This window comes from Eleutherodactylus coqui, chromosome 7 (assembly GCF_035609145.1).
Source record: "Eleutherodactylus coqui strain aEleCoq1 chromosome 7, aEleCoq1.hap1, whole genome shotgun sequence".
NCBI lineage: Eukaryota > Metazoa > Chordata > Amphibia > Anura > Eleutherodactylidae > Eleutherodactylus > Eleutherodactylus coqui.
Window position 1 is genome coordinate 2,492,977 of NC_089843.1, and position 72,089 is coordinate 2,565,065.

The window sequence follows — 72,089 nt, forward strand, 5'->3', positions numbered from 1 at the left end:
TGGACAGTGGACCTGTTTTTATATGTTAAGCATTCTGTATACCCAATGACAGTACTTTTCCATTGTTGTCTGTTTTCCTATGAATATAGATATATATTCTTTCATGTATACAATGTATCTACTTCCTCATATCATGAAACTTTCCACTTACTAAACTCTGTAAACAAAGCTAGCAGTTAGTAACTCTAGAAGAAGTAAAATCAGACATAAATAACCGCCGTCTGAAGCAGCTACCGCAATAATAACCCAAGCAGTTTTACTGGAAACTTATGCAAATAACACGGGAAATTTATGCAATTAATAGTTCAAGCTGTAATATCCAATCATATCGGAGGAACCACACGTGGGTCCAAGACACCCCACTCATCTCATCCTGCTACCACATGATGGCCAATGGCAGATGACCGGAGGATGGAAGAATTTCAAGATGCTTATCCAATAATTGAACAATACGTTGTATCTATGTAATCTTTGACCTGCCCAGATGGGCGGATATGTTAAACTCTTTAAAAGAGGCTGCGCGCCCAACAATAAAGCAGCTGAGTCAGTGTGGAAACGTCTTATGCGCATATAATCAATTCAGAATTAATCTGGAAGGGTTTAAACATTCCCAATTGAGTAGGCCGTGGACGCAAAAAGGAAATCCACAACAGTTTGATGGGTCAATTCAAAATCCAATACGATTCAACGCAATGGTGTCTTTTCATAGATTCTTCAAAAACCAGTCTCAAGGCAGTTTTTTACGCTTTCATCCCTGTAGGTCATTCCATACACTTGAAGGAAACCAACAATACCTTGGAATTGGTTCTTCATAAATTTAAATATGAAGACCACGGTAATATGAAGACCATGGTTGGCAAGTGTGTGGGAATTTAAAGGTCTTGTGCATGCTGCTCAGGCAACAAGCTGGATATACCAAATACCTTTGTTTTCTGTGTCTATGGGACAGTCGAGACCAATAAAATCACTGTACCAAAAAGAGTTGGCAGCAGAGTGTGCTCACAGTTGGTCAAGAAAATGTCCTCCGAGAAACTTTGGTACCTCCACATAAAGTTCTTCTACCACCTCTCCATATAAAATTGGGATTGATGAAGCAATTTATGAAATCACTTCCAAGAGATGGCGAATGCTTCAAATATTTGGTCACCAAGTTTCTAGGCCTCTTGGAGCCAAAATTGAAGGAAGGTGTGTTCGTCGGACCAGACATTAAAAGGCTTATAGCTGATCAAGAGTTTGTCAATACCATGACAGATTCTCAAAAAGAAGGGTGGATTGCATTTAGAGAGGTCATAGAGAAATGTTTAGGCACTAGGAAAGATCCTGACTACAAAAAGATCATCGGATGAATGCTGAAAGCATCTCCAGCTTTAGGTTGCCTGATGAGTTTGAAAGTGCATTTCCTCTAATCCCACCTTGACTACTTTCCTGAAATTGTGGGAGCTGTGAGTAAAGAACAAGGTGAACGATTCCACCAGGACATTAGAGATGGACAGGAGATACCAGGGAAGGTGGAGCATTACAGTGATGGCAGACTGCTGTTGGATGCTTCAGAGAGACAGGTGCCACTCACACGTGTAAACGTACCACGAGGAGCCTCACAGGGAGGAAGGAACACTTTTAGGGTGTTTTAGCTCATTTCAGTTCAAAAATGATTTTCATATAAAATTAATTACAAATTTTACAAGTATTTTCATTTATTTATAGGTATTGCCTTATTTAATACTAGCTGATATACCCGGCTTCGCCCGAGTTAATTTGGTACTGGTGTTTATCTGGTGTTCACACGGAAAATCTTATGAAGTCGTGGTTACTTTAGAGATACTGAGGAAAAACATATGTTCCCCATTTTGCATAGTTCTCTGCGTTACCCAGGAAACACCACGTGGAGGTAACCATGCGACGTTTCCTTCATATAAAATGACATCAGGAAGTGAGAGAATTAGATTACGTGCATAAAATTTGGACGCCAATTCTTTTGCGCATAGAATTGAATAATCGAGTTGGGACTCATTAGCTTTTCCTATTTATGACAATCAATGCCCGTGCCAAATTTCACGTTTCTATGACATTGGGAAGTGAGTGATTTAGATTATGTACGTAAAATTTCGACGCCAATTCTTTTGCGCTAGAATTGAATAATTGAGTTGGGACCCATTAGCTTTTCATATTTTGGAGATAATCTATACTTGTGCCAAAATTCATGTTTCTACGACATCGGGAAGCTGGAGAACTTTTGGCGAGTCAGTCAGTGAGTCAGTGAGTCAGTCAGTCCGTCAGTGAGTCAGTCAGTCAGTCAGTCAGTCAGTCAGTGAGTCAGTCAGTCAGTCAGTGAGTCAGTGAGTCAGTCAGTCAGTCAGTCAGTCAGTGAGTCAGTCAGTCAGTGAGTCAGTCAGTGAGTCAGTCAGTCAGTGAGTCAGTCAGTCAGTGAGGGCTTTCGTCTTTATATATATATAGATAGCTGAATTGTCAGGAAGCGTGATGTCTTATGACAAAACGGAAGTCATTTTAGGATTCAGTGTAATAAAAAAATATAAAGATTATGTGGAATAACCAAAACGGCTCTTAACATTTTTTTTCAGCCCTGTGGCATTGCGCATGCACCTAGTCCCATATGTGCGCTGCTGGGATGTACAATGCCATCAGCTAAAAAGCACTGGAGCCATCCTTCAGTAAGGAGTGGGATTTGTGAAGCAGACTGATCCCAGCGAGTGGACTGCCCATTGGATGATTTGTGTACCGCACCTCTGGGGGCTTCGCAGCAGCTTGCACAGAGAGAAGTATCGATAACGTTTAGAATGAGAGCAGTGTGCGTGAGCGGACGGCCCGGCGCACGGATCACAGCTGATTTTTTAGATCATGCCAGGAAAATAGGAAAAAAGTTGGACAGCGCCTGTAGTAACCGAATGCCTCTAGATATAATATGCGCATAGGTGTCGATGGTAGGGACGTTACCCGGGGCTAGGCAGAGGTCCATATAAGGGATTACCTGAAGGCACCCCAAAGTCCACGCTTGGTACTTGGTGATCTTCCGCTTCTGTCCATATCCAGCGGATCTGGAGGTCAGCCAAGGAGGATCTGCTCACTGGTCCTCAGTAAGTATATACATATATGAAGGATACGATCCAAAAGTCAAAACTCCTCCGCGCTCAAAGGAATCAGGGTGGAGTTACCACTGTGCTAATTAGCATAACGGGTTTATTCCATCTAGTAGTACAAAGATCTCTTATGAACACGTTTCGGCACCGGCATTATTATCGGTATCTTGCATGTGCCGAAACGCGTTGTATAAGAGATCTTTGTACTACTAGATGGAATAAACCCGTTATGCTAATTAGCACAGTAGTAACTCCACCCTGATTGCTTTGGGCATGAAGAAAGTTGTACTTTTGGAATGTTTCAAGGAAAAAAAGGCCAATTTCAAGATTCAAATATATACTTCTCTACATATCGCACATCTATATGGTTGGGGGGTTCATGGTGTGAAACCTTAACAGAAGATGGAGAATGGGGACAGCAGGGAAGATGGAGAATGGGGACAGCAGGGAAGATGGAGAATGGGGACAGCAGGGAAGATGGAGAATGGGGACAGCAGGGAAGATGGAGAATGGGGACAGCAGGGAAGATGGGGAATGGGGACAGAGGGGAAGAAGGAGAATGGGGACAGCAGGGAAGAAGGAGAATGGGGACAGCAGGGAAGATGGGGAATGGGGACAGCAGGGAAGATGGGGAATGGGGACAGCAGGGAAGATGGAGAATGGGGACAGCAGGGAAGAAGGAGAATGGGGACAGCAGGGAAGAAGGAGAATGGGGACAGCAGGGAAGAAGGAGAATGGGGACAGCAGGGAAGAAGGAGAATGGGGACAGCAGGGAAGAAGGAGAATGGGGACAGCAGGGAAGATGGGGAATGGGGACAGCAGGGAAGATGGAGAATGGGGACAGCAGGGAAGATGGGGAATGGGGACAGCAGGGAAGATGGGGAATGGGGACAGCAGGGAAGATGGGGAATGGGGACAGCAGGGAAGATGGGGAATGGGGACAGCAGGGAAGATGGAGAATGGGGACAGCAGGGAAGATGGGGAATGGGGACAGCAGGGAAGATGGGGAATGGGGACAGCAGGGAAGATGGAGAATGGGGACAGCAGGGAAGATGGGGAATGGGGACAGCAGGGAAGATGGAGAATGGGGACAGCAGGGAAGATGGAGAATGGGGACAGCAGGGAAGATGGGGAATGGGGACAGAGGGGAAGAAGGAGAATGGGGACAGCAGGGAAGAAGGAGAATGGGGACAGCAGGGAAGATGGGGAATGGGGACAGCAGGGAAGATGGGGAATGGGGACAGCAGGGAAGATGGAGAATGGGGACAGCAGGGAAGGAGAATGGGGACAGCAGGGAAGAAGGAGAATGGGGACAGCAGGGAAGAAGGAGAATGGGGACAGCAGGGAAGAAGGAGAATGGGGACAGCAGGGAAGAAGGAGAATGGGGACAGCAGGGAAGATGGGGAATGGGGACAGCAGGGAAGATGGAGAATGGGGACAGCAGGGAAGATGGGGAATGGGGACAGCAGGGAAGATGGGGAATGGGGACAGCAGGGAAGATGGGGAATGGGGACAGCAGGGAAGATGGGGAATGGGGACAGCAGGGAAGATGGAGAATGGGGACAGCAGGGAAGATGGGGAATGGGGACAGCAGGGAAGATGGGGAATGGGGACAGCAGGGAAGATGGAGAATGGGGACAGCAGGGAAGATGGGGAATGGGGACAGCAGGGAAGATGGAGAATGGGGACAGCAGGGAAGATGGAGAATGGGGACAGCAGGGAAGATGGAGAATGGGGACAGCAGGGAAGATGGAGAATGGGGACAGCAGGGAAGATGGAGAATGGGGACAGCAGGGAAGATGGAGAATGGGGACAGCAGGGAAGATGGAGAATGGGGACAGCAGGGAAGATGGGGAATGGGGACAGCAGGGAAGATGGGGAATGGGGACAGCAGGGAAGATGGGGAATGGGGACAGCAGGGAAGATGGAGAATGGGGACAGCAGGGAAGATGGAGAATGGGGACAGCAGGGAAGATGGGGAATGGGGACAGCAGGGAAGATGGAGAATGGGGACAGCAGAGAAGATGGGGAATGGGGACAGCAGGGAAGATGGGGAATGGGGACAGCAGGGAAGATGGAGAATGGGGACAGCAGGGAAGATGGGGAATGGGGACAGCAGGGAAGATGGAGAATGGGGACAGCAGGGAAGATGGGGAATGGGGACAGCAGGGAAGATGGAGAATGGGGACAGCAGGGAAGATGGAGAATGGGGACAGCAGGGAAGATGGGGAATGGGGACAGCAGGGAAGATGGAGAATGGGGACAGCAGGGAAGATGGAGAATGGGGACAGCAGGGAAGATGGAGAATGGGGACAGCAGGGAAGATGGGGAATGGGGACAGCAGGGAAGATGGGGAATGGGGACAGCAGGGAAGATGGAGAATGGGGACAGCAGGGAAGATGGAGAATGGGGACAGCAGGGAAGATGGGGAATGGGGACAGCAGGGAAGATGGGGAATGGGGACAGCAGGGAAGATGGGGAATGGGGACAGCAGGGAAGATGGGGAATGGGGACAGCAGGGAAGATGGAGAATGGGGACAGCAGGGAAGATGGGGAATGGGGACAGCAGGGAAGATGGGGAATGGGGACAGCAGGGAAGATGGGGAATGGGGACAGCAGGGAAGATGGGGACAGCAGGGAAGATGGAGAATGGGGACAGCAGGGAAGATGGAGAATGGGGACAGCAGGGAAGTGTGAGGACCTTACGGCGGGTCTTAGATGTATTTATTGTTTTACAATATTCCGACCCTTTTAAAAAAAATAAATTAGTAGCAGACAAGTTTTAGGGACAACTATATTCCTAAAAGGGGTTGTCCAGGGACACCAAATATTTACATGGAGCTGTCACTTCTGGCACTAGGTCACGTGGTATGGCTCCTCTTTCGGTGCCCATCACATCATCATAGGGATGTTCTTTTGGCTCCTTTTAATAACTAAGCAGCCCCCAGTCTCTACATCAGTTGTGAGAGGGGAGGCGAGCTTAGTTTTTAGGATGAGTCAAGCAGCCAGGGTCCTTGATGACAAGACAGGCACAGAGAAAGAAGCCATACCACATGGCCTGCTGTCAGAACCAGGGCAGAAGTGCAGCTTCCGACACTGTGTATCCGTGTAAGCATTTGGCATTCCATAAATATGAAAAAAGACTTCGGCAGCATGCAAGGGTGCAAATCCATAGGAAAAATGTATTCTTGCATTACATACAAAAAGGCGACGTTTCGGCCATATTGGCCTTCCTCAAGCGCCATTTTGTATGTGATGGAGGAATATATTTTTCCTATGCATGCTGCCGAAGTCTTCTTCATATTTATGGTCCCTTTCAGGAGTTGGATTCGGTCTCCTGAGTACTCTGGCTGTTGCATCTATTAGCCCGACCCATGAGAAGTCACATTGTAAATAACATCACAGTAAATGCTCTGATATACAAATGGCAACAGTTTATTGGAAACAAATCTTCTCTTTCTCCGACAATAAACCGTCTATATTCCTCATACTAGCGTTATTTACAATGGCGAGAGTGATTGATGATGACTCCGGCCATTACCACACAATAGCTAGTATGGAGATCATACAAACAATATCAGTGATAGGCAGTGATGGTTTTCTGTATTCTAGTCGGGCATCAGAATGCATCTTGAGGCAGCAGGTCCCACAATGGAGCTCCACACCTGCCACCTTTTCCCCATTCTGAACATGAATATGGCTTCTCCTGTGTGACTTCTCTGATAACAAGACTTGTTTCTGGCAAACAAACATTCCCCACATCCTGAATAGCTACTCCCCTGTGTGACTTCTGAGATGCTCCACAAGATCTGATTTTTGGGTAAAACAGCTTCCACATTCTATGCATGAAAATAACTTCTCCCCTGTGTGAATTCTCTGATGTCTCTCAAGATGACCTTTAAGCATAAAACGTTCCCCACATTCTGAACATATAAAGGACTTCTCTCCTGTGTGAGATCTTAGATGTTCCACAAGAGAATCTTTGTGCGTAAAGCATTTCCCACAGTCCAAACAAGAATATGGCTTCTCTTCTTTGTGACTTCTCTGGTGCATAATAAGAGCAGATTTCTGGCTGAAACATTTCTCACATTCTGAACATGAATACGACTTCTCTCCTCTGTGACTTCTCTCGTGTGCAACAAGAGCAGATTTCTGGCCGAAACATTTCCCACATTCAGGACATGAAAATGGTTTCTCTCCTGCATGAAAAGATTTATTTCCAGCATGAAGTGGTTTATTCCTTGTGTGAAGTCTCTGATGTTTGCCGAGATCTGATTTTTGGGTAAAACATTTCCCACATTCTGAACATGAATACGGCTTCTCCCCAGTGTGAATTCCTTGATGTCTTTCAAGATGATGTTTAAGATTAAACCACTTTCCACATTTCAGGCATGAAAATGGCTTCTCTCCTGTGTGAGTTCTCTCATGTGCAACAAGATGTGATTTTCTAGTGAAAGATTTGCTGCATTCTGAACATGGAAATGGCCTCTCATCGATGTGAATTCTCATGTGCATTGAAAGGTTATATTTCTTTTTAAAACGTTTCCCACATTCTGAACATGAATATGGCGTCTCCCTGATGTTAACTCTTAGAAGTTTCGCAAGACTTGCCTTCTGACTAATATCGTTACCAAGATTGGGACTTGAATATGGATTCTCTTCTGCGTGACTTTTTAGATGTTCCACCAGTGTATGTCTACGTATAAAACATTTACCACATTCTGAACATGAAAATGGCTTCTCTCCTGTGTGAGTCCTCAAATGTTCAACAAGATTTGATTTATGGGTAAAACACTTTCCACATTCTGAACATGAAAATGGCTTCTCTCCCCTGTGTATTTTCTGATGTCTCTCAAGAGAATCTTTACGCATAAAGCATTTTCCACATTCTAAACATGAATACGGCTTCTCTCCTGTGTGAATTCTCTGATGTCCAACAAGATACCATTTCCTAGTAAAAGATTTCCCACATTCCGAACAAGAATATGGCTTCTCCCCGGTATGAATGGTTTGATGTTCAGCGAGCACGGCCTTCCTAGTAAAACATTTGCCGCACTCTGAACATGAAAACGGCCTCTCATCGATGTGAATTCTTTTGTGAATGGAAAGATTTGATTTTTTTTTAAAAGGTTTCCCACACTCAGAACACGCAAACATTTTGCCCAGTTTATGTCCACTTCTTTTTTTTCCAGTTCGTGATTGATCATATACCTCTTCATAATTGGGAGATAAAAGGTGATGTCCATGAGAGGCTCTGATACAGTCTTTACCTGGAAGAGGGAACAAATATTTTACCAAACCAAATAAGTGATGCTTTACTATACAATGAGCAATACAGTCAGCAAATCAAGACATAGCAATGCATGGAGGATTACAGGAAAGCTGCCATCAGATTCTAATCAATACATTAAACTGCAAGTATCAAATACTAATTTGAGGGCCCCCAAATCCATAGAAACTGGACTCTTCTAAGAATTAAAGGGATCTCATTCAATCATCAGGTTTGAGCCGCATCCAACACCAATGGCAAACAGTTGAGTTTGGTGATGAAAGACACAGTCATATCCTGCCCTGTAGTCACTGCAGAGTAAATATAATATATGGGAAAAGTCACATGGCTATCTATGTAATCCTAGTGGGAGCACCACTAAAAGAGCAGCGTTCCATTCTGGCTCATGGAATGGGTTCCGAGCAGAGGACTCTAATTTATAATGTCCATATTCCTTAATAGGGCACGTAGATAGGAGTTGTTTTAATGAGATAATCTCTATAAGGGTACCAAGAAAGTCAGTCAGACCCCTCCTCTAGATATGCCTTTGTTTAGTCCCACAAGAGACTTTACCATGAGATTGTGTCAATAATCCCCTGTACTATTCTGTATCATGTTCATAGAAAGCTGAGAAACCCAAAGATCCAAGCCTTTCCCTGCCCAGACTAGAGGCACAACATCCCCAGCCCTACCTCAGTCTGATGCAGATGCACAACATCCTCACCATTACCTCTGTGTAATGTAGATGCACAACATCCTCAGTCTAGTCACGGGCCATTATAGATGCACACCATCCTAAGCCTTGCCTCGGTCTGATGTAGATGCACAACATCCTCAGTCTAGTCACGCGCCAGGCTAGATGTACCGCATCCTCAGCCTTATCCCAGTCAGGTCTAGATGTGCAACCCCAACTCACAAAAACTTGGGATACGGTAACATGTAATAAATGTAAAGAAAAAGAGAATGCAAAGATTTGGACATTTCAACTAACAATATTTTATTCACAATAGAAAATAGAAGAAAAGGAAAGGGAGACTTTTTCCATTTCATTTAACAAAAAAATGCAGCAACACATCTCAAAAAAGTTCGAACAGAAGTATCCAAAAAAGAGCATGATAGAGAGGCCGAGTCTCTCAGAAGTAGAGCGAATCTGGGAAAAACTGCATCTAAAAATTGTGGAACAATTTCAGAAACAAATGTTCCTCAACATAAAATTGTGAAGAGTTTGAATATCCCGCCATGTAAAGTACAAAACATCAGCAAGAGATTCAGAGAGTCTGGAGAACTTCATGTGTACAAGGGACAAGGCTGATGGTCAGTACTGGATGCTGGAGATCTACCGGCCCTCAGGGGGCGCTGCATTAAAAACAGGCATGATTCTGTCACGCCAGTCGCTGCAGGGCTCAGGAATACTCCCAGAAATCATTGTCTCTGAACACAGTTCACCCTGCAGTCCACAAATGTAAGTAAACTGTATCACAAAAAGAAGAAGCCAAATATCAACCCAATCCAGAAACGCCGGTGTCTTCTGTGGGCCAAAGCTCATTTACAATGGGCCGAGGCAAAATGGAGAACTGTTCTGTGGGCAGAGGAATTAGAATGTGCAATACTTATTGGAAAGCACAGATGCCGTGTCCTGTGGAAGAGGGGGCACGACCCAACGGTAGACTCAGCTCCGCGCACCTTTTGTGAGATGTGTTGTTGTCATCAATTTCTACAGGAGGTCCTTTTGTTTTGTATGAATTGTTACAATGTCTCCTCCCCCTCTGATATGTTCTACTGTGGATACAATCTGGTCAGAGGAGGTCTTCAGATCACTGCAATCTCCTTTTCTTTACAATCATTTCCATTATTTTACACAGCGGCCCGACTTCTTTGGCATTGGGGCTGTACAACATCGGCAGCCTTATACTAGGAGCACAATATCCTCAGCTTTAGGAAGACATTTTTACGCTTCCTCTCAGTTATTCTATCAATCAATGGCTGACAAGAGAGAGCCCTTAACCCCTTAAGGACCAGAGGGTTTCAGTCCCAATGGAGCAGACCCTTCTCAGGGATTTTACTCATGTGGTGGTTCTCTGGACCCATTTTATTCTCCTGATCTGGTAAAATACTTTTTTCCGTTTTTTTTCTGTCCCATATACGGCTATTAAATATTTTTGTTTCACAAAATGTTTTTTCCGTTTTTTTAAATTTTATTTTATTAAGGGCAATCTGTAGAAACAAAAAAGGAAAAAGTATATAGTTTTTTAAATTTATAATTCTTTATTTTAAAATTATTATATTGATGTTAAAATAAAGTATGGGAGGGAATTTATTATAGAAAACCGATAAAATTACAAATGCTACCATGTCCCACCATGCCAAGGCTCAGGCACTGTGATCAAGATAGAAGTGTTGGCGGGTGGAGCTGCTGTCACACGGACCCCGGCATCTGTAGTTTGATGGATAACAGAAGTGTTTTAAGGCGTTTTCCTCCTTTTTGTTGGTATTTGAGCTGCTGGACGGGTCAGTCGGAGCACCTGAAGCCTTCATGCTAAAGCGCGGTAAATACGGCTTACTAACCAGATGAAGAGAATGTTGTGCCATGTGTTGGGCATTGTGACGCTTTAGGTTGGTATCAGCAGAGGGCGGTTTTCTTTTCTTAAATATATTTATCTTAATCTGTAATTTTTGACATCTGTCCCCGTGACCTCATATAAGACCTCAGAGGGGGATTCACACAGGTTTTGTATTTCACATTTTTCCGCTGTAACTGGATCTTCCATAGGACCCCGAGTACAGGGGAAACCATCCCCGTAGTGTGACAATTGTCACTGTCAGAGCTGGTCAGGGGTCTGCTCACACCCAACAGCTTTGACACGCTGGGGGTCCATGTGGGAAGTGGTAATGCCGCTCACTGAGCGCTATGTAGCTGGTAACAGAAAAGGTAGAAGCAGTTAAAATACGCTTTTGTCTTCTCCTTTGGGTACTCAACTGTATCTTACAGCCAAGAATCTGTCCTGATTCTTCTAGATTGCAGGAGCTTTAATCCCCCACCATTTATTTACACCACTTAATCCTTAATGGGTTAAATCCTATTCCCAGGCTTCCAGTAAACCTGGTAATACCCACTGATCCACCTGACTGGAGGAGCAGGACACCAGCAGGTGTCTACATGATATCCGTCGCCTCCATTGGGCGGCAGGTAGAACATTTTACATCTCAGTCTACAATTTAGGACAGAATAACCAGCAGATTCACGGACGGCTCTTACCGTTCACCGCCACCATTATGGGCTCTTCCAGTCCATCTGCTCTTCCACCATAACTTTCCTACAAGGATCCCACAGGAGACGAGGAGAAAGACAAAGGAAGACAAGATTATCCAGATGGAGGTCAAAAAGCCATAAACGACATGAAGCAATCTAAAGGAGAAGGATCCCCCTAAGTGGCCACCAGATGGGGCCAACATCCAGCCACGGATTCTACATCTGGCCAGGTTTCTGTCTTCCTACATGAAATGATCTCCGTCTATCTAGAAGTGATGACGGCTCAGTAACCCCAGATCTCAGGTCAGCGACCTCACGGCTTTTACAGTAAAGACCTATTAGCGCTGCAGACTGAACCTTCTTTCCTCCAGAGCGGTCGCTCTTCTCCTTTGTGGTCAGCTCACTGCACACAGGATTTTTAGTATCACAATATCACCCCAAGTCACTTACCCCTCAGTCTACATCCTGCTTGCATGGTATCATTGTTGTGTTTTTGTAAATACTTCTATTGCGTTTCTAGTGTTATTGTAACTTTATCAAGTTGAAGTTAAAGGTTAGAGATGAGTATTTGATAACAAGGAGGCAAGGTAAATATCATTAGTATTGATAGCACGTGGTCATCGTGGATTTGCAGTTGGTGAATCGTAGGAGATGGCTCCCCGGCCGAGAGACCACAACTACAACAAAGAGGTTCCTTCTATTTGTGAGATTGCTTCAAAACTGGGGATCCCCAGGTCTACCGTTACGTACAACATCAAGCTATTTTCTGAAACTAGGACCAACACAAATCAACCACAAAGTAGGAAGCCTAAAAGGACTCCAAAAACAGAAGGTAAGTCCATCATGCTGCTCTCCAAAAAGATGAGAACTGAGAACTGCTCCTGAAATTCAAGCAGATCCCAACTTCTAGGCCACGACAAGCAGGTATCTGTGGAAAGTCCCGAGAGAAGGCTTGGATCAACGGCCTCTTCAGTAGATTTACTGTATGAAAACCACTTCTAAAGAAAAAACTGCAGTGGGAGCAAAAACACAAAAATTGAACTGTAGAAGATTTCAAAAAATGACAAGTCCAAATCCAGCCGGGTCCCGGTGTTCATGTAGAGTTATAGTGAACTAAACCCAGCACCACCGAGGTTTCCCTAACAATCAGTTCTTTAATTAAAAGATAACATAAAAACACCAATGTGCATGACTGGAAACATTCCCAACGCGTCTCGGCTAGTACTGAGCCTACATGATCGCGGCAATACTTGTCACATGTCCAAACAGATGGAAGAGTAATGGATTGTAATAAACGAAGTAAAATGCCTACTGCAAATATGTGCCTCCCCTCTACACCACTAACACAGCTTCCTGTCTGAAAGTGCTGACTAACCCCTCTCCTCTCCTCTCCTCTCCCCCTCCCACCGTGTTTTTAACATTTTACTCAAAATGGCGCATTCTTCATCCAGGAATTCCGAGATAAGACCTCAGCTTCTTGAGGAAGAGATCCATATAAGGGCAATAACCAATCAGCTACAGATTCGTACTTCATGGTGTATTACCCATACATACCGTCTATAAACCCCATGCAGCTTGATTAAAATAAAGAAGTTTCATTTAGATGAACAGTAGGTTTCAGTGTGAGTCTTCGGTGCATGCACAGGCCTCAGGCCTTACACCTACTAATCAGGAAGGGGGCAGATATTCATCATTAGGTATATTAGTACCAATCAATAACAGAAGATGTTCTGCTGAGTGAGTTTTAAGTTTTCTGGCAGCCTCCTCAGTAAGACACATGAAAGCCCCTTGGAGTTACTTAAAAGATCCTCAAGGACCCTCAGATTGCGAGAAACAAGATTCTCTGCTCTGATGACACCAAGATGGAACATCTTGGCCTCTAAGCGTTCTGTCTGGAGGAAACCAGGTGCCACCCACCTGCCCAATACCATCCCTACAGTAAAGCCTGGTGGTGGAGTATCATGCTGGGGGAGGGAAGACCGGTCAGGGTGGAGGAAACCAGGCGCCACTCATCGCTGGCCCAATACCATCCCTACAGTGAAGCCTGGTGGTGGAGCATCATGCTGGGGGAGACTGGTCAGAGGCGATGGAAACCCGGCACCGCTCATCACCTGCCCAATACCATTCCTACAGTGAAGCATGGTGGTGGAGCATCATGCTGGGGGAGGGGAGACCAGTCAGGGTGGATGGAAACCAGGCGCCGCTCATCACCGGCCCAATACCACCCCTACAGTGAAGCCTGGTGGTGGGGCATCGTGCTGGGGGAGGGGAGACCGATCAGGGTGGAGGAAACCAGGCGCCGCTCATCACCGGCCCAATACCACCCCTACAGTGAAGCCTGGTGATAGAACATCATGCTGGGGGAGGGGAGGCAGATCAGGGTGGAGGAAACCAGGCGCCGCTCATCACCAGCCCAATACCATCCCTACAGTGAAGCCTGGTGATAGAACATCATGCTGGAGGAGGGGAGACCAGTCAGGGTGGAGGAAACCAGGCGCCGCTCATCACCTGCCCAATACCATCTCTACAGTGAAGCCTGGTGATAGAACATCATGCTGGAGAAGGGGAGACCGGTCAGGGTGGAGGTAACCAGGCGCCGCTCATCACCAGCCCAATACCATCTCTACAGTGAAGCCAGTGGTGGAGCATCATGCTGGGGGAGGGGAGGCAGATCAGGGTGGAGGAAACCAGGCGCCGCTCATCACCAGCCCAATACCATCCCTACAGTGAAGCCTGGTGATAGAACATCATGCTGGAGGAGGGGAGACCAGTCAGGGTGGATGGAAACCAGGCGCCGCTCATCACTGGCCCAATACCATCCCTACAGTGAAGCCTGGTGATAGAACAAACATCATGCTGGAGAAGGGGAGACCGGTCAGGGTGGAGGTAACCAGGCGCCGCTCATCACCAGCCCAATACCATCTCTACAGTGAAGCCAGTGGTGGAGCATCATGCTGGGGGGGGGGGGGGGGGGGGGGGGGGGAAGACCGGTCAGGTTGGAGGAAACCAGGTGCCGCTTATTACCTGCCCAATACCATCCCTACAATGAAGCCTGGTGGTGGAGCATCATGCTGGGGGAGGGGAGACCGGTCAGGGTGGAGGAAACCAGGTGCCGCTCATCACCTGCCCAATACCATCTCTGGTGGAGCATCATGCTGGGGGAGGGGTGACTGGTCAGGTTGGAGGAAACCAGGCGCCGCTCATCACCTGCCCAATACAATCCCTACAGCGAAGTCTGGTGGTGGAGCATCATGCTGGGGGAGGGGAAACCGGTCAGGGGGGATGGAAACCAGGCGCCGCTCATCACCTGCCCAATAGCATCCCTACAGTGAAGCCTGGTGGTGGAGCATCATGCTGGAGGAGCGGAGACCAGTCAGGGTGAAGGGAAACCAGGCGCCGCTCATCACCTGCCCAATACCATCCCTACAGTGAAGCCTGGTGGTAGAGCATCATGCTGGAGGAGGGGAGACCAGTCAGGGGGAAGGAAACCAGGAGCCGCTCATCACCGGCCCAATACCATCCCTACAGTGAAGCCTGGTGGTGGAGCATCATGCTGGAGGAGGGGAGACCAGTCAGGGGGAAGGAAACCAGGAGCCGCTCATCACCTGCCCAATACCATCCCTAAAGTGAAGCCTAGTGGTGGAGCATCATGTGGGGGAGGGGAGACCGGTCAGGGGGAATGGAAACCAGGCGCCGCTCATCACCAGCCCAATACCATCCCTAAAGTGAAGCCTGGTGATGGAGCATCATGGCGTGGGAGGGGAGACCGGTCAGGGTGGATGGAAAGCTGAATGGAGTGAAGTACAGAGATAATGACAACCTGATCCAGAGCACAAGGTACCTCAGACAGGGCAGAAGGGTCTCCTTCCAACAAGACAATGACCCCGAGTGGGCCGGCCAGAGCCCTGAACCCAATGGGACATCTCTGGAGAGACATGACAATGGCTGTCCACAGACGGCCCCCATCCAACTTGACAGAGGGCAGAAAACCCCTAAATCCAGGGGTGCAAACCTTGTGGCATCATCCCCAAGAAGACTGGAGGCTGGAATCACTGACGAAGGGGCTTCAGCTAATACAGAGTACAGGGTGGGAATACTGATGTCACTGAGGAATAGGAGGGGGGAGGGTGTCTGTTTTTTTAATTTACAGAGATTATGAATTAATTGAATGTTTGGTTTTGATTGAAGGTTTTCACCCTTAGACTCTAAAGCCTCATTCACACCGGCGTTTGCAATTTTGGTCCATGAGAAATGCACCGTTTTCACTGCGTGTGCATTTTTGGGGTGTCTGTGTAGTGTCCCCGACTTCAGGGCCACTCAGCACTTTGTCTCCCGTAGTGTGGAAATGTAGTTGTGATTGTCTGTCTGTCTTGTGCCATGTAGGGGACCGGGGTGTTTTGTGTGTTGTCTGGGGTCACTGTAAGGTCACTGTCTGGGGTCACTGTAAGGTCACTGTCTGGGGTCACTGTAAGGTCACTGGTGTTGTCTCTGTCTAACTTGTATATGTGTGAGACTACCTACCCTCATGTGTCTTGTGAGTAACCTCCAAGAGCAGTCCTGGGATTGGGTAGAAGGGTTCACCCAGAATCCCCAGGGGTTAGCTGAGAGGGAGGTTATAAATACTAGCACAGGGGTGTAGTTAGTTAGAAGAAGAGGATGAGGAGAGAGGGTGAGGAAAAAGAAAGAAGGAATGAATAAGAGTAAACAAGACTGTGCCTACTCTAAAGTCTAGACTAAGAAAAGTGGACAGAGAAGGAGAGAGGAGGAGAGCTGAGGGGAGCAGAGGGGAGGGGAGAGGAGAAGAGCGGGAGGAGAGCGGAAGGAGAGAGGAGGGGAGAGCGGAAGGAGAGAGGAGGGGAGAGCGGAAGGAGAGAGGAGGGGAGAGCGGAAGGAGAGCGGAAGGAGAGCGGGAGGAGAGCGGGAGGAGAGCGGAAGGAGAGAGGAGGGGAGCGGAGGAGAGAGGAGGAGAGAGGAGGGGAGCGGAAGGAGTGAGGAAGGAGAGAGGAGGGGAGCGGGAGGAGAGAGGAAGGAGAGCGGAAGGAGAGAGGAGGGAGAGAGGAAGGAGAGAGGAGGGGAGCGGTGAGGAGGGGAGGAGAGCGGAAGGAGAGCGGAAGGAGAGAGGAAGGAGAGAGAAAGGAGAGAGGAAGGAGAGCGGGAGGAAAGAGGAAGGAGAGAGGAAGGAGAGCGGGAGGAGAGCGGGAGGAGAGAGGAAGGAGAGAGGAAGGAGAGAGGGAGGAGAGAGGGAGGAGAGAGGAAGGAGAGCGGGAGGAGAGCGGGAGGAGAGAGGAAGGAGAGAGGAAGGAGAGAGGGAGGAGAGAGGAGGGGAGCGGTGAGGAGGGGAGGAGAGCGGAAGGAGAGAGGAAGGAGAGAGGAAGGAGAGCGGGAGGAGAGAGGAAGGAGAGAGGAAGGAGAGCGGGAGGAGAGCGGGAGGAGAGAGGAAGGAGAGAGGAAGGAGAGAGGAAGGAGAGAGGGAGGAAAGCGGGAGGAGAGAGGAAGGAGAGCGGGAGGAGAGCGGGAGGGGAGAGGAGGAGAGCGGAAGGAGAGAGGAGGAGAGAGGAAGGAGAGAGGAAGGAGAGAGGAAGGAGAGAGGAAGAAGAGAGGAAGGAGAGAGGAAGGAGAGAGGAAGGAGAGAGGAAGGAGAGAGGAGGAGAGCGGGAGGGGAGAGGAGGAGAGCAGGAGGAGAGAGGAAGGAGAGAGGAGGAGAGCGGGAGGAGAGCAGGAGGAGAGAGGAAGGAGAGAGGAAGGAGAGAGGAAGGAGAGAGGAAGGAGAGAGGAAGGAGAGAGGAAGGAGAGAGGAAGGAGAGAGGGAGGAGAGAGGGAGGAGAGAGGGAGGAGAGAGGAAGAGAGAGGAAGGAGAGAGGAGGAGAGAGGAGGAGAGGAGGGGAGCGGAGGGGAGGGGAGAGGAGGAGAGTGGAAGGAGAGAGGAGGAGAGAGGAACGAGAGAGAGGAGAGCGGGAGGGGAGAGGAGGAGAGCGGGAGGGGAGCGGGAGGAGAGCAGGAGGAGAGAGGAGGAGAGCGGGAGGGGAGAGGAGGAGAGCGGGAGGGGAGAGGAAGGAGAGAGGAGGAGAGCGGGAGGGGAGAGGAAGGAGAGAGGAGGAGAGCGGGAGGGGAGAGGAGGACAGCGGGAGGGGAAAGGGGGAGAGCGGGAGGAGAGCAGGAGGAGAGAGGAAGGAGAGAGGAAGGAGAGAGGAAGGAGAGAGGAAGGTGAGAGGAGGAGAGCCCGGGGAAGGTAGTATCTATTTCATCCCCACTGGAAGAAGCATTGCCAGTCAGGGCAAGACCTCACGGATCCCAGTTGTAATAGAGAGCGGCCACTGTCAACAGTGAGTAGGCTACCTCCGAGCAAGCAGAAGGATAGTGGCCACAGGGGTGTCAGATAGTTTCCCTTCATTCCGCCACAAATAACGTCCTCACGATAGCAAGAGAGAAAACGGTGAATTATCTTCTGCCTAAGAAGGAATCAGTAACAGTCATTTCTGAGAGAACCATAGTTTGCCGGTTACCACTGAAATGTTATGGACTTGTTAAAGAGTTGAGTAAACTTTATATCCTGGGTTCACCAGGTCATCCCTGGATTGGACGATTTTATAATCGCCATCAGTACGTTTGCTGTAAAGGATATTGGCGTCACGATCTATTGTGTATGTCTACTGCAACCGTTGGGAGCTGGGTCAGGCCGCAGCCAACCTACGCAGCGGCAGAGCCACCTCTGACAGCCATCTTATTTCCCCGCTGTCTCCCCCACCCGGTGAGGTCTGTGCCCGCTTACGGCATATGTGCGGTTCCTTAATCTGTATTGCATCCATATTCACTGCATTTTTCATGTGCAAAAACAAATACAAGAAGGCCCAGATGATGGCGCTTTATTGTCCACTGTCTCCTAGCAACAAGTGTAAACAAAAAGCAGCGAACGTGCATGTAACAGACGCTTTCACTGGACTTTTCTTTTTACACCCCTATATACTTTTGTGGGTGATTTTGGTCCGTAATACAGATGAAAATGGGTCATTGGGATGCAGGATGACTATCTGCCATATACGACACACAACCCATCTTACACCAATGCCAGTCAGCTGCTGCAAAAGCTAATAAAGTCTTGGGGTGCAGTAAAAGAGGTATAGGGGCGAAGGACGAGAACATTATCCTCCCACTATATAAGGCACTAGTCAGGCCTCACATGGAATACTGCGCACAGTTCTGGTCACCGGTGCTCAGGAAAGATGTTACAGGGCTGGAGGGGGTTCAAAGAAGGGCGACTAAACTAATACATGGAATGAGAGGACTGGAATACCCAGAGAGGCACCAAAACTGGGATTATTCACCCCAGAAAAAAGACGGCTAAGGGGCGACCAAATAACCATGTATAAGTACATGAGGGGACGATACAAGGATCTCTGCCAGGATCTGTTTATACCCAGGACTGCGACGGTAACAAGAGGACATCCGCTACGTCTAGAGGAAAGCAGGTTTCATCACCAACACAGAAGGGGGTTCTTTACTGTAAGAGCAGTTAGACTGTGGAACTCTCTGCCTGAGGATGTGGTGATGGCAGGATCCATAGAGGAGGTTAAGAGGGACTGGATGTCTTTCTGGAGAAGAAGGATATTACAGGATATAAATATTAGGTTAATTGTCAATCCTGGTATACAGGCAGGTAGGAACTATTAGGGGTTGGTCCAGGGAACAGTCTGATTGCCATTAGGGAGTCGGGAAGGAATTTTCCTTCAAAAGGGCTAATTGGCTTCTGGCCTTGGGGTTTTTTGCCTTCCTCTGGATCAACACAGGAGGATAAACAGGCTGGACTAGATGGACATTGTCTTCATTCGGCCTTACATACTATGTTACTGTGTTACAATCAACGCAACGGGGAAGGCTCTGACTTACCTACCATAAAAGAAATAGTATCTACAGTCTCGTCCAACTGCACCGATGAAAAAATGCTGGCAGTGTGTAAGGGTGAACATTGGTCCCATTACTATTCGGCAGCGCGCTGCAGGTTCAGCATCTCTCTGTCACGGTAGCTGTACTCTAACACAACTTATAGCTCAACCTTCTGTTACTTTTTTTTTGTTTATTATAAAACCCAATAAAAATTATTGAAAAGTAAATAGTTTATTCTGCACATCTGAACACTTCAATTCCAGCAGACCCATCACTATCTGGAGGCAAATGCCTGCACTCATCTATGGGATCTGGTGGGAAGTGGCCGCAGAGGGCACTGCAGTCACTGAGGCCGAAGGGGCAACACCGGATGGAAGAATGGGAGTATTATCCAGTTTCAACCCCTTCTATGTCCCAATACTGCTGTCAGCGGAGCGTGCAAGGTTTACAGCAGAAATAAACACTTCTCTCGCACTGAATCTCAACTACCAACTGGATATCCAACCAGATGGAAGTTCAACACTGCATTTTATGAAACCAGAAACCATGTGTAACCCCAACCGATCGCAGCCAAGAAGATGGACTAGAGCGTCTACTGCAGGCGGCCGGAGGAGTCTAGTAGAAAGCTGCATCTCATCAACCTATAGAGGATTTGTAGAACCTCAGCATCATCTACCTGCTGGTTATCCGGAACATCTTCCTCTGGACTGTCCTGGGAATACAGACGGCAGGGACATCTCTCTGGTGGGGATCTCCTACTGGATCCATCTATAGGTAATAACCAGAGACTGAATACATTGTATATATGATGATGGGCGAGTCTAGGTGACACTCATTACCGCTCTCTATAATCAGGAAGGTCTCCTCTTACCCAGAGATGTACGAGGCCGGTGGTCCTCCATCATGATGTCCTTGTACAGATCCCGGTGTCCCTCTAAATACTCCCACTCCTCCATGGAGAAATAGACAGCCACATCCTGACACCTTATAGGAACCTGACAACACAATATCCAGTCATCAGCCAGAGCCCCCCTGTGTAATCTCCCCCCACGTTCCCCGCAGTCACCTCTCCTGTCAGCAGCTTCATCATCTTGTTGGTGAGGTCTAGGACCTTCTGGATCAGGGAGTGAGGGGGAGGAGCTGTGATGGGGCTCCACCCTCCTGACTCCTGGAGATGGATGATGGGAGTCACAGCCGCTGTCTTCACTACTGTGTACTCCTGTGGATGATGAGACACTGATCACTACATGGAGGCCAACAATACTTCACCTTCCAGTCATTACCTGCTTTACTAGCAGAGAGGAGTGATATCATGTGGAGCTCTCACCTCTCCGGTTATCAGGTCGATCATGTCTAGGGTGAGGTCTAATATCCCAACAGCCATGTTGTGTCTATCCTTGTTCATCCTTGGTGGATCAATTTCCATAATTACGTCCTTGTACAGATCCCCGTGTCCCTCTAAATACTCCCACTCCTCCATGGAGAAATAGACAGCCACATCCTGACACCTTATAGGAACCTGACAACACAATATCCAGTCATCAGCCAGAGCCCCCCGCTAGAATGTCCCCCCACATTCCCCACAGTTACCTCTTCTGTCATCAGCCAGAGCCCCCCGGTATAATGTCCCCCCACATTCCCCGCAGTCACCTCTCCTGTCAGCAGCTCCGTCATCTTGTTGGCGAGTTCTAAGAACTTCTTCTCTTCTATCTGTGCATGAGGTGGAGGCTTGGTGATGGGTTTCTGGGTCCGGCTCCATCCTCCTGACACACAGGGAGTCACAAGCTCACCAAACAACTTCTTCACTACTGGATAATCCTATGTATGGTGAGAAACTGATCACTACATGGAGTCTAAGGGTGGCTTTAACTGAACAAATCAAAACGATAGTCATTCAGGGAATGGAAGCAGAGCATCTTCTATCCACCCGCATCCGTTCATGGTGATCAGGCAGTCATTTAAAGATGAATGACGGCCTCTTTACATTGAGCAAGAACACCTTCAATTGTCACTCCGATTCTATGTTGGGCCGCCTTTGACCTCAATGACTACAGTCCCCCTCCGCGGCTACTTTCCACCAGATTCCCATAGATGTGTGGAGGCATTTACTTTCATTCCTCCAGGAGAGCTTCAGATAGTGATGCGGGAAATGATCGGTGTGTTAGGGGTGCACGGATCGAGATCTGGACTTCGGGCTAGCCAATGAAGCTCGCAGACATTCTGCTCCTCAAACCAGGCCTCAAGATTGCATGCTCTATGACATGGTGCTTGGTCATGTTGGTAGAGATATGGAGCTGTACCAAAATAGCAGCACATAGAAGGTGATGCCACTTTGTCCGAAATCTCTCTGTACCTATCGGCATTGAGGGCGGACTCACTATAAGCAATGGTCCTAGTCCTTCCCAGCAGAAACACCCCCAACTATTGCTAAAAATTGCTCATTTTGGCAATTTGTCTGCCAATATTTTGCTCATGTAAAGCCACCCTAAGAATCCTTCACCTTTCCATTCACTTATTTTATTAATGAAGATAAAACCTCTCACCTCTCCGGTTATCAGGTCGATCATGTTTAGGGTGAGGTCTAATATCCCCGCAGCCATGTTCCTTCTGTCCTTCTCCATCCCTGGTGGGTCATCTAGTAAGACCATCCTTCCTCACAGGAGACCTCAGCTGTGAGAGTCCAGCCCCTCCGGCACCTGGGAGAGAATGAGGAAGACAGGATGTAAAATCACATTTGGAAGGACATCTTCCCTGAAGTCTAGTCACTAACTGGGGATTATAGAGGACTACTGATAGCGTGTAACGGAGAGGATATATGTATATATGGGCCAATAGACAAAGCTGGCTTTATCCCTGAAGCTCTGAGAAAATCTTCTGCTCCCAAGAAGGTACTACAGAAGTCAGCAGCGGTTCCGGGTCCCATGTAGTCATATATTTGGGTAAGAGTGTCTAGAAATCCCCTTGTAGTCATCTCAGACACACTCTGGTTCCTGTCAGGTCAGGAATTAACAGACTCAGAGCTGGACCTACGGACTTCATGGTGTTTGAAGCCAACCAGCTTGGAATGCCTGACCTAGGAGTTGTAGGGTGGGCTCTAAATGAGGAGGTCACATAAAACAGATGGTCTGATAAAGTACCAGTCTTGGAAGTCGGAGATTAGAACTTGACTACTATTGGTAAGAGGAAACCTCTTGCAGGAATGAACATTCTGGAGAGCGCAATTCTGGCCTGCCCTCGATAGTTTGGTCTGCCATTGGGACCTGAGAGGGCGACCCGAAGAGCAAAAGGGCTTTTAAAAATTTTTCAGCTCAGCAAAAGACGAGTTCTGTACCTTCCCTGGACTTCCCTGATAAACTCAGGTCAAATGTATTGTTTGTCTCAAGGAGGAAACTCCTGATACTTCAGGTCAAGTACTGACAAGTCAGCAGAAATGAGCCAGCGAGCCCTTCTTCTTGTAAATCAGGAATGCCAATATCTTTCTTAGAATCAGCTCGTCCTCTTAAACAAGAGTCGAGCAGAAGGTGACTTATTTTATGTCAGATGAACATGAAATTACCCAAGAAAACAATACCAATCACACCGACCAATGACACGAGTCACAGAGAGCCCTGACCAATAACAAAACACAAGTCACCCCGACTAACGACACACGTCACAGAGACCCCTGACCAATAACATAACACAAGTCACACCGACCAATGACACGAGTCACAGAGACCCCTGACCAATAACATAACACAAGTCACACCGACCAATGACACGAGTCACAGAGACCCCTGACCAATAACATAACACAAGTCACACCGACTAATGACACGAGTCACAGAGACCCCTGACCAATAACATAACACAAGTCACCCCGACTAACGACACGAGTCACAGAGACCCCTGACCAATAACATAACACAAGTCACCCCGACCAATGACACGAGTCACAGGGAGCCCTGACCAATAACATAACACAAGTCACACCGACCAATGACACGAGTCACAGAGAGCCCTGACCAATGACATAACACAAGTCACACCGACCAATGACACGAGTCACAGAGACCCCTGACCAATAACATAACACAAGTCACACCGACCAATGACACGAGTCACAGAGACCCCTGACCAATAACATAACACAAGTCACACCGACCAATGACACGAGTCACAGAGACCCCTGACCAATAACATAACACAAGTCACACCGACTAATGACACGAGTCACAGAGACCCCTGACCAATAACATAACACAAGTCACCCCGACTAACGACACGAGTCACAGAGACCCCTGACCAATAACATAACACAAGTCACCCCGACCAATGACACGAGTCACAGAGAGCCCTGACCAATAACATAACACAAGTCACACCGACCAATGACACGAGTCACAGAGAGCCCTGACCAATGACATAACACAAGTCACACCGACCAATGACACGAGTCACAGAGACCCCTGACCAATAACATAACACACAAGTCACACCTACCAATGACACGAGTCACAGAGACCCCTGACCAATAACATAACACAAGTCACACCGACCAATGACACGAGTCACAGAGACCCCTGACCAATAACATAACACAAGTCACACCGACCAATGACACGAGTCACAGAGACCCCTGACCAATAACATAACACAAGTCACACCGACCAATGACACGAGTCACAGAGACCTCTGACCAATAACATAACACAAGTCACACCGACCAATGACACGAGTCACAGAGACCCCTGACCAATAACATAACACAAGTCACACCGACCAATGACACGAGTCACAGAGAGCCCTGACCAATAACATAACACAAGTCACCCCGACCAATGACACGAGTCACAGAGAGCCCTGACCAATAACATAACACAAGTCACACCGACTAACGACACACGTCACAGAGAGCCCTGACCAATAACATAACACAAGTCACCCCGACCAATGACACAAGTCACAGAGACCCCTGACCAATAACATAACACAAGTCACACCGACCAATGACACGAGTCACAGAGAGCCCTGACCAATAACATAACACAAGTCACACCGACCAATGACACGAGTCACAGAGACCCCTGACCAATAGCATAACACAAGTCACACCGACCAATGACACGAGTCACAGAGAGCCCTGACCAATAACATAACACAAGTCACACCGACCAATGACACGAGTCACAGAGACCCCTGACCAATAACATAACACAAGTCACACCGACCAATGACACGAGTCACAGAGACCCCTGACCAATAACATAACACAAGTCACACCGACCAATGACACGAGTCACAGAGACCCCTGACCAATAACATAACACAAGTCACACCGACCAATGACACGAGTCACAGAGACCCCTGACCAATAACATAACACAAGTCACACCGACCAATGACACGAGTCACAGAGAGCCCTGACCAATAACATAACACAAGTCACACCTACCAATGACACGAGTCACAGAGACCCCTGACCAATAACATAACACAAGTCACACCGACCAATGACACACGTCACAGAGACCCCTGACCAATAACATAACACAAGTCACACCGACCAATGACACGAGTCACAGAGACCCCTGACCAATAACATAACACAAGTCACACCGACCAATGACACGAGTCACAGAGAGCCCTGACCAATAACATAACACAAGTCACACCGACCAATGACACATGTCACAGAGACCACTGACCAATAACATAACACAAGTCATACCGACCAATGACACGAGTCACAGAGACCCCTGACCAATAACATAACACAAGTCACACCGACCAATGACACAAGTCACAGAGACACCTGACCAATAACATAACACAAGTCACACCGACCAATGACAGGAGTCACAGAGACCCCTGACCAATAACATAACACAAGTCACCCCGACTAATGACACGAGTCACAGAGAGCCCTGACCAATAACATAACACAAGTCACACCGACCAATGACACGAGTCACAGAGAGCCCTGACCAATGACATAACACAAGTCACACCGACCAATGACACGAGTCACAGAGACCCCTGACCAATAACATAACACAAGTCACACCGACCAATGACACGAGTCACAGAGACCCCTGACCAATAACATAACACAAGTCACACCGACCAATGACACGAGTCACAGAGACCCCTGACCAATAACATAACACAAGTCACCCCGACCAATGACACGAGTCACAGAGACCCCTGACCAATAACATAACACAAGTCACACCAACCAATGACACGAGTCACAGAGACCCCTGACCAATAACATAACACAAGTCACCCCGACCAATGACACGAGTCACAGAGAGCCCTGACCAATAACATAACACAAGTCACACCGACCAATGACACGAGTCACAGAGACCCCTGACCAATAACATAACACAAGTCACACCGACCAATGACACGAGTCACAGAGACCCCTGACCAATAACATAACACAAGTCACACCGACCAATGACACGAGTCACAGAGACCCCTGACCAATAACATAACACAAGTCACACCGACCAATGACACGAGTCACAGAGACCCCTGACCAATAACATAACACAAGTCACATGGACCAATGACACGAGTCACAGAGAGCCCTGACCAATAACATAACACAAGTCTCACCGACCAATGACACGAGTCACAGAGACCCCTGACCAATAACATAACACAAGTCACCCCGACCAATGACACGAGTCACAGAGAGCCCTGACCAATAACATAACACAAGTCACACCGACCAATGACACACGTCACAGAGACCCCTGACCAATAACATAACACAAGTCACACCGACCAATGACACGAGTCACAGAGACACCTGACCAATAACATAACACACGTCACACCGACCAATGACACGAGTCACAGAGAGCCCTGACCAATAACATAACACAAGTCACACCGACCAATGACACGAGTCACAGAGACCCCTGACCAATAACATAACACAAGTCACCCCGACCAATGACACGAATCACAGAGACCCCTGACCAATAACATAACACAAGTCACACCGACCAATGACACAAGTCACAGAGACCCCTGACCAATAACATAACACAAGTCACACCGACCAATGACACGAGTCACAGAGAGCCCTGACCAATAACATAACACAAGTCACCCCGAACAATGACACGAGTCACAGAGAGCCCTGACCAATAACATAACACAAGTCACCCCGAACAATGACACGAGTCACAGAGACCCCTGACCAATAACATAACACAAGTCACACCGACCAATGACACGAGTCACAGAGACCCCTGACCAATAACATAACACAAGTCACCCCGAACAATGACACGAGTCACAGAGACCCCTGACCAATAACATAACACAAGTCACACCGACCAATGACACGAGTCACAGAGACCCCTGACCAATAACATAACACAAGTCACACCGACCAATGACACGAGTCACAGAGACCCCTGACCAATAACATAACACAAGTCACCCCGACCAATGACACACGTCACAGAGAGCCCTGACCAATAACATAACACAAGTCACACCGACTAATGACACGAGTCACAGAGACCCCTGACCAATAACATAACACAAGTCACACCGACCAATGACACGAGTCACAGAGACCCCTGACCAATAACATAACACAAGTCACCCCGACTAACGACACGAGTCACAGAGACCCCTGACCAATAACATAACACAAGTCACCCCGACTAATGACACGAGTCACAGAGAGCCCTGACCAATAACATAACACAAGTCACACCGACCAATGACACGAGTCACAGAGAGCCCTGACCAATAACATAACACAAGTCACCCCGACTAATGACACACGTCACAGAGACCCCTGACCAATAACATAACACAAGTCACCCGACCAATGACACGAGTCACAGAGACCCCTGACCAATAACATAACACAAGTCACCCCGACTAACGACACGAGTCACAGAGACCCCTGACCAATAACATAACACAAGTCACACCGACCAATGACACGAGTCACAGAGACCCCTGACCAATAACATAACACAAGTCACACCGACCAATGACACGAGTCACAGAGACCCCTGACCAATAACATAACACAAGTCACCCCGACCAATGACACGAGTCACAGAGACCCCTGACCAATAACATAACACAAGTCACACCGACCAATGACACGAGTCACAGAGAGCCCTGACCAATAACATAACACAAGTCACACCGACCAATGACACGAGTCACAGAGAGCCCTGACCAATAACATAACATAAGTCACACCGACCAATGACATGAGTCACAGAGACCCCTGACCAATAACATAACACAAGTCACACCGACCAATGACACGAGTCACAGAGACCCCTGACCAATAACATAACACAAGTCACACCGACCAATGACACGAGTCACAGAGACCCCTGACCAATAACATAACACAAGTCACACCGACCAATGACACGAGTCACAGAGACCCCTGACCAATAACATAACACAAGTCACACCGACCAATGACACGAGTCACAGAGACCCCTGACCAATAACATAACACAAGTCACCCTGACTAATGACACGAGTCACAGAGACCCCTGACCAATAACATAACACACGTCACACCGACCAATGACACGAGTCACAGAGACCCCTGACCAATAACATAACACAAGTCACATCGACCAATGACACGAGTCACAGAGACCCCTGACCAATAACATAACACAAGTCACACCGACCAATGACACGAGTCACAGAGAGCCCTGACCAATAACATAACACAAGTCACACCGACCAATGACAGGAGTCACAGAGACACCTGACCAATAAGATAACACAAGTCACACCGACCAATGACACGAGTCACAGAGACCCCTGACCAATAACATAACACAAGTCACCCTGACTAACGACACACGTCACAGAGAGCCCTGACCAATAACATAACACAAGTCACACCGACCAATGACACGAGTCACAGAGACCCCTGACCAATGACATAACACAAGTCACCCCGACTAACGACAGGAGTCACAGAGACCCCTGACCAATAACATAACACAAGTCACACCGACCAATGACACGAGTCACAGAGACCCCTGACCAATAACATAACACAAGTCACACCGACCAATGACACGAGTCACAGAGAGCCCTGACCAATAACATAACACAAGTCACACCGACCAATGACACGAGTCACAGAGACACCTGACCAATAACATAACACAAGTCACATCGACCAATGACACGAGTCACAGAGACCCCTGACCAATAACATAACACAAGTCACACCGACCAATGACACGAGTCACAGAGACCCCTGACCAATAACATAACACAAGTCACACCGACCAATGACACGAATCACAGAGACCCCTGACCAATAACATAACACAAGTCACACCGACCAATGACAGGAGTCACAGAGACCCCTGACCAATAACATAACACAAGTCACACCGACCAATGACACGAGTCACAGAGAGCCCTGACCAATAACATAACACAAGTCACCCCGACTAACGACACACGTCACAGAGACCCCTGACCAATAACATAACACAAGTCACACCGACCAATGACACGAGTCACAGAGACCCCTGACCAATAACATAACACAAGTCACACCGACCAATGACACGAGTCACAGAGACCCCTGACCAATAACATAACACAAGTCACATCGACCAATGACACGAGTCACAGAGACCCCTGACCAATAACATAACACAAGTCACACCGACCAATGACACGAGTCACAGAGAGCCCTGACCAATAACATAACACAAGTCACACCGACCAATGACAGGAGTCACAGAGACACCTGACCAATAACATAACACAAGTCACACCGACCAATGACACGAGTCACAGAGACCCCTGACCAATAACATAACACAAGTCACCCTGACTAACGACACACGTCACAGAGAGCCCTGACCAATAACATAACACAAGTCACACCGACCAATGACACGAGTCACAGAGACCCCTGACCAATAACATAACACAAGTCACACCGACTAATGACACGAGTCACAGAGACCCCTGACCAATAACATAACACAAGTCACCCCGACTAACGAAACACGTCACAGAGACCCCTGACCAATAACATAACACAAGTCACACCGACCAATGACACGAGTCACAGAGACCCCTGACCAATAACATAACACAAGTCACACCGACCAATGACATGAGTCACAGAGACCCCTGACCAATAACATAACACAAGTCACCCCGACTAACGACAGGAGTCACAGAGACCCCTGACCAATAACATAACACAAGTCACACCGACCAATGACACGAGTCACAGAGACCCCTGACCAATAACATAACACACGTCACACCGACCAATGACACGAGTCACAGAGACCCCTGACCAATAACATAACACAAGTCACACCGACCAATGACACGAGTCACAGAGACCCCTGACCAATAACATAACACAAGTCACACCGACCAATGACAGGAGTCACAGAGACACCTGACCAATAACATAACACAAGTCACATCGACCAATGACACGAGTCACAGAGACCCCTGACCAATAACATAACACAAGTCACACCGACCAATGACACGAGTCACAGAGACCCCTGACCAATAACATAACACAAGTCACACCGACCAATGACACGAATCACAGAGACCCCTGACCAATAACATAACACAAGTCACACCGACCAATGACAGGAGTCACAGAGACCCCTGACCAATAACATAACACAAGTCACACCGACCAATGACACGAGTCACAGAGAGCCCTGACCAATAACATAACACAAGTCACCCCGACTAACGACACACGTCACAGAGACCCCTGACCAATAACATAACACAAGTCACACCGACCAATGACACGAGTCACAGAGACCCCTGACCAATAACATAACACAAGTCACACCGACCAATGACACACGTCACAGAGAGCCCTGACCAATAACATAACACAAGTCACCCCGACCAATGACACGAGTCACAGAGAGCCCTGACCAATAACATAACACAAGTCACCCCGACTAACGACACACGTCACAGAGACCCCTGACCAATAACATAACACAAGTCACACCGACCAATGACACGAGTCACAGAGACCCCTGACCAATAACATAACACAAGTCACACCGACCAATGACACACGTCACAGAGACCCCTGACCAATAACATAACACAAGTCACATCGACCAATGACACGAGTCACAGAGACCCCTGACCAATAACATAACACAAGTCACACCGACCAATGACATGAGTCACAGAAACCCCTGACCAATAACATAACACAAGTCACACCGACCAATGACACGAGTCACAGAGACCCCTGACCAATAACATAACACAAGTCACATCGACCAATGACACGAGTCACAGAGACCCCTGACCAATAACATAACACAAGTCACACCGACCAATGACACGAGTCACAGAGACCCCTGACCAATAACATAACACAAGTCACCCTGACTAATGACACGAGTCACAGAGACCCCTGACCAATAACATAACACACGTCACACCGACCAATGACACGAGTCACAGAGACCCCTGACCAATAACATAACACAAGTCACATCGACCAGTGACACGAGTCACAGAGACCCCTGACCAATAACATAACACAAGTCACACCGACCAATGACACGAGTCACAGAGAGCCCTGACCAATAACATAACACAAGTCACACCGACCAATGACAGGAGTCACAGAGACACCTGACCAATAACATAACACAAGTCACACCGACCAATGACACGAGTCACAGAGACCCCTGACCAATAACATAACACAAGTCACCCTGACTAACGACACACGTCACAGAGAGCCCTGACCAATAACATAACACAAGTCACACCGACCAATGACACGAGTCACAGAGACCCCTGACCAATAACATAACACAAGTCACACCGACCAATGACACGAGTCACAGAGACCCCTGACCAATAACATAACACACGTCACACCGACCAATGACACGAGTCACAGAGACCCCTGACCAATAACATAACACAAGTCACCCCGACTAACGACAGGAGTCACAGAGACCCCTGACCAATAACATAACACAAGTCACACCGACCAATGACACGAGTCACAGAGACCCCTGACCAATAACATAACACACGTCACACCGACCAATGACACGAGTCACAGAGACCCCTGACCAATAACATAACACAAGTCACACCGACCAATGACATGAGTCACAGAGACCCCTGACCAATAACATAACACAAGTCACACCGACCAATGACACGAGTCACAGAGAGCCCTGACCAATAACATAACACAAGTCACACCGACCAATGACAGGAGTCACAGAGACACCTGACTAATAACATAACACAAGTCACACCGACCAATGACACGAGTCACAGAGACCCCTGACCAATAACATAACACAAGTCACACCGACCAATGACACGAGTCACAGAGACCCCTGACCAATAACATAACACAAGTCACCCTGACTAACGACACACGTCACAGAGAGCCCTGACCAATAACATAACACAAGTCACACCGACCAATGACACGAGTCACAGAGACCCCTGACCAATAACATAACACAAGTCACACCGACCAATGACACGAGTCACAGAGACCCCTGACCAATAACATAACACACGTCACACCGACCAATGACACGAGTCACAGAGACCCCTGACCAATAACATAACACAAGTCACACCGACCAATGACACGAGTCACAGAGACACCTGACCAATAACATAACACAAGTCACACCGACCAATGACACGAGTCACAGAGAGCCCTGACCAATAACATAACACAAGTCACACCGACCAATGACAGGAGTCACAGAGACCCCTGACCAATAACATAACACAAGTCACCCCGACTAACGACAGGAGTCACAGAGACCCCTGACCAATAACATAACACAAGTCACACCGACCAATGACACGAGTCACAGAGAGCCCTGACCAATAACATAACACAAGTCACACCGACCAATGACACGAGTCACAGAGACCCCTGACCAATAACATAACACAAGTCACCCCGACTAATGACACACGTCACAGAGACCCCTGACCAATAACATAATACAAGTCACACCGACCAATGACTTTTGAGTCACAGAGAGCCCTGACCAATAACATAACACAAGTCACACCGACCAATGACACGAGTCACAGAGACCCCTGACCAATAACATAACACAAGTCACACCGACCAATGACACGAGTCACAGAGACACCTGACCAATAACATAACACAAGTCACACCGACCAATGACACGAGTCACAGAGAGCCCTGACCAATAACATAACACAAGTCACACCGACCAATGACACGAGTCACAGAGAGCCCTGACCAATAACATAACACAAGTCACACCGACCAATGACACGAGTCACAGAGAGCCCGGACCAATAACATAACACAAGTCACACCGACCAATGACACGAGTCACAGAGACTCCTGACCAATAACATAACACAAGTCACACCGACCAATGACACGAGTCACAGAGACCCCTGACCAATAACATAACACAAGTCACACCGACCAATGACACGAGTCACAGAGACCCCTGACCAATAACATAACACAAGTCACACCGACCAATGACACGAATCACAGAGACCCCTGACCAATAACATAACACAAGTCACACCGACCAATGACACGAGTCACAGAGAGCCCTGACCAATAACATAACACAAGTCACACCGACCAATGACAGGAGTCACAGAGAGCCCTGACCAATAACATAACACAAGTCACACCGATCAATGACACGAGTCACAGAGACCCCTGACCAATAACATAACACAAGTCACACCGACCAATGACACGAGTCACAGAGACCCCTGACCAATAACATAACACAAGTCACCCCGACCAATGACACGAGTCACAGAGAGCCCTGACCAATAACATAACACAAGTCACCCCGACTAACGACACACGTCACAGAGAGCCCTGACCAATAACATAACACAAGTCACACAGACCAATGACACGAGTCACAGAGAGCCCTGACCAATAACATAACACAAGTCACACCGACCAATGACACGAGTCACAGAGAGCCCTGACCAATAACATAACACAAGTCACACCGACCAATGACAGGAGTCACAGAGACACCTGACCAATAACATAACACAAGTCACACCGACCAATGACACGAGTCACAGAGAGCCCTGACCAATAACATAACACAAGTCACACCGACCAATGACACGAGTCACAGAGAGCCCTGACCAATAACATAACACAAGTCACACCGACCAATGACAGGAGTCACAGAGACACCTGACCAATAACATAACACAAGTCACATCGACCAATGACATGAGTCACAGAGACCCCTGACCAATAACATAACACAAGTCACACCGACCAATGACATGAGTCACAGAGACCCCTGACCAATAACATAACACAAGTCACCCCGACTAACGACAGGAGTCACAGAGACCCCTGACCAATAACATAACACAAGTCACACCGACCAATGACACGAGTCACAGAGACCCCTGACCAATAACATAACACACGTCACACCGACCAATGACACGAGTCACAGAGACCCCTGACCAATAACATAACACAAGTTACACCGACCAATGACATGAGTCACAGAGACCCCTGACCAATAACATAACACAAGTCACCCCGACTAACGACAGGAGTCACAGAGACCCCTGACCAATAACATAACACAAGTCACACCGACCAATGACACGAGTCACAGAGAGCCCTGACCAATAACATAACACAAGTCACACCGACCAATGACACGAGTCACAGAGACCCCTGACCAATAACATAACACACGTCACACCGACCAATGACACGAGTCACAGAGACCCCTGACCAATAACATAACACAAGTCACCCCGACCAATGACACGAGTCACAGAGACCCCTGACCAATAACATAACACAAGTCACACCGACCAATGACACGAGTCACAGAGAGCCCTGACCAATAACATAACACAAGTCTCCCCGACCAATGACACGAGTCACAGAGACCTCTGACCAATAACATAACACAAGTCACACCGACCAATGACACGAGTCACAGAGAGCCCTGACCAATAACATAACACAAGTCACACCGACCAATGACACGAGTCACAGAGAGCCCTGACCAATAACATAACACAAGTCACACCGACCAATGACACGAGTCACAGAGAGCCCTGACCAATAACATAACACAAGTCACCCCGACTAATGACACACGTCACAGAGACCCCTGACCAATAACATAACACAAGTCACCCCGACCAATGACACGAGTCACAGAGACCCCTGACCAATAACATAACACAAGTCACACCGACCAATGACACGAGTCACAGAGACCCCTGACCAATAACATAACACACGTCACACCGACCAATGACACGAGTCACAGAGAGCCCTGACCAATAACATAACACAAGTCACACCGACCAATGACACGAGTCACAGAGAGCCCTGACCAATAACATAACACAAGTCACACCGACCAATGACAGGAGTCACAGAGACACCTGACCAATAACATAACACAAGTCACATCGACCAATGACACGAGTCACAGAGACCCCTGACCAATAACATAACACAAGTCACACCGACCAATGACATGAGTCACAGAGACCCCTGACCAATAACATAACACAAGTCACCCCGACTAACGACAGGAGTCACAGAGACCCCTGACCAATAACATAACACAAGTCACACCGACCAATGACACGAGTCACAGAGACCCCTGACCAATAACATAACACAAGTCACACCGACCAATGACACGAGTCACAGAGACCCCTGACCAATAACATAACACACGTCACACCGACCAATGACACGAGTCACAGAGACCCCTGACCAATAACATAACACAAGTCACCCCGACCAATGACACGAGTCACAGAGACCCCTGACCAATAACATAACACAAGTCACACCGACCAATGACACGAGTCACAGAGACCCCTGACCAATAACATAACACAAGTCACCCCGACTAACGACACACGTCACAGAGACCCCTGACCAATAACATAACACAAGTCACCCCGACCAATGACACGAGTCACAGAGACCCCTGACCAATAACATAACACAAGTCACACCGACCAATGACACGAGTCACAGAGAGCCCTGACCAATAACATAACACAAGTCACATCGACCAATGACACGAGTCACAGAGACCCCTGACCAATAACATAACACAAGTCACCCCGACCAATGACACGAGTCACAGAGACCCCTGACCAATAACATAACACAAGTCACACCGACCAATGACACGAGTCACAGAGACCCCTGACCAATAACATAACACAAGTCACCCCGACTAACGACACGAGTCACAGAGAGCCCTGACCAATAACATAACACAAGTCACACCGACCAATGACACGAGTCACAGAGACCCCTGACCAATAACATAACACACGTCACACCGACCAATGACACGAGTCACAGAGACCCCTGACCAATAACATAACACAAGTCACCCCGACCAATGACACGAGTCACAGAGACCCCTGACCAATAACATAACACAAGTCACACCGACCAATGACACGAGTCACAGAGAGCCCTGACCAATAACATAACACAAGTCACACCGACCAATGACACGAGTCACAGAGACCCCTGACCAATAACATAACACAAGTCACACCGACCAATGACACGAGTCACAGAGACCCCTGACCAATAACATAACACAAGTCACACCGACCAATGACACGAGTCACAGAGAGCCCTGACCAATAACATAACACAAGTCACCCCGACTAATGACACGAGTCACAGAGACCCCTGACCAATAACATAACACAAGTCACACCGACCAATGACACGAGTCACAGAGACCCCTGACCAATAACATAACACAAGTCACACCGACCAATGACACGAGTCACAGAGACCCCTGACCAATAACATAACACAAGTCACACCGACCAATGACACGAGTCACAGAGAGCCCTGACCAATAACATAACACAAGTCACACCGACCAATGACACGAGTCACAGAGAGCCCTGACCAATAACATAACACAAGTCACACCGACCAATGACACAAGTCACAGAGACCCCTGACCAATAACATAACACAAGTCACCCCGACCAATGACACACGTCACAGAGAGCCCTGACCAATAACATAACACAAGTCACACCGACCAATGACACGAGTCACAGAGAGCCCTGACCAATAACATAACACAAGTCACACCGACCAATGACACAAGTCACAGAGACCCCTGACCAATAACATAACACAAGTCACCCCGACTAACGACACACGTCACAGAGACCCCTGACCAATAACATAACACAAGTCACACCGACCAATGACACGAGTCACAGAGACCCCTGACCAATAACATAACACAAGTCACCCCGACCAATGACACACGTCACAGAGACCCCTGACCAATAACATAACACAAGTCTCCCCGACCAATGACACGAGTCACAGAGACCCCTGACCAATAACATAACACAAGTCACACCGACCAATGACACAAGTCACAGAGACCCCTGACCAATAACATAACACAAGTCACACCGACCAATGACACACGTCACAGAGACCCCTGACCAATAACATAACACAAGTCACACCGACCAATGACAGGAGTCACAGAGACCCCTGACCAATAACATAACACAAGTCACACCGACCAATGACACGAGTCACAGAGACCCCTGACCAATAACATAACACACGTCACACCGACCAATGACACGAGTCACAGAGAGCCCTGACCAATAACATAACACAAGTCACACCGACCAATGACACGAGTCACAGAGACCCCTGACCAATAACATAACACAAGTCACACCGACCAATGACACGAGTCACAGAGAGCCCTGACCAATAACATAACACAAGTCACACCGACCAATGACACGAGTCACAGAGAGCCCTGACCAATAACATAACACAAGTCACACCGACCAATGACACAAGTCACAGAGACCCCTGACCAATAACATAACACAAGTCACCCCGACTAACGACACACGTCACAGAGACCCCTGACCAATAACATAACACAAGTCACCCCGACCAATGACACACGTCACAGAGAGCCCTGACCAATAACATAACACAAGTCACACCGACCAATGACACGAGTCACAGAGAGCCCTGACCAATAACATAACACAAGTCACACCGACCAATGACACAAGTCACAGAGACCCCTGACCAATAACATAACACAAGTCACCCCGACTAACGACACACGTCACAGAGACCCCTGACCAATAACATAACACAAGTCACACCGACCAATGACACGAGTCACAGAGACCCCTGACCAATAACATAACACAAGTCACCCCGACCAATGACACACGTCACAGAGACCCCTGACCAATAACATAACACAAGTCTCCCCGACACACGTCACACTGTGGTAGCTGGGACTTGGATAATGAAGAGGTTAACGCACATAAGATGGTGGGTGCTGTATGCCTCTTTTAGGACAATTGTAGGGTCTTTTTAGATAACTAAGGTATGTCTTTGTGTGGATTGTATAAGTGAGCATGTATCCTTTTATCGGGGGGTTCAGTCATCACCCCCGTGATGAGATTGCAGGTGCAGGTGTCATGGCAGCCGGGGTTCTCCTGAAAGGCCCCAGGGCTTCTTTAGCAGAATGCCTATCAAGCCATCCCCGTGGGGTGGCTTGATAGGCTGCCTGTCAGATTGCAGTATGACGTAATGCTATAGCATTATATCATACTGCAGGAGGGATCAAGGCATTGCTAGTTGTTGTCCCCTAGGGGGACCTAAGAAAGAAAGCAAAAATCAGATCAATAAAGTTTTACTAATTGTAAAAAAAAAAGTAATAAAAGTTTAAATCACCCCCTTTTGTCATATCTCTAATAAAAAAAAAATTGAAATCATTAAACAAAAATACATATTTGGTATTGCAGCATCCGTAAAAGTCTGATCTGTCGGAATAATGCATTATTTACCGCGCACGGTACACATCGTCTGAAAAAAAAGAAGGACGCCAGAAATGCACTTTTCAGTCACCGTTTCCCAGAAAAAATGCAAAAAAAAGTGATCAAAAAGTCCCATGTACTCCAAAATGGTACCAATGTAAACTACAGGACATCCCGCAAAAAATGAGCCCCTGTACAACTGTGTAGATGGAAAAATAAAGTTATTGTGCGCAGAAGATGGCGGCAAAAAGTAATAAAAACATTAAATGTCTTTGAAAATAAATAACAGTAGTCCAGCAAAAAAGAAAAAAACTCTACAAGTTTGGTATCGCAGCAATCGGACCGACCCAAAGAAGAAAGTCATCAGGTCATGTTTGTTGCCGTTTGTGCGCCGTAGAAGCAAGACGCACTGAAAGATGGCGGAATGTCGGGTTTTTTTTTTTCACTTTACTCCACTTAGAATTTTTTTAAAGTTTTTCAGTACATTATAAGGTAGATTAAATGGCACTATTGGAAAATACAACTCGTCCCGCAAAAAACAACAACAACCCTCATACAGCGACGGCGATGGAGAAAAAAAGGAATTAGAATTTTTTAAAAAGGGGAGGAAAAAATAAATATGGAAAAAAAAGGGCCGCGTCCTGAACAATCTGCCTCAGTGTCTTTGGATCCAACAACATTCCTGGGGGTTCGTCCGGGATTTGTAGGTTCCGAAGAGGGTGATTTCACCTCCTGCTATCTCATAGGTTTAAAGCCTGATCGACTGGGAGAGGAGAACCACTTGGCCCCAAGTCTGTAACCGCAACGTTTAGGAACCCATCAGAGGCAAGAAGTCAACTGAACTGATGAGAACTCGAATTCTAAGGAGGAGACCTTCTGCTTGTTACAGCAGTAGTGGGAGACCGCTCACCCCTCAGTGTGACTGGACCTGCTGCTTGGTATGGCAGAAGTGGGAGACCGCTCACCCCTCAGTATGACTGGACCTGCTGCTTGGTATGGCAGAAGTGGGAGACCGCTCACCCCTCAGTATGACTGGACCTGCTGCTTGTTACAGCAGAAGTGGGAGACCGCTCACCCCTCAGTATGACTGGACCTGCTGCTTGTTACAGCAGTAGTGGGAGACCGCTCACCCCTCAGTATGACTGGACCTGCTGCTTGGTATGGCAGAAGTGGGAGACCGCTCACCCCTCAGTATGACTGGACCTGCTGCTTGGTATGGCAGAAGTGGGAGACCGCTCACCTCTCAGTATGACTGGACCTGCTGCTTGGTAAGGCAGAAGTGGGAGACCGCTCACCCCTCAGTATGACTGGACCTGCTGCTTGGTAAGGCAGAAGTGGGAGACCGCTCACCCCTCAGTATGACTGAACCTGCTGCTTGGTATGGCAGAAGTGGGAGACCGCTCACCCCTCAGTATGACTGGACCTGCTGCTTGGTATGGCAGAAGTGGGAGACCGCTCACCCCTCAGTATGACTGGACCTGCTGCTTGGTAAGGCAGAAGTGGGAGACCGCTCACCCCTCAGTATGACCGGACCTGCTGCTTGGTATGGCAGAAGTGGGAGACCGCTCACCCCTCAGTATGACTGGACCTGCTGCTTGTTACAGCAGAAGTGGAAGACCGCTCACCCCTCAGTATGACTGGACCTGCTGCTTGGTATGGCAGAAGTGGGAGACCGCTCACCCCTCAGTATGACTGGACCTGCTGCTTGTTACAGCAGAAGTGGGAGACCGCTCACCCCTCAGTATGACTGGACCTGCTGCTTGGTATGGCAGAAGTGGGAGACCACTCACCCCTCAGTATGACTGGACCTGCTGCTTGGTAAGGCAGAAGTGGGAGACCGCTCACCCCTCAGTATGACTGGACCTGCTGCTTGGTATGGCAGAAGTGGGAGACCGCTCACCCCTCAGTATGACTGGACCTGCTGCTTGGTAAGGCAGAAGTGGGAGCCCGCTCACCCCTCAGTATGACTGGACCTGCTGCTTGGTATGGCAGAAGTGGGAGACCGCTCACCCCTCAGTATGACTGGACCTGCTGCTTGTTACAGCAGAAGTGGAAGACCGCTCACCCCTCAGTATGACTGGACCTGCTGCTTGTTACAGCAGAAGTGGGAGACCGCTCACCCCTCAGTATGACTGGACCTGCTGCTTGTTACAGCAGAAGTGGGAGACCGCTCACCCCTCAGTATGACTGGACCTGCTGCTTGTTACAGCAGAAGTGGGAGACCGCTCACCCCTCAGTATGACTGGACCTGCTGCTTGGTATGGCAGAAGTGGGAGACCGCTCACCCCTCAGTATGACTGGACCTGCTGCTTGGTATGGCAGAAGTGGGAGACCGCTCACCCCTCAGTATGACTGGACCTGCTGCTTGGTATGGCAGAAGTGGGAGACCGCTCAACCCTCAGTATGACTGGACCTGCTGCTTGGTATGGCAGAAGTGGGAGACCGCTCACCCCTCAGTATGACTGGACCTGCTGCTTGGTATGGCAGAAGTGGGAGACCGCTCACCCCTTCAGTATGACTGGACCTGCTGCTTGTTACAGCAGAAGTGGGAGACCGCTCACCCCTCAGTATGACTGGACCTGCTGCTTGGTATGGCAGAAGTGTGAGACCGCTCACCCCTCAGTATGACTGGACCTGCTGCTTGGTATGGCAGAAGTGGGAGACCGCTCACCCCTCAGTATGACTTGACCTGCTGCTTGTTACAGCAGAAGTGAGAGACTGCTCACCCCTCAGTATGACTGGACCTGCTGCTTGGTATGGCAGAAGTGGGAGACCGCTCACCTCTCAGTATGACTGGACCTGCTGCTTGGTATGGCAGAAGTGGGAGACCGCTCACCCCTCAGTATGACTGGACCTGCTGCTTGGTATGGCAGAAGTGGGAGACCGCTCACCCCTCAGAATGACTGGACCTGCTGCTTGGTAAGGCAGAAGTGGGAGACCGCTCACCCCTCAGTATGACTGGACCTGCTGCTTGGTATGGCAGAAGTGGGAGACCGCTCACCCCTCAGTATGACTGGACCTGCTGCTTGTTACAGCAGAAGTGGGAGACCGCTCACCCCTCAGTATGACCGGACCTGCTGCTTGGTATGGCAGAAGTGGGAGACCGCTCACCCCTCAGTATGACTGGACCTGCTGCTTGGTAAGGCAGAAGTGGGAGACCGCTCACCCCTCAGTATGACCGGACCTGCTGCTTGGTATGGCAGAAGTGGGAGACCGCTCACCCCTCAGTATGACTGGACCTGCTGCTTGGTATGGCAGAAGTGGGAGACCGCTCACCCCTCAGTATGACTGGACCTGCTGCTTGGTATGGCAGAAGTGGGAGACCGCTCACCCCTCAGTATGACTGGACCTGCTGCTTGGTAAGGCAGAAGTGGGAGACCGCTCACCCCTCAGTATGACTGGACCTGCTGCTTGTTACAGCAGAAGTGGGAGACCGCTCACCCCTCAGTATGACTGGACCTGCTGCTTGTTACAGCAGTAGTGGGAGACCGCTCACCCCTCAGTATGACTGGACCTGCTGCTTGGTAAGGCAGAAGTGGGAGACCGCTCACCCCTCAGTATGACTGGACCTGCTGCTTGGTATGGCAGAACTGGGAGACCGCTCACCCCTCAGTATGACTGGACCTGCTGCTTGGTATGGCAGAAGTGGGAGACCGCTCACCCCTCAGTATGACTGGACCTGCTGCTTGTTACAGCAGAAGTGGGAGACCGCTCACCTCTCAGTATGACTGGACCTGCTGCTTGGTATGGCAGAATTGGGAGACCGCTCACCCCTCAGTATGACTGGACCTGCTGCTTGTTACAGCAGAAGTGGGAGACCGCTCACCCCTCAGTATGACTGGACCTGCTGCTTGGTATGGCAGAAGTGGGAGACCGCTCACCCCTCAGTATGACTGGACCTGCTGCTTGGTATGGCAGAAGTGGGAGACCGCTCACCCCTCAGTATGACTGGACCTGCTGCTTGGTATGGCAGAAGTGGGAGACCGCTCACCCCTCAGTATGACTGGACCTGCTGCTTGGTATGGCAGAAGTGGGAGACCGCTCACCCCTCAGTATGACTGGACCTGCTGCTTGTTACAGCAGAAGTGGGAGACCGCTCACCCCTCAGTATGACTGGACCTGCTGCTTGGTATGGCAGAACTGGGAGACCGCTCACCCCTCAGTATGACTGGACCTGCTGCTTGGTATGGCAGAAGTGGGAGACCGCTCACCCCTCAGTATGACTGGACCTGCTGCTTGGTATGGCAGAAGTGGGAGACCGCTCACCCCTCAGTATGACTGGACCTGCTGCTTGTTACGGCAGAAGTGGGAGACCGCTCACCCCTCAGTATGACTGGACCTGCTGCTTGGTACGGCAGAAGTGGGAGACCGCTCACCCCTCAGTATGACTGGACCTGCTGCTTGGTATGGCAGAAGTGGGAGACCGCTCACCCCTCAGTATGACTGGACCTGCTGCTTGGTATGGCAGAAGTGGGAGACCGCTCACTCCTCAGTAAGACTGGACCTGCTGCTTGTTACAGCAGAAGTGGGAGACCGCTCACCCCTCAGTATGACTGGACCTGCTGCTTGGTATGGCAGAAGTGGGAGACCGCTCACCCCTTCAGTATGACTGGACCTGCTGCTTGGTATGGCAGAAGTGGGAGACCGCTCACCCCTCAGTATGACTGGACCTGCTGCTTGTTACAGCAGAAGTGGGAGACCGCTCACCCCTCAGTATGACTGGACCTGCTGCTTGGTATGGCAGAAGTGGGAGACCGCTCACCCCTTAAGTATGACTGGACCTGCTGCTTGGTAAGGCAGAAGTGGGAGACCGCTCACCCCTCAGTATGACTGGACCTGCTGCTTGGTATGGCAGAAGTGGGAGACCGCTCACCCCTCAGTATGACTGGACCTGCTGCTTGGTATGGCAGAAGTGGGAGACCGCTCAACCCTCAGTATGACTGGACCTGCTGCTTGGTATGGCAGAAGTGGGAGACCGCTCACCCCTTCAGTATGACTGGACCTGCTGCTTGTTACAGCAGAAGTGGGAGACCGCTCACCCCTCAGTATGACTGGACCTGCTGCTTGGTATGGCAGAAGTGTGAGACCGCTCACCCCTCAGTATGACTGGACCTGCTGCTTGGTATGGCAGAAGTGGGAGACCGCTCACCCCTCAGTATGACTGGACCTGCTGCTTGGTATGGCAGAAGTGGGAGACCGCTCACCCCTCAGTATGACTGGACCTGCTGCTTGTTACAGCAGAAGTGGGAGACCGCTCACCCCTCAGTATGACTGGACCTGCTGCTTGGTACGGCAGAAGTGGGAGACCGCTCACCCCTCAGTATGACTGGACCTGCTGCTTGGTATGGCAGAAGTGGGAGACCGCTCACCCCTCAGTATGACTGGACCTGCTGCTTGTTACAGCAGAAGTGGGAGACCGCTCACTCCTCAGTATGACTGGACCTGCTGCTTGGTATGGCAGAAGTGGGAGACCGCTCACCCCTCAGTATGACTGGACCTGCTGCTTGGTATGGCAGAAGTGGGAGACCGCTCACCCCTCAGTATGACTGGACCTGCTGCTTGGTATGGCAGAAGTGGGAGACCGCTCACCCCTCAGTATGACTGGACCTGCTGCTTGTTACAGCAGAGGTGGGAGACCGCTCACCCCTCAGTATGACTGGACCTGCTGCTTGTTACAGCAGAAGTGGGAGACCGCTCACCCCTCAGTATGACTGGACCTGCTGCTTGGTATGGAGAAGTAAGAAAGCATACATCTCTTAACGGACCTTTAGTACTTTGGATTGTGCAAGGTGAGCCATTGTTCTGTACAGTAAGGTTGGAGGGTTGGAATTGATAACCTGAAATGACTCTGATAGAGCATATGTGTGTATAACTGGCATGGTCATTGCATTTGTAATATGGCAGTGTAGTGGGTTTTGCTATATGCATTTCTGTGCCCTCTTTAATATCTTGGGCAGATGTAGCAGTGTTGACAAAGGACTATTGTATAGTTAAGAGTTAGCATTTTCTTCAATGTACTACCACTGCCCCTGGCACTCACATTCCTATGGAAAAAAAAGTGACTCCTGAAGGGAGGGGCTGTCAGCCTCAGAGACCTGTGTAAAAAAATGTGGAATGTGTGAGTCTCATTGGGAGAACTGATAATAGAACTGTTTTCTTAAGCGGAATAGAGCTGTGCAACGTATTGAGTTAATTGTGGTGTTCTAATGCTTAAACATGCCAGGATGAGATCTCATCGCCACTCAATTAGAGAAGGAATGACTGAACTGCCTGTGCCAAAACATTTTTGTGGCCATGGACACAGCATAGAGCAGATGGGAGTTATTATACTGAAGGGCAACTTCAAGTCGCAGCATCACAGTAGAATATGGGAGTACAAATTTATGGCCATGTTTGATACCCTCAAGAATGGAATGAACCTCAGCCCGGGATTCTTGCATAAGTGGAAAGTATGAAAGGTCTGAAGGAGGTCCTCCTCACAAACATTATTTTTTTTTCTTTTCACTTTAAAACTTTATAAAAATTCAGAACTTGACTTGTAATAATGTTGCCATCCACTAGGTGGTGCTGCATCTCCTTCCATGTGTAGGTTGAAGGGGAGATAAGACACATCATAAACCTGTCCTGAGTGCAGTGGACTGATTTACGATTTATGTCTCGGCTCTGTTTGTTTGTTGTTTTAAGTGCAAAATGGTCTCAAATTTCTGTGTGAACATTTATTTAGATCAAGAGGTATGTGTCCCCCCCCATCTGTATGTTATATTTATGTGCCATCCTAACTAGTTTCATGCAATAGCCTGACACAGGGGGCGAGATCCCCGAAAGCTTGCGGTAACATCATGTAGGTTTGTTAGGCACTAACAGGTCTGATGTCTACAGGATGACTCGGCTTCTCTCACGGAGACCAATCACACAATACTTAACGCTAATGTAATAATAGAACAGTCATTACTATGTAGCAGAGACGTGTTTGTCTCCCCGTTCTCATAGCAATAAGGAATAATGAACCAGTAGTTGGCCACAATTTGTGCAGTTCCTCTGGTTACAGATTGCAAATTCTTCCCCTATCTGCGGCACGTTTTTGTGCAGGTAATGGAGGTGTTGTGGCCCCTAACTGTCATGGACTCTCTTGCAGTCATGGAAATTCTGCATTGAGCACAATTTAAAAATCCTTCAGCTACCGGAGTCACTACGTACGAAGTAATAATAATACTAATCTGTATTTGTGTAGCGCCAACATATTCCGCAGCGCTTACATAGACGGGGGGGAATACAGAAAGACAAAAGTACAAACATTACAGAACCGCGGTTACATAGTAATCAGCTGATGGAAACAATAGGGGTGAGGGTCCTGCTCCAACGAGCTTACATACTACAAGTAATGGGTGGATACAGAAGGTAAAAGGGCTGGAGATGTGCCCGGTACGGCGGGGTGATGTGCCCGGTACGGCGGGGTGGAGATGTGCCCGGTACGGCGGGGTGGAGATGTGCCCGGTACGGCGGGGTGGAGATGTGCCCGGTACGGCGGGGTGGAGATGTGCGCGGTATGGCGAGATGGAGGGTGAGGGATGCTGTACACATAGACAATGGTCAGGCATTTAGCCGTGTGATGGCAGAATCGGTATGACTGTAAGGGCAGTAGCCTAAGAGGGTGGGAGGGCATGGCCTAGCCAACCAGGGAAGAGGACGTGCTTAGGAGAGCTCCGTTCCCTAACAGCTGCTGGGACCCTGCACGACTCTCTCTAGTCACGGAGGATCATTTAGAGTCCTCTTAAGGTTTAATCAAACCGGGGGAACCGCAGCAGCCTACAGGGACTCAATATGTTCGGGCAGCTGCGTGAGTGATGCTGCCCCTGGCGGCAGCTATAGCAGCCAGACCCCTGCCTGTGGGCAGCCCACTGCCTTGGGTCCTCTGTGTGACGGAGACGATGCTCCCCAGGTGCCTTGGCCTTGGGACTGCTCTGGTTCCTGGGATGCACTGAATCCCCTTCCACCTGCCGAGTAGCCGCCATTTTGCAATAGGGGGGGGGGGGAGAACACTCCTCTTTCTGTGCCTCCACGGCTGTGGCGAGCTGGAGGGGAGAGAAGAGGGACATGGAGAGAAAAAGGAAGGGGAAAACAAAAAGTGGTGAAGGGGAGGAAAAGTGGAAAAAAGAAAGGACAGTAACAGACTGGCAGAGTGCCCCTGTATGTGCAAGACCCCAGTGCAGAGGGGTGAAGTTGCTCGCTGACTCCCCCCTCCGGTTTTCTCACCATCTGACTAATAAAGCTCAAGGCTGTGGACCAGAGAGAGAGAAAAAACACAATTTCACCTACAGCTACACTTGCAGACTTTGTAGGACAGTCTGCTTCCTTTATACCTATCCATTGACTTTTGCCCTGTTCTCTGCTGACACCTAGTGGTGGTGCAGTGTTGGTCCACTAGCAGTACTGCATTGCCATTATGTCTCGGCAGTTATGCGTTAACTACTAAAATACCAGTGAACTCCCCCTTCAACACTTTATAAGTCTGATATCTCCGACCGTACCCTCCGGCGCGATGGATCTCACTAAAGAAGCTAAAATAACCAACAAGCGAAAGACTGGCTAGATTCTGACGCACATTCTGAAGGAAATAGTCAAGGTCCGCAAGGGTCTTCTGGATATTGGAGGGGACTTACAGTGATATAAGCAGAAATCGTTCGAGCTACCAAGCAAACTAGGTTTTACACCCCAGAGGTTGAGATATGCCTTACAGTCCCTGGATTGGCGGCTTTCATCTTCTTCTCCCTCTCTATGAGCACCGCTAAAGGGATTTCCACATATTACGAGGACACCTTTGCTTTGGACTCTCAAAGCAAATCCCCACAGATGAAGCTGTGGGAACGGGACCTCAAGCAGCAATTCAGCATAAAAGCCAGGAAGAGGGCCCTCGCTTGGACCAAGAAAGTCTTGACGGGGTCACACATTGGAAATCCTCACAGAAAATAAGTCCCGTCATGGAGCCACTCCTAGACTCTACAACCAGCACCAGAACCCCATCACCTATCACTCTGACCTTGAACAAAGAGAGCTGTATGATGCGTGGAGATGCCTCCATGGTTCAGAAAGGGACTATACCTTTCTTTCCCTAACCCACTCTTCTTGCTTCAGGATTGATATGGTCTTGCTGCCAGACGGAAGGGAAGTCGGGGGTGGGGTGGGGGGGCTAGCAGGGGCGCTAGCCTGGCGCTAAACTAGCAAAACAACTTAAGGGGCTCAGAGTGGGGGACAGAATTAGATTCTTTTTAGACAGCCAAAAAATCATCCATCCTCAAAGGATTGTCAACGTGTTCACTACTTACTACTCCTCCCTCTGCAACCTAAAAAATGAAACAAATATACCCCCCCCTTTCCGAGAGGAAGAAATCTTAGGTTTCCTGCAGGATGTTAACCTCCCCGCCTGTCCCCCGAACAGGTGGAGGCTCTCTCAGCCCCAATCACTCCTCTGGAGGTCCTAGACACTATCAAACTGCTGAAATTCCACAAGTCTCCGGGGCTGGACGACTTCTCCAATGGCTATTATAGGAAGTACGCTTCTCTTCTGGCTCTCTACCTAGCGTCGGTGTTCAACAGAGCAATGGGTGATGGCTCTTTCCCAACTGAGATGCTGGAGGTCTCGATTGTTACCATACCTAAATCAGGAAAGGAGAAAAGCTCCCCGACTAATTTCCACCCCATCTCCCTGCTGAACACCGACATCAAGATATACACAAAATTACTAAGTACCCCACTGTTCGCCATCTTTCCTACATTAGTGGCAGCAGACTAGGTGGGGTTTGTTCCACAGAGACAGGCCCCCTATGATACCCGGAAGTTTTTGGATCTGCTTGGGATCGCTAAGAGAGGTGGGATTCCCACCCTGCTCTTGGCGTTGGATGCTGAGAAAGCCTTCGACCGGAAACACTGGGGATACCTGAAGGAATCGCTAGAGAAATTTGGCTTCTCGGGGCCCATTAAATCGGCGATCCTTTCTCTCTATTCGGCACAATCCACTAGAGTGTTTTCCTCGGGTTGTGTCTCCCCACTGTTTGCCATCTCTAATGACACTAGACAAGGTTGCCCCCTATCGCCCTTAATATTCACGCTCCTTCTGGCGCGATTCTGGCAGTCACAAACCCCATTATTTCTCTCGCACAGGCCCAAGCCACCTAAGTCCGTTTCGGTAGAGTCTCATGTGTACAACACAAAATCCCAGATGCTAAACATTGGACTAGAGCCAAAGACTAAGCGAACTATAACAAATTCATCCCCATATGCCTGGAATGAAAACTCCATACTCTAGGTATAAGCATAACATGCCCTAGCTCCAAAACCTTTATATAAAATTATCCACCACTCCTTAAATATATCTCCCATATACTAAACAATTTCCGCAAGCCGTTTATTTCCTGGGCTGGGATGATTCTGCCGTGCATCCTGTACATCTTCAGAACAGTAGCGATCCCCATTCCAAACAACTTCCTGACTAAACTCCAAACCATAATCAATAAATTCATCTGGGGGAAGGTCATGCCAGAATCAAATTCTCTTCCCTAGCAAAACCACACGCACAAGGAGGTATGGTGCCCCGGACGTTAAAAGATACTTTGCTGCAGCCATACTAGACCAGATCAAACAGTGATGGGTGGCTCCATCACAAAAAAATGGGCCTCCATAGAGGTGGCGGCTCTAGGCGACACCCTGATACCCCCCCTTACTGGGTTGAATCCCCCCTCCCCTACCACCACGCGCCCTCCCAAGCTTACGAATCTCAACATACATCTGGAAGGAACTGATCTCCAACTTGGCTCTGGCCGCAGTCTTCCCTCTGCGTTTCCTCTATTATTTAGTTGCGGACTTTGATCTTGGGGTTTGGGAAACAGCAGGCATCAAAACAATTGGAGACCTCTTTAGAGGCAACACCCTGATGGACTTCCTCACAGTAAGCCAATCGTTCCAGCTAACAAGCAAACTACATTTTGCCCACCTGAGGTTGAGACATGCATTACAGTCCCTGGATTTGCTGAAACCAGCATTCCCCAAGGTGACTTTCATCTTCCCAGAATCATAGAGTTGGAAGGGACCTCCAGGGTCATCAGGTCCGACGCCCTGCTCAGTGCAGGATTTACTAAATCATCCTAGACAGATATTTGTCCAGTCTTTGTTTGAACACTTCCATTGAAGGAGAACTCCCCACCTCCCGTGGCAACCTGTTCCACTCATTGATCCCCCTCACTGTCTAATATCTAATCTGTGTCTCCTCCCTTTCAGTTTCATCCCATTGCTTCTAGTCTTTCCGTGTGCAGATGAGAATAGGGCTGATCCCTCTGCACTGTGACAGCCCTTCAGATATTTGTAGACAGCTATTAAGTCTCCTCTCAGCCTTCTCTTCTGCTAGAAATTCCCAAATCCTTCAACCGTTCCTCATAGGACATGATTTGCATACTGCTAACCATCTTGGTGACTCTTCCCTGAACTTGCTCCAGTTTGTTTGTGTCTTTTTTAATTCATCCCAGAATTGTGGTTGCGTTTTTGGCTGCTGCATCACATTGTTGACTCATGTTCAGTCTGTGATCTATTAGTATACCCAAGTCTTTTTCACATGTGCTGCTTAGCCCAATTCCTCCCATTCTGTATGTGCTTTTTTCATTTTGCTTGCCCAGATGTAGGACTGCATTTCTCCTTGTTAAATACCATTCTGTTAGTCGCCGACCACTGTTCAAGCTTTTCTAGATCTTTTTGAATCCTCTCTCTTCCCTAGTGTTAGCTATACCTCCTAGCTTTGTGTCATCAGCACATTTGATCAGTTTCCCATCAATTCCCTCCTCCAGATCATTTATAACAATGTTGACCAACACTGGGCCCAGGACAGAGCCTTGTGGTCCCCACTTGATACATTCTTCCACTTGGATGTGCAGCCATTTATGACCACTCTTTGAGTACGATCACTCAGCTAGTTGTGAATCCACCTAACAGTTGCCGTGTCAATCCCATATGGTATGAGATACTTTGCCAAATGCTTTCCTAAAGCCAAGAAATACTATATGCACCGCATTTCCCTGATCAACCTAGTTGGTGATTCAGTCATAGGAGGAAATTAGATTAGTCTGACCTGACTTGTTGGTTACAAACCCATGCTGGCTCTGGTTAATTACTCCATTCTCATCCAAGTACTTGCATACATGCTGGTTAATAATTTGTTCAAAGATCTTTCCCGGTATAGAAGTCAGGCTCACAGGCCTGTAGTTTCCTGGATCCACCTGCTTACCTTTTTTGAAGATAGGGACAACATTTGCCCTTTTCCAATCTTCTGGGACTTCTCCTGTTCTCCAGGAATTGTTACAGATTATGGCGAGTGGTTCAGCAATTACCTCCGCTGCTTCCTTTAGTATCCTAGGATGTAATTCATCTGGACCTTGAGACTTGAATTCATGTAAGTTAGCTAAGTGTTCCCTCACCATCTCTCTGCTTACAGATAGCCTGCATTCTTTTATTCCCCCAATAGCACAGCAAAGATCAGTTGATGTTTCATCTACTTTCTGACAAAAAACAGATACAAAATAGGAACATCATTGTTATCCAATTCCCTATTTTCATCTTTTAAGCATCCACTAACATCTTGGACTTTTCTATTGACCTCCAAGATCCTTTTTTATTGCTTTTGAGCTCTCTTACAAGCTAAATTCATTATTAGCTTTTCTGACACATTCCCTACAGTTTCTGCAGACCACATAACCTTCTTTAGATATTCCCCCCTCTTTCCATTTGATAAACATGAGAGCACCGCTAAAGGTATTTCCACATTTTACGAGGACACCTTTGCTTTGGACTCTCAAAGCAAATCCCCACAGATGAAGCTGTGGGAACTGGACCTCAAGCAGCAATTCAGCATAAAAGCCTGGAAGCGGGCCCTCGCTTGGACAAAGAAAGTCTCGCAGGAGGTCGCACATTGGGAATCCTCACAGAAAACTTTTCTGCGCTGGTACCTGACTCTGGCAAGGTTGGCTAGAACGAATGAGGATATCTCTAAGGTGTGCTGGAGATGGAGCGGGGAGAAGGGGTTATCCGCTCCTTCTGGGATGTCAGTCTGTGCCCCTGGAGCCAGCGCTGGCCCCTTATTTCCCAAACACTAACAGGCTGTCCCCTTTTTACTCAGTTCTCACATTATAATGGCATTGCAATAACAATTGTCAGACACTGGAAGTCCACTGGGACTCCTTCAACCTCAGAGGTCATAAACTAGGTCACTCAAACATCCCACCTGGAGGAGATCTACTCGCGCAGGAACATCAAGAATGCTTCTTGGCCTCATGGGCCCCATGGATAAATACTACGACCTCCAACCCCGCTTAGGTGTGGTTCGTGGGGTTGGTGGATGGAGACAGCTAAGGACCCCACGCGCTGGATCCACCAAAACATGAGCTTGGCAGGGCTCTACTGCACCCCCTACTGGCCTGCCAAAAGATATTTACCCTTCCTTGGTAAAATGCTGTTTAGACATCTTTTTTGTTCTCTTCTCTTTTTCTCTCTCCCTGCGTTACCCTTTTTTTCTGTGGAAAAAAATCTCTTTAAGTCTGCCTGTCCACGGGCATTGCGGTATCCCGCGGCGGCTGCCCGGGGGGAGCAGGAGCCGGCAGATGGATCTCCACTGTCAGCCTGTCCGCGAAGAATTTCCGCAAATCACAGCATGCTGCGGTTTGCCGGCCGTGAGTGGAGAATCGCAGCGCTCTCCATAGCAATGCTATGGAGAGCTTTCACTGTGTTCCTCGTGGCCGGATTATCGCCGCAGGGAACGCAATTCAACCCGCCCATGGACAGGCAGCCCAATAAAAATAAGATTATTAGAAAAAAAATAGCCAACAAGCTGCAACAGTATGCCCGACCCAGTGCCTCAGCGGACTGCTGACCCAATGCGCCCTGCAGCCCATAGGGGGCATCCTCTGAGGGGACTGCACACCGATGCTCTGCACTTTAGTCTGCTGAGAGCGGATGTTCAATCATTAAGGGAACGCACAATTGAGATTGAGACCGGAGTCTCTAACCTGGAAGACACCCCTACACTGCTCTCGGACCGGGTGCAGACCCTTAGCTCCAGCTTCACAGCAATGCAGAAGAAAATTGCTGAAATGGAGAATCGGATTCCTAGGATTGCCGGAGGGAGCAGGGGAAGCAGCCTGTATAACGGTAGCCCATGTTATAGCCGACATATGCGAGTGTGGTGAGCCCACACCTACAAGGCTTTGTCTCTTAAGTCCCATTTACACAGAAAGATGATCGAACAAAATTCATTCAGGAGATAAGTTGAGCGGCAGTTCTGAGCGGTCATCTTGCATAAACTACTAAGTAGCTACTCAGATACTTAGTAGCTTCTTAGCGTGCAAATGAAGCCTTTCGCTGAATGCAGATAGCAGCTGGAGGGCTGTTATCTGTATTCAGCTCCATTGTTCTCCGGCGGGTCTGCAGCTGAAAGAATACTATCAGCGCTACGCAGCGGAGAACTCAGCGTGTCGTCTGAAAAGACCCCAAGATGGTTTTCAAGCTGGCTTGAAGTCAGCGATAAACGAATAGCGTACGAAAATTTAGACAGCGATTATCGCTCTAGAGACGGCTTCAGAGCGCTAATCATTGTGTCTAATGGGCCTTTACTCTTTTGCAGGGGGAGCGGATGATTAGATTTGCTTTCTCAGTCTTAAGTTTCTCTGTTGGTTCTCTGGGGTAGGCCCAATGTCCCTCACAAAGTTACGTATTATGGGATCTAAGCCTGTCCTACGTTTGGGGGGATGGTGGAAAGGGGATTTCGGTAGGTTTCGTATTTTTTTTCCTTTTTTTCCCCGACTCTCCTTTCATTGTTATGCGGGTGGTCTGCACAATGTCCAGCTCTATAACAATGATTAGTACGCATCTCACGTTGATCCCCTGGGATGTTAGAGGCTTGAATTCCAAATTTAAGAGAGCCTTAGCTTTCAGCTTCCTCAAGATTCATTCTCCTCACATCATACTATTGCAGAAGACACATTTACAGGGCTGAAAGATACTGGCTCTTAAGAGGGCCAATATAGGCGCTGCGTATCACGCTACTTATTCCAGCTATGCCAGGGGAGTCAGCGTGCTGGTGGCTAAATCAGCCCAATTCATATTGATCCTGGGGGCCGGCGGCTTCTGATCCTTCAGGGCACCTTGCATGGCCGGCTCCTCCCGATAATCAATATTAGCCACGGCCCGCTGATGTTAAGGTCCTCAGTGGCGTGATGGCCGGGTGGTTTTGCTCAAACCTGCCCCAATAATGTTTAAGGGGAACTTCAATCTTATTTTAGACCCAGTGCAAGACCGTTTCACTCCAGCTGCTTCAGGACCGACCAAGCTGCCTACATGGGTAACTCCTACTTGCTGCAGGAAATCTGGCGCCTGTGACACCCGCATGACACCGCCAATCGTGTCACTCCCTAACATAGAACGCCTTTTTCCGTATTGACCTGTGCTTTGGCTCTCCAGACTGTCTTCCTATGGTGCAGGATGTAGCTGTGCAGTGGAATATCAGACCATTCCCCACTCCAGCTGGTCCTCGACCTTGGTGTGGAGGGCTCTCGCCCTCTGTGGAGGCTCAGCCCCCTATGGCTGGTGCAGGGAGAGAGTATGTTGAGCAGGAGGCAGGGATGTACTGGGAGGTCAATGAGGGGACTTCCTCAGAGCTGACTGTGGGATGCCTTTGAGGCTTTTACTAGGGGATCTTCCACATCTACCATTGCTGAGTATAGAAGTTCCCTGCAGGCCACCCGGTTGGACCTGGAACGCCTCCTTGTTGCAGCGGAAGCCAGGTACATAGCAGATCCTTCCCCAGAAGCCTACCTGGACTTAAATAATCTATGGCAGGAATACAAATTACTACTAACGGAGTATACCAAAAAGAAGCTTCTTTACCCCGTCACCAGAACGGCAATCTGCTGGCCTATTTGATTAGAGAGGACCAGTCATTGCTGCCGATCACAATGGTGCGTGATGCTTTGGGGGCCCTGGTAGATAACCCAAAACTAGTCAAACGTTTACCCACTTCTATAGGAACCTATATACTTCCAAACTCAGCTGCTCAGATGAACAACTACCTTGATGATCTCCTTTTCCATACTTTGAGCCGAAGTAGTGCAACTTTTTTGGATGGGGGCTTGAGTATAGAGGAGGTAATCAATGCTATTAAGTCACTCAACAGAAAAGCCCCAGGGTTGGATGGGCTCCCTGGGGAATGGTATAAAAAGAATGCGGCTTCCCTGGCTCCCCGGGCGCCCTACCGGACACCATGTGCAAGGCCATAATGGTCATGATTCCTAAAGCTGGACAAGACCCCGCAGATTGTGGTTCCATCGGCCCATCTCGCTTCTTAATAACAACGTCCTTAAAGGAGATGTCCCGAGGCAGCAAGTGGGTCTATACACTTCTGTATGGCCATATTAATGCACTTTGTAATGTACATTGTGCATTAATTATGAGCCATACAGAAGTTATAAAAAGTTTTATACTTACCTGCTCCGTTGCTAGCGTCCTCGTCTCCATGGAGCCGACTAATTTTTGGCCTCCGATGGCCAAATTAGCCGCGCTTGCGCAGTCCGGGTCTTCTGCAGTCTTCTATGGGGCTCCGTGTAGCTCCGTGTAGCTCCGCCCCGTCACGTGCCGATTCCAGCCAATCAGGAGGCTGGAATCGGCAGTGGACCGCACAGAAGAGCTGCGGTCCACGGAGGAAGAGGCCATCTTCAGCGGTGAGTAGAGAAGTCACCGGAGCGCGGGGATTAAGGTAAGCGCTCCGGTGAGCTTTCTTTACCTCCCTGCATCGGGGTTGTCTCGCGCCGAACGGGGGGGGGGGTTGAAAAAAAAAAAAACCCGTTTCGGCGCGGGACAACCCCTTTAATGAGATTATACCCGATGACCAGTCTGGCTTCATGCCTGGCCAAAGGACAGACATGAATCTGAGGCGGCTTTTTGACCATCTGCCATATGAAGACTAACTGTGGGAAGCGCACCCTGGCAGTTATAGACCAGGCAAAGGCCTTCGACTCCGTAGAGGGGAGGTATTTGTGGGCAGTGATGGAACGGCTTGGATTTGGGCCAGCATTTATTAGGTGGGTAAAGATCCTATATGACTCCCCAGTAACCAGTAATAAAACCAATGTCCATGTTTCTGCCCAGTTCCCCCTCGGTAGAGGCACACGACAGGGTTGCCCCGTCCCCTGCCCTGTTTGCCCTTGCTATAGAGCCCCTTACGATTCGGGTCCGGACCTCACCGGTAATAAAGTGATACAAATGTCACAACTATGAAGAGCGTATAGCACTATATGCCAATGACAGCCTCCTCTTCCTCCAGGATCCGGAGTCCTCTCTTGACTCTGCACTCGCCATTTTTGACACATTTTGCCCACATTCTGATATTCGGGTCAATTAAGACAAAACTCACTTAATGGCGATGGACTCTGCGGTGGCTGAGCTCCCTTCACCCGCCCCCCTGAGCTGGACAGCTCAATCTATCTGGGTATGAGTGTCAGTAAAAGTCTCTACCTTCTACGACCTTAATTTAGCCCCCCTCTTGGACTGGGCTGAGGGAATGGCGAGGCGCCGGGCCGCTCTCCGGCTCACTCTAGTCGGCAGAATCAATTTGTTAAAAGTGAAGCTGCTACCACAATTTTTGAACGTCCTCCATAACTCCCGTCCTGGTCCCAACCAGATCCTTTGCTGCACTTCACTGGATTGTACTGCGTATCCCATGGAGAGGCTCCACCCCCAGGATTAAATTGGAGACCTTGTGCCTCCCGGTGGGCTGGGGAGGATTAGCCTTACCCCACTTCTACTACTACTATCTGGCCAGCCAGCTGGTGTATGCTGGGTGGTGGCTGACTTCACCGGATTACAGTCCGGTCCTGCCCTGGGTCTGCTGATGCGTGGCCCCTCCTCTTCTACTGCCCCCTTACCTACCCCCATGCTGGTAACACTTATCTCCTGCAGCTGCCCCGGCCCCCTGCTGGCCGCTCTGTGAGCGTGCCACCGATACTCGCTCCTGTGTGACAGCCCTGCACCGAGGACATGCGGGGGGCGTCAGGCATTCATCCAGTGTAAATGGGCCTTCGGTCCTGAACACTCTTCAGGGGAGCTGTGGATAATTGGCCAGGCCCATCAGTGAGCTCAGGTCACGTCTACGGGCCAACGGGACGCTTTATGTGCCCATTCAGACCGGCCAGAATACATTAGCACATTTTCACAATTTGGTAAATCCAATTATTGTTACTAACCACACACAATAATGCTAGATGAGCCTACAGCCGGCCGGGTGGGATCCGTCATATATAGATCCGGGGGGGGGGGATATGCAGGGGTCACCCAGTTTACAAGCTGTTAAAGAGACGAGTGATAGAAGCCGGATCCCTGGTGGATCCCATGTTTAATCCACCCAGGGGGCTCATGTCCATAGGGGGATGGGTTAAGGGTATAATAGAAGTTGTCCTCCAGGTATTGCTGATATTGCTGGCAGTCTACTTAGGTTATCAGCTGCTGCTGTATTGTGTCCCACAAGCCTCACAGGTCTGTATGTACAGGCAGGCAGGCAAAGCATCCCACAAGGCACACTTCCAACAGTTATCCTCACTAATCTCAGGGAATGTAGCGGGTTCTGATGGGTTTCACCTGCTTGTAGGATGGGATAATGCAGGCGATGCGGACATGATGCATCCTCAATTGTGAAGGTCATAGAGTGCCCTGTAGATCTTCAGCACGGTCAAGCAGATGTAACCGCCAAGCGGGCTGGCCAGGGGTGACGGGCTGCTGCTTTTATACACCTGTTCCTCAATGTCTTGGCCAGGCAATCACAAGCTATCCATAGGGGAACTGAACCAGGGGGCGCTAACCAGCTCTTAGGGGGTCTCACTATAGACCCCTAGACCAAAAGGATGATGCTCTATAGGTAAACTGACCATCAAAGGGGCTGGGATGTGGATCTGAAAGAGTTAATACAAGTAAGACGGGGTGCCCAGCGATCCCACAGACCTCCCCCCGACCCCACAGACCTCCCCCCTCCGACCCCAGCGGTCCCACAGACCTCCCCCCTCCGACCGACCAACTGACCCCACCGGTCCCACAGACCTCCCCCTCCGACCCCAGCGGTCCCACAGACCTCCCCCCAACCGACCCCGGCGGTCCCACAGACCTCCCCCCTCCGACCGACCAACCGACCCCACCGGTCCCACAGACCTCCCCCCTCCGACCCCAGCGGTCCCACAGACCTCCCCCCCGACCCCGGCGGTCCCACAGACCTCCCCCCGACCCCGGCGGTCCCACAGACCTCCCCCCCGACCGACCGACCCCAGCGGTCCCACAGACCTCCCCCCCGACCGACCGACCCCAGCGGTCTCACAGACCTCCCCCCCGACCGACCGACCCCAGCGGTCTCACAGACCTCCCCCCCGACCGACCGACCCCAGCGGTCTCACAGACCTCCCCCCCGACCGACCGACCCCAGAGGTCCCCCAGACCTCCCCCCCGACCCCAGCGGTCCCACAGACCTCCCCCCGACCGACCGACCCCAGCGGTCCCACAGACCTCCCCCCAACCGACCCCGGCGGTCCCACAGACCTCCCCCCTCCGACCGACCAACCGACCCCACCGGTCCCACAGACCTCCCCCCTCCGACCCCAGCGGTCCCACAGACCTCCCCCCTCCGACCGACCAACCGACCCCACCGGTCCCACAGACCTCCCCCCTCCGACCCCAGCGGTCCCACAGACCTCCCCCCCGACCCCGGCGGTCCCACAGACCTCCCCCCCGACCCCGGCGGTCCCACAGACCTCCCCCCCGACCGACCGACCCCAGCGGTCCCACAGACCTCCCCCCCGACCCCAGCGGTCCCACAGACCTCCCCCCGACCGACCGACCGACCGACCCCAGCGGTCCCACAGACCTCCCCCCAACCGACCCCGGCGGTCCCACAGACCTCCCCCCTCCGACCGACCAACCGACCCCACCGGTCCCACAGACCTCCCCCCTCCGACCCCAGCGGTCCCACAGACCTCCCCCCTCCGACCGACCAACCGACCCCACCGGTCCCACAGACCTCCCCCCTCCGACCCCAGCGGTCCCACAGACCTCCCCCCCGACCCCGGCGGTCCCACAGACCTCCCCCCGACCCCGGCGGTCCCACAGACCTCCCCCCCGACCGACCGACCCCAGCGGTCCCACAGACCTCCCCCCCGACCGACCCCAGCGGTCCCACAGACCTCCCCCCGACCGACCCCAGCGGTCTCACAGACCTCCCCCCCGACCGACCCCAGCGGTCCCACAGACCTCCCCCCCGACCCCAGCGGTCCCACAGACCTCCCCCCCGACCCCAGCGGTCCCACAGACCTCCCCCCCGCATATACATATTTGCCCCCGATACATTTCTCTCATCCTAGTAGTTGCAGGACCTTTGGTGACGTCACAGTCATGTGACCATAGATGGATGTGTCGGTGACTATAGGACCTTTAGGCCCTCCTGAGGGGCGGGGCTATGTGTAGGACCATCCCTTATATTAACCCTGTGTTTTCCATCTTCAGACGGCGATCTAAGGACTGAGCAGCCTTCCCTATATCCTGCTGCATGCTGGGAGTTGTAGTCGAGCAGGAGTCGCTGCAGGGAGTCGCTGCAGGATCCGCCTCACTCACCCTCAGCCGGCAGTCCCAGGGTCGTCACACGTCCTGCTAAGGGGTGTAGGGATGACGTCAGTGACGGGGCGGAGCCTCCCGGAGACCCGCCCATACAGGAAGCTGCGGCCGGGGCCCTCCTGAATCCCTGCCAGAGCAGGGCAGCCGTGTACAGGGGCCGCACCGCCCAGTGAGGGAGCCGGCACCCCGGCAATGTATATCAGTGCAGGGCCTCCGGGGACGGCGTGCGCCGCGGCATCCTACTAATACCGCGCGATTACTGAATGCAGTGCGGCTGTTAACCTCCGGGGGGCGCAGGGTGACAGGGCCAGTGTGGCTCGCAGCTTAGCCTTTTACTCCCCACCTCTTCAGGAGACAACCTAAACAACCAATCACCGTGAACGAGTAAATCCAAACAACCAATCACGGTGAACCACCCAACCTAAACAACCAATCACCTTGAGTCAGCCACCCCAAGCAACCAATCACCATGAACGAGTAAATCCAATCACCGTGAACCAGCCAACCCAAATAACCAATCACTGGGAATGAGTAAATCCAAACAACCAATCAGGAGGCTGTGTGAGCGGCCGGCTCATCGGGGTCCAATCACAGCCATTCATGGAGTGCTGGCTCTGATTGGCTAAGCATCAGCCAATCACAGCCAGTGCTTCCAGGAGGCTGGCCCGGCCAGAGGATGATAAAGAGAAGCTGTGTCAGGACTAAGGAGAGAGGCTGTGGGGCCCGGACACAGCGGGGGGGGCTTATGTATACTTTTTTCCCCCCTTCAGCTACAGCTTATTTTCGGGGTGGGGCTTATATCCTCGCATGCGATACTACAAAGTCACGTCATTGCGCAAGAAGACGCAGCAATATGGCACGGACCAGCGATTCCCATGAGGTGGTGTACCTCGTGGGACGGCCATCCGTACATTGATGATGAGGTGGTGTACCTCGTGGGACGGCCGTCCGTACATTGATGATGAGGTGGTGTACCTCATGGGACGGCCGTCCGTACATTGATGATGAGGTGGTGTACCTCATGGGATGGCGGTCTGTACATTGATGATGAGGTGGTGTACCTCATGGGACGGCCGTCCGTACATTGATGATAAGGTGGTGTACCTCATGGGACGGCCATCTGTATATTGATGATAAGGAGGTGTACCTCGTGGGACGGCCGTCCGTACATTGATGATGAGGTGGTGTACCTCGTGGGACGGCCGTCTGTACATTGATGATGAGGTGGTGTACCTCGTGGGACGGCCGTCTGTACATTGATGATAAGGTGGTGTACCTCATGGGACGGTCGTCCATACATTGATGATGAGGTGGTGTACCTCGTGGGACGGCCGTCTGTACATTGATGATGAGGTGGTGTACCTCGTGGGACGGCCATCTGTACATTGATGATGAGGTGGTGTACCTCGTGGGACGGCCATCTGTACATTGATGATGAGGTGGTGTACCTCATGGGACGGCCGTCCGTACATTGATGATAAGGTGGCAGTACCTCATGGGACGGCCGTCCGTACATTGATAATGAGGTGGTGTACCTCATGGGACGGCCGTCCGTACATTGATAATGAGGTGGTGTACCTCATGGGACGGCCGTCCGTACATTGATAATGAGGTGGTGTACCTCATGGGCCAGCAGTCCGTACATTGATGATGAGGTGGTGTACCTCGTGGGACGGCCATCTGTACATTGATGATGAGGTGGTGTACCTCATGGGACAGCGGTCCGTACATTGATGATAAGGTGGTGTACCTCGTGGGACGGCCATCTGTACATTGATGATGAGGTGGTGTACCTCATGGGACAGCGGTCCGTACATTGATGATGAGGTGGTGTACCTCGTGGGACGGCAGTCTGTACATTGATGATAAGGTGGTGTACCTCGTGGGACGGCCGTCTGTACATTGATGATGAGGTGGTGTACCTCGTGGGACAGCGGTCCGTACATTGATGATGAGGTGGTGTACCTCGTGGGACGGCAGTCTGTACATTGATGATAAGGTGGTGTACCTCGTGGGACGGCCGTCTGTACATTGATGATGAGGTGGTGTACCTCGTGGGACGGCCATCTGTACATTGATGATAAGGTGGTGTACCTCATGGGACGGCCATCTGTACATTGATGATGAGGTGGTGTACCTCGTGGGACGGCCATCTGTACATTGATGATGAGGTGGTGTACCTTGTGGGACGGCTGTCCGTACATTGATGATGAGGTGGTGTACCTCAGGGGACGGCCGTCTGTACATTGATAATGAAGCAGCGGTACCTCGTGGGACGGCCGTCTGTACATTGATGATGAGGTGGTGTGCCTCATGGGACGGCCGTCCGTACATTGATGATGAGGTGGTGTACCTCGTGGGACGGCCATCTGTACATTGATGATGAGGTGGTGTACCTCATGGGACGGCCGTCCGTACATTGAGGATGAGGTGGTGTACCTCATGGGACAGCGGTCCGTACATTGATAATGAGGTGGTGTACCTCATGGGACGGCCGTCCGTACATTGATGATGAGGTGGTGTACCTCATGGGACGCCCGTCCCACGAGGTACCGAAGCCTCATCATCAATGTACAGACTGCCGTCCCAATGAAGCAGCAGTACCTTATCGGAGGGCGGTCCGTACATTGATAATGAAGCAGCGGTACCTCGTGGGAGGGCGGTCCGTACATTGATGATGAGGTGGTGTACCTCATGGGACGGCCGTCTGTACATTGATGATGAGGTGGTGTACCCCGTGGGACGGCCGTCTGTACATTGATGATAAGGTGGTGTACCTCGTGGGACGGCGGTCCATACATTGATGATGAGGTGGTGTACCTCGTGGGACGGCCGTCCGTATATTGATGATAAGGTGGTGTACCTCGTGGGAGGGCGGTCCATACGTTGAAGATGAAGTGGCGATACTTGTGGGAGGGCGGTCCATACGTTGATGATGAGGTGGTGTACCTCGTGGGACGGCGGTCCGTACATTGATGATGAAGCGGCGGTACCTTGTGGGATGGTCATCCATACGTTGATGATGAGGCGGCGGTATCTCGTGGGAGGGCGGTCCATATGTTGATGATGAGGTGGTGTACCTCGTGGGATGGCCATCCATACGTTGATGATGAGGCGGCGGTACCTCGTGGGAGGACGGTCCATACGTTGAGGATGAAGTGGCGGTACCTCGTGGGACAGCGGTCCGTACATTGATGATGAAGTGGCGGTACCTCGTGGGACGGCCGTCCATACGTTGATGATGAGGCGGCAGTACCTCGTGGGAGGGTGGTCCATACGTTGATGATGAGGTGGCGGTACCTTGTGGGAGGGCGATCCATAGGTTGTTGATGAGGTGGTGTACCTCGTGGGACGGCGGTCCGTACATTGATGATGAAGTGGCGGTACCTCGTGAGACGGCAGTCCATACGTTGATAATGAGGCGGCGGTATCTCGTGGGATGGCGGACCGTACGTTGGTGATGAGGCGGCGGTACGTCGTGGGACGGCCGTCCGTACATTGATGATGAGGCGGCGGTCCATACGTTGATGATGAAGCGGCGGTATCTCGTGGGACGGCGGTCCGTACATTGATGACGAGGTGGTGGTAGCTCGTGGGACGGCGGCACCTGGTGGGACGGCAGTCCATACGTTGATGATTAAGCGGCGGTATCTCGTGGGACGGCAGTCCGTACATTGATGATGAGGCGGCTGTACCTCGTGGGACGGCGGTCCATACGTTGATGATGAGGCGGCGGTATCTCTTGGGATGGCAGTCCATACATTGATGATGAGGCAGCGGTACCTCATGGGACGGCAGTCCATACGTTGATGATGAGGCGGCGGTATCTCGTGGGACTGCGGTCCGTACGTTGATGATGAGGCGGCGGTCCATACGTTGATGATGAGGCAGGGGTACCTTGTTGGAGGGTGGTCCATATGTTAATGATGAGGCGGCGGTACCTCGTGGGACGGTGGTCCATACGTTGATGATGAAGCAGCGGTACCGCGGGGTACGGCCGTCTGTACATTGATGATGAGGCAGCAGTATTACGGGGGAATAACATTAGTAACATCCTACTAATACTAGTCCTTGGATATCTGAGGACATAAACAGCAGGGGGCGCTATTCTAAAATCTGTTCTGGAATTTCTGGAGATATAAACACTATTCTAATTTTAGTCCTGCAGTGTTTGGGGATATAAACAGCAGGGGGCGCTATTCTAACATCAGTCCTAGAATGAGGACATAAACAGCAGGGGGCGCTATTCTAACATCAGTCCTAGAATGAGGACATAAACAGCAGGGGGCGCTATTCTAACATCAGTCCTAGAATGAGGACATAAACAGCAGGGGGCGCTATTCTAATACTGGAACAGGAATATCTGGGGATATAAGAAGTTGGGAGATCTTTTCCAACATCAGTCCTTGGATATCTGTTGATATAAACTGCAGGGGGAGCTAATCTAACATCTGTCCAAGTACATCTGGTGATTAAAACAGCAAGGGGCGCTATTCTAATATTAGTACTGGAATATCTCCCATATGTAAATAGCAGGGGGCGCTATTCTAATATTAGTATTGGAATATCTGGGGATATACGCCGTAGTGGACGCTATTCCAACATCAGTCCTGGAATATATGGGGATATAAACAGAAGGGGGCGCTATTGTAACGTCAGTCCTGGGATATCTGTTGATATCAACAGCAGTGGGTGATATTATGATATTAGTACTTGTATGTCTAAAGATATAAATAAAAGGGGGCGCTCTTCTAATATTAGTACTGGAGTATCTGGAGATATATATATATATATAGCAGGCGGTGCTATTCCAACATTTGTCCTAGAATATTTGGAGACATAAACAGCAGGGGGCACTATTCTAACATTAAACCAGGGATATCTGGCTATTTTAACAGCAAGGGGTGCTAGTGTAACATCAGTCCTGGAATATCTGGGGTGTAAACAGCACTTCTAATAACAGTTCAGTAATATTAGGGTATATTATCAGCAACGGGCGCTATTGTAACATTAGTCTTAGACTATTTTGGGGTATAAACAGTAGGAGGTGCTATTCTAATATTAGTCTAGAAATTTCTAGGAATATAAACAGCAGGGGGCGCTATTCTAACATCAGTCCTGGAATATCTGGGAATATAAACAGCAGGGGGCACTTTTCAAAATAGCCGTCCAAGTATATCTGGGGATTAAAACAGCAGGGGGTGCTATTGTAATATTAGTATTGAAATATCTGGGGCTATAAGCAGTAGAGGGCGCTATTCTAGCATCAGTCCTGGAATATCTGGGGATGTAAACAGCAGGGGGCGCTATTGTAATATTAGTATTGAAATATCTGGGGCTATAAGCAGTAGAGGGCGCTATTCTAGCATCAGTCCTGGAATATCTGGGGATGTAAACAGCAGGGGGCGCTATTCCAGCATCAGTCCTGGAATATCTTGGGATATGAAAAGCAGGGGGCGCTATTCTAGCATCAGTCCTGGAATATCTGGGGATATAAAAAGGCAGGGGGGCGTTATTCTAATATTAGTACTGGAATATCTGGGGATATACGTAGTAGTGGAGCGCTATTTGATCATCTGTTCTGGAATATCTGGGGACGTTTAAAAAAAAGGGGTGCTGTTTTAATATTACTACTGGAATATCTGGGGATATAAACAGCAGGGGGCGCTATTCTAGCATCAGTCCTGGAATATCTGAAGATTTAAACAGAAGGGGGCATTATTCTAATACTAGTACCTGAATATCTTCTATATATAAGTAGCAAGGGGCGCTATTCTAACTTTAGTCCTGTAGTATCTGGAAATAAGAACAGCAGGGGGCGCTATTCTAACATTAGTTCTGGGATATCTGGAGATATAAATAGCAGGGGGAATTATTCTAGCATCGGTCCTGGGATGTCTTGGGATATAAACAGCAAGTGGCGCTATTATAACATCAGTACTTAAATATCTTAGGATATAAGCAGAAGGGGGCGCTATTTTAACTTTAGTCCTGGAATATCTGGGATATAAACAGCAGGGGGCGCTATTCTACCATAACTCTCAGGATATCTGGGGTTATGAACAGCAAGGGGCGCTGTTCTAACATTAGTCATGGATTATCTAGAGATATGAACAGCAAAGGGAATTATTCTAGCATGAGTCCTGGGATATCTGAGGATATAAACAGCAGGGGGAGCTATTCTAAAATTATCACTGGAATATCTGCTATATTTAAATAGTAGGGGATGCTATTCTAATATTAATACTGCTATATCTGGGTATATACACAGCAGGGGGCGCTATTCTAACATCAGTCCAGGAATATTCGGAAATATAAACAGCAGGGGGAGCTATTCTAAAATTATCACTGTAATATCTGCTATATATAAATAGCAGGGGGCGCTATTCTAATATTAGTACAGTTATATATGGGTATATTCACAGCAGGGGGGCGCTATTCTAATATTAGTACAGTTATATATGGGTATATTCACAGCAGGGGGGCGCTATTCTAATATTAGTACTGTTATATCTGGGTATATACACAGCAGGGGGGCGCTATTCTAACATTAATCCTGGGCCGTTAAGTAGCAGGGGGTGCTGTTCTAACATCAGTCCTGGCATATCTAGAAATTTAAACAGCAGGGGGCGCTATTCTAACATTTGTACTGGAATATCTGAGGATATAATCTACAGGGGGCGCTATTCTAAAATTATCACTGGAATACCTGCTATATATAACTAGGGGGTACTATTCTAATATTAGTACAGTTATATCTGGGTATATACACAGCAGGGGGCGCTATTCTAATATTAGTACTGTTATATCTGGGTATATACATAGCAGGGGGCGCTATTCTAACATCAGTCCTGGAATATTCGGAAATATACACAGCAGGGGGCGCTATTCTAAAATTATCACTGTAATATCTGCTATATATAAATAGCAGTGGGCGCTATTCTAATATTAGTACTTTTATATATGGGTATATACACAGCAGGGGGCGCTATTATAACATTAATCCTGAGATACCTGGGGATATAAGTAGCAGGGGGCGCTATTCTAATATTAGTACTGTTATATCTGGGTATATACACAGCAGGGGGCGCTATTATAACATTAATCCTGAGATACCTGGGGATATAAGTAGCAGGGGGCGCTATTTTAACATTTGTACTGGAATATAACAATCTTTATTTATTTGGCGGCAATATATTCCGCAGCGCCTGCAAGACGGAGAACAGAAACAAAACCGCGGTTACATGTAGTAATCAGCTGATGGAGACAGTAGGGGTGTGGGGCGCTAACGAGTTTACATACTACTGATAATGGGGGGGGGGGGGTACAAAAGGCAGAGGGGCTGGAAAGGTGCCCGGTATGGTGGGGTGGAGATGTGCCCGGTATGGGGGGGTGGAGATGTGCACGGTATGGTGGGGTGGAGATGTGCACGGTATGGTGGGGTGGAGAGGTGCCCAGTATGGTGGGGTGGAGATGTGCCCGGTATGGGGGGGTGGAGATGTGCGCGGTATGGGGGGGGTGGAGATGTGCACAGTATGGTGGGGTGGAGAGGTGCCCAGTATGGTGGGGTGGAGAGGTGCCCAGTATGGTGGGGTGGAGATGTGCCCGGTATGGTGGGGTGGAGATGTGTGCGGTATGGGGGGGTGGAGAGGTGCCCAGTATGGTGGGGTGGAGATGTGCACGGTATGGCGGGGTGGAGATGTGCGCGGTATGGCGGGGTGGAGATGTGCGCGGTATGGGGGGGTGGAGAGGTGCACGGTATGGCGGGGTGGAGATGTGCACGGTATGGTGGGGTGGAGATGTGCGCGGTATGGGGGGGTGGAGATGTGCACGGTATGGCGGGGTGGAGATGTACATGGTATGGCGGGGTGGAGATGTGTGCGGTATGGGGGGGTGGAGAGGTGCACAGTATGGTGGGCTGGAGATGTACATGGTATGGCGGGGTGGAGATGTGCACGGTATGGCGGGGTGGAGATGTGTGCGGTATGGGGGGGTGGAGATGTGCACGGTATGGTGAGGTGGAGATGTACACGGTATGGCGGGGTGGAGATGTGTGCGGTATGGGGGGGTGGAGAGGTGCACGGTATGGCGGGGTGGAGATGTGCACGGTATGGCGGGGTGGAGATGTGCACGGTATGGCGGGGTGGAGATGTGCACGGTATGGCGGGGTGGAGATGTGCACGGTATGGGGGGTGGAGAGGTGCCTGGTATGGTGGGGTGGAGATGTGTGCGGTATGGGGAGGTGGAGATGTGCCCGGTATGGGGGGGTTGAGAGGTGCCTGGTATGGCGGGGTGGAGATGTGCATGGTATGGCAGGGTGGAGATGTGTGCGGTATGGTGAGGTGGAGATGTGCACGGCATGGTGGGGTGGAGATGTGCACGGTATGGCGGGGTGGAGAAGTGCACGGTATGGCGGGGTGGAGATGTGCACGGTATGGTGGGGTGGAGATGTGCACGGTATGGCGGGGTGGAGATGTGCACGGTATGGCGGGGTGGAGATGTGCACGGTATGGCGGGGTGGAGATGTGCACGGTATGGCGGGGTGGAGATGTGCACGGTATGGTGGGGTGGAGATGTGCACGGTATGTCGAGGTGGAGATGTGCACGGTATGGTGGGGTGGAGATGTGCACGGTATGGTGGGGTGGAGATGTGCACGGTATGGCGGGGTAGAGATGAGCACGGTATGGCGGGGTGGAGATGTGCACGGTATGGCGGGGTGGAGATGTGCACGGTATGGCGCGGTGGAGATGGGCCCGGTATGGTGGGGTGGAGATGTGCACGGTATGGCGGGGTGGAGATGTGCACGGTATGGAGAGGTGGAGATTAGCACAGTATGGTGGGGTGGAGATTAGCACAGTATGGCGGGGTGGAGATTAGCACAGTATGGTGAGGTGGAGATTAGCACAGTATGGTGGGGTGGAGATGGGCACAGTATGGCGGGGTGGAGATGTGCACGGTATGGTGAGGTGGAGATGTGCACGGTATGGCGGGGTGGAGATGTGCACGGTATGGCGGGGTGGAGATGTGCATGGTATGGCAGGGTGGAGATGTGCACGGTATGGCGGGGTGGAGATGTGCACGGTATGGGGGGGGAGATGTGTGCACGGTATGGTGAGGTGGAGATGTGCCCGGTATGGCGAGGTGGAGATGTGCACGGTATGGCGGGCTGGATATGTGCACGGTATGGTGAGGTGGAGATGTGCACGGTATGGCGGGGTAGAGATGAGCACGGTATGGCGGGGTGGAGATGTGCACGGTATGGCGGGGTGGAGATGTGCACGGTATGGCGCGGTGGAGATGGGCCCGGTATGGTGGGGTGGAGATGTGCACGGTATGGCGGGGTGGAGATGTGCACGGTATGGAGAGGTGGAGATTAGCACAGTATGGTGGGGTGGAGATTAGCACAGTATGGCGGGGTGGAGATTAGCACAGTATGGTGAGGTGGAGATTAGCACAGTATGGTGGGGTGGAGATGGGCACAGTATGGCGGGGTGGAGATGTGCACGGTATGGTGAGGTGGAGATGTGCACGGTATGGCGGGGTGGAGATGTGCACGGTATGGCGGGGTGGAGATGTGCATGGTATGGCAGGGTGGAGATGTGCACGGTATGGCGGGGTGGAGATGTGCACGGTATGGGGGGGGAGATGTGTGCACGGTATGGTGAGGTGGAGATGTGCCCGGTATGGCGAGGTGGAGATGTGCACGGTATGGCGGGCTGGATATGTGCACGGTATGGTGAGGTGGAGATGTGCACGGTATGGCGGGGTGGAGATGTGCGCAGTATGGCGGGGTGGAGATGTGCACGGTATGGCGGGGTGGAGATGTGCGCAGTATGGTGGGGTGGAGATGTGCACGGTATGGAGAGGTGGAGATTAGCACAGTATGGTGGGGTGGAGATTAGCACAGTATGGTGGGGTGGAGATGTGTGCGGTATGGGGGGTGGAGATGTGCACGGTATGGCAGGGTGGAGATTAGCACAGTATGGTGGGGTGGAGATGTGCACGGGATGGTGGGGTGGAGATGTGCACGGTATGGCGGGGTGGAGATGTGCACGGTATGGCGAGGTGGAGATGTGCGCAGTATGGTGGGGTGGAGATGTGTGCGGTATGGTGAGGTGGAGCTTAGCACAGTATGGTGGGGTGGAGATGTGCACGGTATGGCGGGGTGGAGATTAGCACAGTATGGTGGGGTGGAGATGTGCACGGGATGGTGGGCTGGAGATGTGCACGGTATGGCGGGGTGGAGATGTGCACGGTATGGCGGGGTGGAGATGTGCACGGTATGGTGGGGTGGAGATGTGCACAGTATGGTGGGGTGGAGATGTGCACGGTATGGAGGGGTGGAGATGGGCACAGTATGGTGGGGTGGAGATGTGCGCAGTATGGCGGGGTGGAGATGTGCACGGTATGGGGAGGTGGAGATGTGTACGGTATGGAGGGGTGGAGATGGGCACAGTATGGTGGGGTGGAGATGTGCGCAGTATGGCGGGGTGGAGATGTGCACGGTATGGGGGGGTGGAGATGTGCACGGTATGGGGGGGGGTAGAGATGTGCACAGTATGGTGGGGTGGAGATGTGCACAGTATGGCGGGATGGAGATGTGCACGGTATGGTGGGGTGGAGATGTGCACGGTATGGTGGGGTGGAGATGTGCACGGTATGGTGAGGTGGAGATTAGCACGGTATGGTGGGGTGGAGATGTGCACGGTATTGCAGGGTGGAGATGTGCACGGGATGGTGGGGTGGAGATGTGCACGGTATGGTGGGGTGGAGATGTGCACGGGATGGTGGGGTGGAGATGTGCACGGTATGGCGGGGTGGAGATGTGCACAGTATGGTGAGGTGGAGATGTGCACGGGATGGTGGGCTGGAGATGTGCACGGTATGGGGGGGTGGAGATGTGCACGGTATGGCAGGGTGGAGATGTGCACGGTATGGGGGGGGGTGGAGATGTGCACAGTATGGTGGGGTGGAGATGTGCACAGTATGGTGGGGTGGAGATGTGCACGGTATGGTGGGGTGGAGATGTGTGCGGGTATGGTGAGGTGGAGATTAGCACGGGATGGTGGGCTGGAGATGTGCACGGTATGGCGGGGTGGAGATGTGCGCAGTATGGTGGGGTGGAGATGTGCACAGTATGGCGGGGTGGAGATGTGCACGGTATGGTGGGGTGGAGATGTGCACAGTATGGCGGGGTGGAGATGTGCACAGTATGGCGAGGTGGAGATGTGCACAGTATGGCGGGGTGGAGATGTGTGCGGTATGGCGGGGTGGAGATGTGCACGGTATGGCGAGGTGGAGATGTGCACAGTATGGCGGGGTGGAGATGTGTGCGGTATGGGGGGGTGGAGAGGTGCACGGTATGGTGGGGTGGAGATGTGCACGGTATGGCGGGGTGGAGATGTGCACAGTATGGCGGGGTGGAGATGTGCACGGTATGGTGGGGTGGAGATGTGTGCGGTATGGCGAGGTGGAGATGTGTGCGGTATGGGGGGGTGGAGAGGTGCACGGTATGGTGGGGTGGAGATGTGCACGGTATGGCGGGGTGGAGATGTGCACAGTATGGCGGGGTGGAGATGTGCACGGTATGGTGGGGTGGAGATGTGCACGGTATGGTGGGGTGGAGATGTGCACAGTATGGCGGGGTGGAGATGTGTGCGGTATGGGGGGTGGAGAGGTGCACGGTATGGCGGGGTGGAGATGTGCACGGTATGGTGGGGTGGAGATGTGTGCGGTATGGTGAGGTGGAGATGTGCACGGTATGGTGGGGCTGGAGATGTGCACGGTATGGTGGGGTGGAGATGTGCACGGTATGGCGGGGCTGGAGATGTGCACGGTATGGTGGGGTGGAGATGTGTGCGGTATGGTGAGGTGGAGATGTGCACGGTATGGTGGGGTGGAGATGTGCACGGTATGGTGGGGTGGAGATGTGCACAGTATGGTGGGGTGGAGATGTGCACGGTATGGTGGGGTGGAGATGTGCACGGTATGGCGGGGTGGAGATGTGCACGGTATGGTGAGGTGGAGATTAGCACAGTATGGTGAGGTGGAGATTAACACAGTATGGCGGGGTGGAGATGTGCACGGTATGGCGGGGTGGAGATGTGCACGGTATGGCGGGGTGGAGATGTGCACGGTATGGAGGGGTGGAGATGTGCCCGGTATGGCGGGGTGGAGATGTGCACGGTATGGCAGGGTGGAGATGTGCACGGTATGGCAGGGTGGAGATGTGCACGGTATGGTGGGGTGGAGATGTGCACGGTATGGTGAGGCGGAGATGTGCACGGTATGGTGGGGTGGAGATGTGCACGGTATGGTGGGGTGGAGATGTGCACGGTATGGCGAGGTGGAGATTAGCACGGGATGGTGGGGTGGAGATGTGCACGGTATGGCGGGGTGGAGATGTGCGCAGTATGGTGGGGTGGAGATGTGTGCGGTATGGCGAGGTGGAGATTAGCACGGGATGGTGGGGTGGAGATGTGCGCAGTATGGTGGGGTGGAGATGTGTGCGGTATGGTGAGGTGGAGATTAGCACGGTATGGTGGGGTGGAGATGTGGACGGTATGGTGGGGTGGAGATTAGCACAGTATGGCGTGGTGGAGATGTGCACGGTATGGCAGGGTGGAGATGTGCACGGTATGGCGAGGTGATTAGCACAGTATGGTGGGGTGGAGATGTGCACGGTATGGCGGGGTGGAGATGTGTGCAGTATTACAAGTTGGAGATTGTGGAATGCTATACACATAGACAATGGTCAGGCCGTATGGTGGCTGAATCAGTATGACTGCAGGGGCGGTTGGTTACGGTTGGCAGGGATTGCAGTCAGGGTACTGGTGTATCTTGACGCCACCAGGAAGTCCTGGTGGAGTCAAGATTGACAGGGGATCAACTTCCCCTGTACCTGATTGGCTGCAGGTCTTGGAAGGGCACAAAGCATTTTTTCAAAAGGCATGCAGCAGTGTCCGCATCTGCAAGGGGCTTCCCCGCTTGTGCCCCACAAGG

General features: G+C 50.3%; 1 protein-coding gene across 6 annotated transcripts; it reads right to left on the reverse strand.

The window, feature by feature from the left end:
• Window positions 1–6,509: 6,509 nt before the first annotated feature.
• LOC136572305 (zinc finger protein 665-like) lies at window positions 6,510–59,215 on the reverse strand. 6 transcript variants are annotated; one of them, XM_066572773.1, is made up of 9 exons: window positions 59,087–59,215; window positions 22,039–22,191; window positions 21,146–21,313; window positions 20,823–21,014; window positions 20,562–20,714; window positions 20,367–20,490; window positions 20,172–20,263; window positions 11,621–11,678; window positions 6,510–8,365 (listed from the first exon to the last, which is right to left on the reverse strand). In XM_066572773.1, the coding sequence occupies exons 2-9, from the start codon at window positions 22,141–22,143 to the stop codon at window positions 6,867–6,869; spliced, it is 2,391 nt and encodes a 796-aa protein (XP_066428870.1). In that variant the 5' UTR covers window positions 22,144–22,191; window positions 59,087–59,215; the 3' UTR covers window positions 6,510–6,866. The 6 variants fall into 6 exon arrangements, with proteins under 6 accessions (XP_066428870.1, XP_066428873.1, XP_066428871.1 ...); XM_066572776.1 differs by lacking the exon at window positions 59,087–59,215 and adding an exon at window positions 58,959–58,981; XM_066572774.1 differs by lacking the exon at window positions 59,087–59,215 and adding an exon at window positions 50,682–50,937.
• Between the last annotated feature and the right edge of the window lie 12,874 nt (window positions 59,216–72,089).

Coding starts and splice junctions, on each gene's coding strand:
- LOC136572305 (XM_066572773.1), bottom strand. CDS start 22,143: ATGGTCTTACTAGATGACCCACCAGGGATGGAGAAGGACAGAAGGAAC. Junction 20,715..20,822: donor TCGACCTGATAACCGGAGAG/GTGAGAGCTCCA, acceptor CATCATCCACAG/GAGTACACAGTAGTGAAGAC. Junction 20,264..20,366: donor CCGGCCTCGTACATCTCTGG/GTAAGAGGAGAC, acceptor TATTACCTATAG/ATGGATCCAGTAGGAGATCC.